The sequence below is a fragment of the Rattus norvegicus genome, chromosome 1 (assembly GCF_036323735.1).
Source record: "Rattus norvegicus strain BN/NHsdMcwi chromosome 1, GRCr8, whole genome shotgun sequence".
Classification (NCBI taxonomy): Eukaryota; Metazoa; Chordata; class Mammalia; order Rodentia; family Muridae; genus Rattus; species Rattus norvegicus.
In genome coordinates, this window is record NC_086019.1 from 14,959 (window position 1) to 87,047 (window position 72,089).

Sequence of the window (72,089 nt, forward strand, 5' to 3'; positions counted from 1 at the left end):
AGCCTGTTCCCATGAGCAGTGATATCATTGGTTGTTCTGCTTAAATGAAATCATAACATCAGCATCATAAAAACCCCATCACTGTAAAAGCCCCCAGTAGTTTTTCTTCCCCCTTCCCATCTCCGGCTAGGTCAATTACTTCCTAACGTCATTTTGCACTACAAAGCACAATTAAAGCAAGCCAAAAATAAATATCCAGACAGAAATATCCTGTGGACGTGAGCACATACCCAGACGGCAGCTGGTTATTGAGTTAAGCAAGGTGAGACAGATTAAACAGTTGTGGGTATAAGTCCATTCATCAAATAGCATCCCTTTGTCCTAATACTTTCTTAATTGCACATAGAGATCTGCTCATTGTACCAAGCAATGTTTCCTAATAAGCACCTATCCATTTAATACCTTCTTTCTAAGAACCAGTTTTAAGTTTCTATGCATCAGCCATAGCTTCCCCTTTTTAAGTCTCTGTTTATCAGTATTAGTTTTTTTTAGAACAGTTATGCAAGCAGGACCCACTGCTCTCTACAACTGCTACAGGCTTACTCAATGTTACTGTAGCTATTTTTCTAGGGAAATGATTACGTGCCCCCAAATACTCAGGATTAATGGTCGCATCGGATGAACCAATAGAGGGAAAGAGAAGAGAGGAGGCCTTTACTCCTTGAAAGAGTATTGAGAAAAACACAGAATCATTCATAGAGCTTTCAGCCTACATGAACCCAGCCTCGCCCATGATCAGAAGGTGAAAGCAAACATTTTTGAGTATTAATAGCATAGTAAAAGCAAGGAGAGCTTGTAGCACACATGATCTACATTATAAGCACAGAGGCCACCGAATTCACCCCAGTTCTTTGTTAAGTGGGAAGAGATTTCCATGGGCCTTACCACAGGAGAATCCTATCACTGAAACACTCATACTTTGGTCCCTGCATGGCCACTGCCAGAAAAGGCTTTATCACACTGCTTATATTCATAGGGTTTCTCTCCAGGATGTGTTCTTTCATGTATTTGTAGAGAACTATGATATACAAATTGTGGGAACAAGCAAAAGAAATGTGTTTTAAGTACTGTGTTTTTGTTGTTGGACTCTATTTAATCATGGAATGAAACTATGTTAAAGTTCCTAGGTTCTAGGGGAGCTGGAGAATTACCAATAGCTGAACAGCTTCTGTTATTCCTCTTTTCTTTCACAAAACATGACTATTCCTAATGGCAAAAGAACAAATGGATATGATTGGTTAGATGATAAAACCTATATTCTATATCCATTGATATTGTGCAATCACTTAAAGAAAGCCCCTATCTCTAAATGCTGAGGGGTGGAAAAAAGTATCTGTATCTTGTCACATATGTTTGTGGTTTTCAAAATTAAAAGATTCATAACATGGGTTGCAGGTGAGCTCCTGAGTATATTCCACATTCCTGAATGATCAGATTGATTACATAAATTCTTGTCATCTGCATTAACTTGGTATTGGAGTTGTACTGGTTCTAAGTGGACTCATAACACAGAGGCCGTACCCCATTGCTTATATGTGTAGAATCTCTCCAGTATGAACAATTTTATGATGATGAAGACTATATAAATGTGCAATGGCTTCACCATATTAAATACATTCATGAGGTTTCTCTTCAGTATGAATTTTTTCATGCCTTTGAAGATGACTTTGATGTGCAAAGGCTGTACTACATTGGTGACATTCATAGTGATTCTCTCCAGAGTGTGCCCTTTTATTTACTTGGAAACTAATATGTCATGCAAAGGCTTGTCAAATTGGTTACATTCATAGAGTTTCTCTCTAGTATGTGTTCTTTCATGTATTTGGAGATGACTATGACGTGCAAAGGCTTTACCACATTGATTACAACCCTAGGGTTTCTCTCCTGTATGTGTCCTTTTATGCATTTGGAGACTATTGTGATATGAGAAGGCTTTGTCACATTAATTATATTTGTAGGGTTTCTCTCCAGTATGTGTTCTTTTATGTATTTGGAGATGACTGTAACATACAAAGGCTTTAACACATTGATTATATTCATAATGTTTCTCTCCAGTATGTGTTCTCTTATGTACTTGGACACTATTGTGATATGAAAAGGCTTTATCACTTTGGTCACATTCATAAGGTTTCTCTCCAGTATGCGTTCTTTTATGTAGTCGGAGATGACTGTGACTAAAAGGCTTTACCACACTGGTTACATTCAAAGGGTTTCTTCTCAGTATGTGTTCTTTTATGTATGTGAAGCTGACTGTATCGTGCATAGGCTTTACCACGTTGGTTGCATTCATAGGGCTTCTCTCCAGTATGTGTTCTTTTATGTATTTGGAGATGACTGTAATGTGCAAATTTTGACCACATTGATTACATTCATAGGGTTTCTCTGCAGTGTGAAGTTTTTCATTCCTTTGAGGGTGACTGTGATCTCCAAAGGCTTTAGACATGGAGTATATTCAAAGGTTTTCTCTCCAGTATGACTTCTTTTATGCCTGCAAAGATAATTGGAACATGTGAAAGCTTTACCACATTCATTACACTGATGAATCTTTTTATCTGTATGTCTGTATGAATTAATTTACAATTTGGTTTAATGGTAAAGAGGAATCAGATCTTAATGTTTTATCACTTTTTTACATTCATGGTTCCCCCTTTTGGGTTGTTTTGTGTCTTTGAAGATACCTGTGATGGTAAAAGCATTTATTACATAGCTTACATTTATAGCATCCTTTTTCTATTACGTTTACCACATATTTGCAAACAGGAATAACTCAGAGCTTTGCCACACCAATTGCATTCATAAATTTTCCTTTAGTATGAACCATACTACAATTGGAGAGTGGACCAGTGCAAATAGAAGAATTTCCAGATTCCTAGTACCCACAGGGATTTTCTGCAGTGTGAAATTAAGGGTGAATTCCCAATTAAGTTGGAAAACTAACCAATTGTAAACTTGTATCATACTCAGAAAGTCTACTAAATGTAGGGGCTACTATATATCTTCTAATTTTTCTAGGAGAGAAAGAGAGGTACTTTGTTTCTTTCAATATCCCTATACTCATATGGCTTGAATCCATTGTGACATAAGATATACCTGTTTAAAAAAAGAATAACAAATAAAATACAAATTGGGAAAACACATTGCATTCAGACTATGTTCCTCATAGACATGTGGTATAGGGATTAATGTTTCTCGACATCAAAATTCTTGATACTCATAAACTGCCCCTATCACTAAACTTAGCAATGTTACTACAAGTATATGAGGAACCCCAGGTTTACCATGGACTGTTCAGATAGTATAAGATTTAGACATATATTTATCACCTACTCAGTGTGACTAACCTTTTGCCATATGAGTGGTATGAGACTAAACAGATTGGCAGTTCTTCAGCATAGCTCTAAAGGGACTATGATACACAAGGTGATATCTGTTAAGAGACTGTTTCTTTCTTAAAAGAATGCCTTGGAAATGAAAATCAGATACCTGACATTGAGGTATATCGTTTTGTGTGAACTTAATAATCACTGATATACTTAAAGCAGTACTTTTTTACACTGTTGCTTTTCTTTTAAACTTCCAGAACACATTAAAATTTGTTCAGAGGCATATTCATATCAACTTGCACATGAAAGTTACCTTCCACGTCTTCTGGAACATTGACAATGTTCTTCAGTAGTATGGTCTTCCCAATTGTAACCGAAAATATATGATATATTATTGGAAATTAGGCAAAATTTAAGTTACTATCTTCAGTGAACCTAAGAACAATGTCTAACTTACTCACTTTATTCTTCAATCTCAATTGATATTACAGAAAAACATCAATAACAAAGAAACAGTAGTGCCCTTATTTTAAAGAGTGAAAGAAAATTCACTGTCATACCTATAGCAGTTAGGATCCTGTAGGTCTCCAACATCACAACTTTGTAGAGACTCTTCTGAAAAGGATCCAGCAAAGCCCACTCTTCCTGAGTGACGTTCACACATACATCATCATAGGTCACTGCATTCTAAAATATTCCATCCAAGTGTACAAGAGAAAGCATAATACTGCCAACACAATAAATGTATACTTCAATAACAATATAGTCAATTTACTTCTGATGTATTCACCACTTATTTCCTAAGCAGAAGTCTTATGTAATTGCAGGTCATTTTAGAAGAAAACAAAATGATGTTCATCTCTGTCATTTCCTTGGTCTTTGAGTAGGATATAGCCTTGCAAAAGAAATGCCAGTTAATACACACACACGCGCGCGCGCGCGCGCGCACACACACACACACACACACACAGAGAGAGAGAGAGAGAGAGAGAGAGAGAGAGAGAGAGAGAGAGAAGCAAACAGATCAACAATACTAGGTACACATTAGGGAAACTGTATGAACAAATACTAATTACATAAATGATCGGTAATCTGGGTGTATTGACTCATGACTTTAATTCCAACACTCAGGAGGCAGAAGCAGGTGTATCTCATTGATTTGGATGCCAGCATGGTCTGTGCAATGACTCAGCAGTCGTGGACAATACCACCTGCCTCCTAAGAGGTCTGCTCTAACCTGAGACACACACATAGGACATCCCCCAATCTCCACCTGCTGGAACCCTAGCAAGCCCACTAGTCATGGGCTCTGCCCTGCCCTATGGGAGCTCCATCCTCCTTCTGGTCTCTACCTAGACCTGAAGTGAGGATAGGTGCACTGCACTGCACTGCACCCCACTGTATGGCTCTGCCTGCCTCCCAGGAGGCCTGCTCCAACCCAGATAACAAGGCCAGTCAACACCAGTGAAAACCAGATTGCTAAAAGCAAGCACAAGTACATAATTAAGAGAAGCCAATGTAATATGGCACCATCAGAACCCAGCTCTCTATTACAGCAAGCCCTGGACACCCTAACACATGTGAAGAGCAAGACTATGACTTTAAACCCATCTCATGAAGATGATAGAGGCCTTTAAAGAAAATAAATAATTCCTTTAAAGTAATGCAGGAAAACATAATCAAACAGGTAGAAGCACTTAAAGAGGAAACAGATAAATACTGTTAGATACAAAAAAATACAACCAAACAGTCAAAGGATATGAATAAAATGGTCTAGGACTTAAAAGTGAAAATGTAAGCAATAAACAAAATGCAAATAGAGGCAATCCTGGAGATGGGAAACCTAGGAAAGAATACAGGAACTACAGATGCAACCATCATCAAAAGAATACAAGACATGGAAGAGAGAATCTCATGCACAAAAGATACCATAGAAGAAATCGATGCATCAGTTCCAATAAATGCCAAATGTAAAAAATTCCTAACTCAAAACATCTAGGAAATTTGGGACACTATAAAAAGACTAAGCCTAAGAGTAATAGGAATGGAAGAAGGCGAGGATTCCCAGTACAATGGGCCAGAAAACATCTTCAACAAGATCATAGAAGAAAACTTCCCTAACCTAAAGAGATGCCTGACTTAAAGAGAAGTTTACAGGACACCAAATAGATTAGACTAGAAAAGAAAATGCTTCCACCACATAATAATTAAAACACTTAATGTACAGAGCAAAGAATGAATATTAAAAGCTACAAGGGACAAAAACCAAGTAACATAAAAGGCAGACCTATCATAATTATACCTGACTTCTCAATAAATACTCTAAAAGCCAGGAAATCTTGGAGAGATGTCTCGCAGACCCTAAGATACCACAGATGCAAGCCTACTATAATGATCAAAACTTTCAATCTCAATAGATGGAGAAACAAAGATATTCTCTGACAAAACTGAATTTAAACAATATCTTTCTACTAATCCAGCCCTATAGAGGATACAAGAAGGAGAACACCAACACAAGGAGGGTAACTATATCCAACAAAACACAAGAAAATGATCATCTCACAGCACAACCAAAAGAAGAGATCACACAGAAACTTACATACAACCTCCAATATCAAAATAATAGGAACTAACAAACATTGGTTATTAATATCTCAATATCAATGTACTCAATTTCTCAATAAAAAGACACAGGCTAACAGACTGGATTCATAAACAGGATCCATCATTCTCTTGCATGCAAGAAACACACTTGAGCAACAAGTTAGACACTACTTCAGTGTAAAGAGCTGGAGAAAGGTTCTTCCAAGCAAACAGACCCAGGAAACAAGCTGGAATAGCTATTCTAATATCTAACAGACCTTCAACCAAAAGTTATCAAAAGAAATGGGGAAGGACACTTCATACTCATGAAAGGAAAAATCCACCAAGATGATATCTTAATTCTGAATATCCATGACACAAATGCAAGAGCACCCATATTCGTAAAGAATTATTATCAAAGCTCGGAACACATAGTGAACCACACACAATAATAGTGGAGGACTTCAACACCCCATTTTCACCAATGAACAGGTCATCAAAACAGAAACTAAGGAGAAAGAATGTTGTTATGAACCACATCGATTTAACAAATATCGACAGAATCCTTCATCCCAAAACAAAAGAATATGCCTTCTTCTCAGCATATCACAGAATACTCTCTAATGACCATACAATCAAGCCTCAACAGATCCAAGAACATTGAAATAACCCCATGCATTCTATCAGATCACCATGGTTTAAGGCTGGACCTCAACAACAGAAACAACAGAAAGACCACACAGTCATAGAAAATGAATAACTCTTTACTCAACAATTAATTAGTCAGGGAAAAAATAAAGAAATTAAAGACTTTCTAGAATACAATGAAAATGAAGGCAGAACATACAAAAACTTATTGGCCATGATGAAAGCAACACTAAGAGGAAAACTTCATACCACTAAGTCTCTTCCATGTTTATTCCTAAAAATGTACTTCTAGAAAGATATGTGAGGGCTGGCAACATGGATCAGAGACACACACACACACACAAAAAGCACTTAGCACATAAACCTAAAGACCTGAGTCCAAGTCCCTGAGCTCATGCAAAGGTAAAAAGATCCAATTCCACAAAATTTTCCTGATCTTCACACATATGCCATAATATGCATGTGCCCACCCATTCATCATACACTATACACCCAATACAAATTAATAATTTTGTCAAAAACATTAAAAATAAATGTGATATGAATACCATATTTTAGTACATTGGATCTTATACAAATTGCACTACAGATAACAAATATTAGTGTGGCAATCTCTTTGCATGTTATTTAGAGTAATATACATATTGGCCAAAATGATGTGAGCAATATAATCCCTGTTGTTCATTGAGAAAAGTGACGCTCTCAGAAGACAATGGAGGAGTGACATGCCAGCATCCGAGGAGCCTACAGAAGAGCCTGAGTTCCACCTGCTTGTGGTCCAGAGAAGAGGGGGTTACCAACATGAGAGATGAGTAGAAGAGTTAGTTGGCACCCAATGCACAGGAAGTGAGGGCTGCAGAAGCTCAGAGAGGAGGGACCAAGGTGGAGGTGGAAGGCAACATGAGCAGTGCAGGTGTCCCCTGAAGTTCTGTGCCATGACTAGCTTAGGAACAGAAAAGCCCTCAACACAGTTCTGTGCTGTCTTCCTCGGTTTCACACCTAAGATGTAAACCAATTCTTTGTCTGTATATATCGCCCACTCATGTGTTGCTCCATCACCATCTCTGTCTCAAATCTACTGTCACTGCAGCTCTGTGTACAGATAACCCTTCCATAGAAGCCCATTGCTACCACAGTGCTTGTGTTTTCTTTCCACCTTTATCTTACTATGGAGTGGCATTGCCATCGTACATCATCACAGGAAGAACAGTGCACATAATATTTTAAGGGCAAAACAGCCGGTTTGTGTTACTTTTTCTGTAGCATACAGTTAAACATGGCTGTTAACCTGTTATTGTGTTTAATTTATAGGCTAAAGTTTATCATCAACATTCATGTACAGAAAAACAGCATGTGTAAGGCTTGATGATATTCCACTGGAGTCTTGCCATGCATTTTCCATGGTTAAGGGACTACTACTTGTGAGGAGCTGTCCGAGGAGCTGTCCTCACATATGTGAGGAGCTGTCCTCACAAACTCCATTACAAGATGGCACCGGCATCCGGCAGAACGCACCTAGTAAAAAGGGCAATACGCAGGCTCCTGGTAACTTCCCTACTCAAAGGGACACGTACGTTTTGGTACGTCATCTGGCATAATTGGCAGCGACCAGTCAGAGAGTGACACGTCCTAGGCGAGGATAGTTTCCTATATAAGGGACGGTTATTCCTCACTCTCCGTCTCTGCATTGTAAGCTTATGCTCTCCCTGTCAAGACGCATTAAAGCTTTTCTGCAGTAGGATCCTGTGTGTGCCGCTTCGTTCCTGCTGGCGAGACGTAGCGCGGGACATCTGGTGCCGAAACCCGGAAAAGACCTCGCCAGCATCAGCACCTTCGAAGATCCCTTGGCGACAAGGAGGATTCAGAACTGCAGGTAGATACGTTTGGAGAGGCAGCCCTCTCTTGGACTTTGGGCTGGGGTTGTCACCGCCTTGGGAAGGATTTGTTGAGGCTATAGTATTTGTCCTGGGAGCCACCCCCCTCTTTATGTTCTGTTTTCACCGTTTTTGCTGTTAAAAGGACGATCACAGCAGCTGAAGGCGCATCTCAGTCTCTCATATATAAGTGAGCTTCGCGCAGCTCCCTTTTACCTTCGATTTTGACTGTTGAGGAACAAGGACGCGATAAGGCCGTCGTAGATAAGCGGCACCGTCCCGGGAGGCGTGTGTAAGACTCTCGTACATAAGAGAGCAGCGTGTCCCTCTCTACCCTTTCACCTCACGCCTTGTCAGACGGACGTAGATAAGCCGCTGGCGTTCCTGGCCCATCATGGGATCCTCAAAGTCTGTGGTCACGGCCTTGGAAACAGTGTTAAAGCAGAGGAACATCAAAATTGGAGGAGGAACACTTAAAAACTTTGTGAAGGAGGTGGAGAGGGTGGCGCCTTGGTTTGCCTGTTCAGGCTGGTTTACAATTGCCTCATGGAACAAACTTGGAAAAGACCTTGACAGAAAATTGGCGGAAGAGGATCTGCGCCTAGGGACCAAAGATATATGGAAGCTGGTTAAGAATTGTTTAAAGGATGAAACGTGTAAGGCAGCAGTAGTAGAAGGACAGGCCACTCTCGAGGTAGTCCGGGAAAGTCTGTCAGAAACAGAACGTAGTGAGAGGTTGGGCGCGCGCAAGAAAAAAGACGTCCTAAGAAAGAAAAAGTGCCCTCCCAGTAAGTCCGCAGACAAGGGAGCGTTGAAATTTTCAGATTCCAGCACTTCCTCCTCTACACATAAACCAGGAGGGGGAGCCAGCCTATACCCTGTGAAAGAGCTAGAAGCGCTGAACCTCGACAGTTCTGAAAGCTCTGAAAATAAAACCTTAGACTCAGAGGAGGAGGCCGAGCTAGTGATACAGGCCCATTCTGGACTCCCTGGCCCAATGAGTTCAGAGAATGATTTGGCTGACAAAGCCACAAAAATGATAGCTGTGGCCCTGGCCTCTCCTTTAGAGGCCGCTAAAGCCTTTCATGGCAATTTCCATGTCACCTCAGAAACTTTACGCCACCGCTTCTCTATAACTAGAAAAGAGGCATGTGATATAGTCACCCAATGCCAACAGTGCTGCCAGTTCCTCCCAGTTCCTCACATCGGGGTCAACCTGAGAGGAATACAGCCATTGCAAATCTGGCAAATGGATGTTACTCATAATTCTACTTTTGGAAAATTACAGTATGTGCATGTATCTATAGACACATGTTCTGGCATTCTTATTTAGTTTTTTTTTTTTTTTTTTTCCGGAGCTGGGGCTCAAACCCAGGGCCTTGCGCCTGCTAGGCAAGCGCTCTACCGCTGAGCTAAATCCCCAACCCAAAATTACTTATTTAGTTTTTTTTTTTTTTCCGGAGCTGGGGCTCAAACCCAGGGCCTTGCGCCTGCTAGGCAAGCGCTCTACCGCTGAGCTAAATCCCCAACCCATGTTCTGGCATTCTACATGCCACCCCACTTACAGGAGAAAAAACAACACATGTCATTCAGCACTGCCTTGAAGCATGGAGTGCTTAGGGAAAGCCGAAATGTGTAAAAACTGACAATGGACCCGCCTACACATCTCAAAAATTCCGTCAGTTTTGTGCGCAGATGCAGGTTACCCACCTGACGGGCCTGCCCTACAACCCTCAAGGACAGGGAATCATAGAGCGTGCTCATCGGACGCTCAAATCATATTTAATAAAACAAAGAAGGGGAATTATGATAGAACTCCCCCCAACACCCTGAGTGGCCACTGCTCTGGCCCTTTTTACCTTAAATTTTTTAAATCTTGATGAAGCTGGACAAACAGCGGCTGAGCGACATTGCTCAGAGCCCAAGAGGACAAAAGAATTAGTCAAATGGAAGGATGTATTAACAAATGAATGGAAAGGCCCAGATCCTGTTTTAATAAGATCCAGGGAATCTGTCTGTGTTTTTCCACAGGACAATGAAAATCCCATATGGATCCCAGGATGACTTACTCGGAGCATCACAGCAAGTGATCAAGAAGGGACTGGGACTCCTGCACCTCCTCACTCTTCTTCCATGGATGCCAGCAACGGTGCAGGGCGAGCTACGATGGGGAATAATGTCAACCTTTCCACTCCCGATGCCGGTGATGTACCACTAACAGGGATTTAGGGTTGGCCTATTTACCTAAGGATCCACAGGTTGAACGACTAAAAGAAAATAGGACTATTCCCCTTAAGGGCAGCCTTTGTTTTGGCATATTCAACAAAACATCTTTTGATCTCCCTTGCATTATGTTATGTAATCAATCTTCTGCTTGGTTAAGGGAGGCCACATGGGGAACTGGTGAGGAGGACATTGTGGCTAACGCCACAGTTCTCTATGGTGGTGGCCTTACATTGCGTTAATGGTAGCTGCACTGATCTTATGCCCATGGCGATGCTACTTGGAGGAAAGGGCGAAAAGGGACGGTTGTCATTTTCCTGGACGGGGAACATCAAACCTGCTGCCTCTGTCTGGACAGCTACTCATATAAAATATCCCGCATGCCTCGCTTTATCCCGATCCCTGTTGATACCCCGGGGACCATGACCTTATTTAGAGGAAAAAGAGATTTTGGTACTTTTGCAATTATTGCTGGCATTATTGCTACGACAGCAGTCGCTGCCTCGGTTACTGCCTCGGCATTGGCCTTGTCAAATTCAGTACAGACAACCCAAACTATCAATGATTTATCGGCCACCGTCTCTGTGGCTCGGGACAGACAGGCCTCGGCCAATACTCAGACATAGGGAGGAATTATGCTTGTCAACCAACGTATAGATCTGGTCCAAGAGCAATTAGACATTCTATGGCAACTGGCCCAGCTTGGCTATGAGCAAAAACTCCCAGGCCTTTGTGTCACCTCCATATAATATGACAAATTTACCTGAGCTGCTAATCTGTCTAAGAGTCTTTCACAGCATCTGTTACAGAATTGGACCTCGGAGTTTGAACAGACACTTCGAGAGCTGAGAGCGACCATCATTCAAGTAAATTCTACCTGACTGGACCTGTCTTTGATGGAGGGATTGTCGTCCTGGATCACCTCAGCAGTCTCTTATTTCAAGGAATGGGTGGGAGTGGGACTTTTTGGAGTGATCCTCTGCTGTGGATTAGTGTTACTCCTCTGGTTGCTTTGCAAATTGAGATCTCAAACAAGAAAGGACAAAGTAGTGATTGCCCAGGTGCTTGTAGCCCTTGAACAAGGAGTGTCAGCCGATATCTGGTTGACCATGCTCAAGCAACAGGTCGCCGGCTGGATAACTCTTGCACTCCTAGAACCTCAGTTCATTGCACAGGATTAGAGTGTCTGGCTTGAGCAGCCCATGAGGGGGACGAGCTTAGCATCGCACAGGGAAGTTCTACCAAATACGCTCCCTGGAAGGCATGTCATATTACATGAGGGTTTCTGCCCCAGTTTTCCCTTTCTCGAAAAATGGCAGTGCGACGGGTCGGGAGTGCCCTGGGTCCCAACAACAGCCTAAGGGTATCTCTCTTGTACAGGTTCGCCAACTTTGTAAGAGGATATGACCTCTGTCTTCGCCCTCCTATATCTGGGTATCCTGTTTGCTTAAAAAGAACAGAAAAGGGGGAGATGTGAGGAGCTGTCTGAGGAGCTGTCCTCACATATGTGAAGAGCTGTCCTCACAAACTCCATTACAAGATGGCACCGGCATCCAGCAGAACGCACCTAGTAAAAAGGGCAATACGCAGGCACCTGGTAACTTCCCTACTAAAAGGGACACGTACGTTTTGGTATGTCATCTGGCATAATTGGCAGCGACCAGTCAGAGAGTGACACGTCCTAGGCGAGGATAGTTTCCTATATAAGGGATGGTTATTCCTCACTCTCCGTCTCTGCATTGTAAGCTTATGCTCTCCCTCTCAAGACGCATTAAAGCTTTTCTGCAGTAGGATCCTGTGTGTGCCGCTTCGTTCCTGCTGGTGAGACGTAGCGCGGGACAACTACTACTACTGAAGGACAGAGAACAGCACATGAATACATACTGAATGCACTTGCCAGGATTAATGCAAACACACAGTCCAAAAGGAGACTATGGAAGCCATCATTTAACCAAAGCCTTCTTAGTAAATGTGTTTTCCACATATGTACAATTTTCAGCCAACTAAAGTTTAAGTACCAACATTTTTGGTTAAAGTTGTTTTATATGGGAATATTTCTACAATGAGATAATTTCTATAAAGCATGGAACATGAGTCCTGGCACACAGAGTTCAGTAAATGTTAGTAATTTTTATTGTTAATTAAGTGTATTATGTAAGTGCTTGCCTTAGGATTCAGAATGAACAGAGTATACTTACTCTTCTTGATGGCCCAAGGGCATCCTAATAAATATTAAATACTTAATGAGGCTACGAGCACAAGGACATCTTGGAAGTTACCAGGAATTCTGGGGTTGTTGTTTCCTGCACAGCTCCAATGTGAGGTCTGGCTAATGGTGGGACTGGAGTCAGCCAGCTACCACTAACTCTAACAAGCTGTCAGTTCTCATGGTTGTCAGAGTGCCCGCACTGGCTATTTCTCAAAGTTTCCTACCACTAAACATCTTTGAGCTGAGACATTGAGCTGAGACATTAAATACTGTAAATCAATACAAACAAGGACTGGTCTATCTAACCTACCTGATCCCATTTCCTGATTGTTCAGAAACACTGAAGTTTCCAGAGTGGAGTCTGTGAGTCTATTCTGGTTCGATGCTGCATACCTACAATAACAGGAATCAAATGGCTGAGGCAGGAGGACTGCAAGCTTGAGGCCAGCCTGAGGTACATAGTGATACTCTGTCTCAAAAAATAAAGTAAGGAACAGGTAAGAGGCCCACTTGCCCTGAGAATTTTCCTAAGCCCTCAGTTGGGATCCCAGGAAAACCTAACTAAGAAGGTCCCCCAAATCAAATGGGTAGTGTCTTATTAGGGGTTTCTTCTGTTGTGAAGAGACACCATGGCCATAGGAACTCTTATAAAAGAAAACAATTTGTTAGGGCTGGCTTAGAGTTCACAGGTTTAGTCCACTTTCATCATGGTGGGAAGCACATGGCATGCAGGCAGTCATGGTGTTGGAGAGGTAGGTGAGATTTCTACATCTGGATTAGCAGACATCAAGAAGAGAAAGGGAGCAACTAGTCCTGGCTTGAGCATCTAAAATCTCAAAGCCCACCCAACAGTGACAAACATCCTCCAAAAAGGCCATACTTCCTAACACTGCCATTCCTTAAAAGCCTATGAGGGCCATTTTCATTCGGACTGTCACAGGTAGAAAGAAACCGCACAGCTTTAAAATGTGTATGTGATCATTAGCCACTGTCTAGGTAGGGGAGGTGGAGGGAGGCACGGTGAGGAGATTATACAGAATAAATGTTTCTGGGAAGCAGGACTTCAAGACTAGAAATACTTTCTTACGTAAATAGTTTGGTCAAATGCCCACACGTCTCTTCCTTTGTCCCTATCCTTTACAATGCAGAGTTGACATTTAATCAAGATTCTAGAGAAAATAAAGCCCCCATACTGCTGTGCTGGTCTTGTGGTACATGCTTTTCTAGCCTATTCTTTTTCTCTTATTCTTTCAACAACAACCTTTAATCGCATCTTCTGAGAAAAGACTTATGGGTTTGATTCTTCTGATATCACACAGGAGCACTCAAAGGAGGAAGAGCCATGGTGGCTGCCAGTGGAGAACAGGCATGTTATTGACTACAGGAGTTGTGGGACTTGGCAATTTCTGTTGCTTCTGAGGATGATATTTTAAAGAAAACTCTTCCTCATGACTGAAGGAGATTTTGACACATAAGACATAGATCAGCAGCCAGTGTATTAGTGACATGTCATGACCTCACTCTGCACATAGGTATAGGGGAGTTACAGATTGTGGATGTGGAGAAGGGACTGTTGGTAGGTAGTGGTCATGAGAATCACAGTCTCTTGTGTTACCAGGATCTCTATTTCTATTTTACTTCCACAGCACTGAATGACTCATCCGCACTGTCATTTCCTTTGTTGAAGTTCATGTTTTTCCCTGTTGAACTAGTCTAATAGGGTGCAGGATTCCTAGAGACATCAATTTTCTAGTGTCACCTTGTGTCCAGGACACCTTAAGTATTACACAACTGGAGGGTGCCCCCTGGTGGCTTCTACTGAACCAATCTCATATATCGAGTTGATAAAAGTTGAGAAAGGTGCTATACTGTGTACAGTGAATTTCCTTTACATAAACATTCATGTGTGATGCTTATTTTATTAGAAAAATTTATAATAGTTTTCATAAACAATTAGTTACGTTATCTATATAACTACATTTAAAAATAAAAGATTTAAAGTAAAAATTAAATTTAAAAAAGTTTTCATGATTTTTTAGTTTTAAAAGAAAAATTGTTTCTGGGTGAGTGAATCTTTGAAGCACACTTCAGTAGCCTATTCCCAGTGTGATCAGGACTCTAGCTGGAGGACAGGATGTGCAAAATTGCTCAACTACATGTATTTTACATGACTGTCCTCCTACAGAAAAGGGGATATTCTGATCTGTAGTTTAGGTGCTAATTAAAGCATCTAGTTAACACACCTTCTTCTTCAAATAGGCCATAGAGCACTTTCTCATCTCAAATAAATTTCACCTACCTTCTTAAGAGGGGAGACAAAAATTCTTCTTCCTTTTATGGCAAGGGTTTTGTATTTTTATTCTTAATACAATTTCCCAGTATCACTATATCCATAATTTAGTTAAGTAGTTAAATTTAATTTTCCGATAACGAACAAATTTATAGTAGGTCAAGAGGACTAGATGGAAGAAATCTGCATCACACTTCACAACAGTTTTCAAAAGCAGACTCTATTAATTGTAAATGTGTGCATCTGAAAGCTGTTCTCCTACTTTGGTTATACAAAATTAATTGCTGAGCATACTCCAGAGAAATGACAGTTTTTATAAAAAAAGATTTATTTCATATATCCAAGTACACAATAGCTATCTTCAGCCACACCAGAACAGGGCATCAGATCTCGCTACAGATGATTGTGAGCCACCATGTGGTTGCTGGGATTTCAACTCAGAACCTCCAAAAGAGCAGTCAGTGCTCTGAACCACCAAGCCATCTCTCCAGCCCTGAGAAATGACACTTTTTGATTTAATGTTTGCCAGTGCAAATTTCATGAAATAACAGTTAATATGCTTCCTGTGAGTTAGATTGTCAAGAAGCAATATTGAGCAGCCACAACAACACTGTTGAGTTAAACTATGCTCGATGCATGTAAAATTGTATAGAAATAGCATAGAACCCAGACACATCTTCCTTACACTGTAAATCAGGTTAGATGTTTTACAATACTCAATAAAATATTGATTCTAAGAAAATATATTCAATTACTAGGGAATGATCTCTGCATGCACATCAAAGACCAGACTTCATTACCTGTTCATCAGACAACATTACCAAAGAGAAGTGGTGCAAGACTTGAGAGACCAATGAGAGTTCATGCTTCGCGTGATGTAAAAGAACACAGGAGAAGAAAGCTTTAAGGGAAATCCGTAGGACTTTTCTTTCCCTACTGTTCACTAACAGAGCCATAGGCACTTGTGTATTCTTCCTATGAATGTCAAATTCTGAATAGCTTGGAATTAAACATTTTGAAAACTAATAGTCACAAAACAGGGATCTCTCTGGAACTGCTTAAAAGTGTCAGCTGCAGATCCCATGTTCTGATGCTCTGATGAATGGCAAGGAGGTGGACATGGAGGATGGTTTAGAAAGACTGCCATGTGAATCTTAAGATACTCATCTCTACCCTGTCCAATATGTGTCTTCATTTAAATAAATGCTAGTGTTTAAAGAAAATAAACACTGTGAGAAGCCAGAAGGAAGCACCTTGGAACCCACTTTTACACCTTTTCCTCTCTGGCCAGGAATCATTGAATCTGTGAGAGCATCTCCTGGAGTCCTTGTCTGGCTTGAGAGGGCGTTTATGGTGCTTTAAGATCTAGTCCCTCTTGGTCATTTTGGTGCTTCTTATTGTCTCAAGTGAAATAGCCTGCTTTAGAACCAAAGCCTAGGAGTTGGGGATTTAGCTCAGTGGTAGAGCGCTTGCCTAGCAAACGCAAGGCCCTGGGTTCAGTCCCCAGCTCCGAAAAAAAAAAAAAAAAGAACCAATGCCTAGGCTTATTCTATATCCCTACAGTAATGTGCTTCCAGGAGCTAACAGAAGTGGATGCCTGGTTGTACTCTCTGAATATACTCCTCAATATTGTCATCACCTTAGCAATTTCCCAAAGAGTAGATAGTTAATTTGTAGCTCAGGGTTCCACATCCATGGATTTCTGCTCGAAAAAGTTAGGTGTGAGGAGCTGTCCTCACATATGTGAGGAGCTGTCCTCACATACTCCATTACAAGATGGCACCGGCATCCGGCAGAACGCACCTAGTAAAAAGGGCAATACGCAGGCGCCTGGTAACTTCCCTACTCAAAGGGATTCGTACGCTTTGGTACGTCATCTGGCATAATTGGCAGCGACCAGTCAGAGAGTGACACGTCCTAGGCGAGGATAGTTTCCTATATAAGGGACAGTTATTCCTCACTCGGCGTCTCCGCATTGTAAGCTTATGCTCTCCCTGTCAAGACGCATTAAAGCTTTTCTGCAGTAGAATCCTGTGTGTGCCGCGTCGTTCCTGCTGGCGAGACGTAGCGTGGGACATCTGGTGCCGAAAACCCGGGAAAGACCTTGCCATCGTCAGCACCTTCGGAGATCCCTTGGCGACAAGGAGGATTCAGAACTGCAGGTAGGTACGTTTGGAGAGGCAGGCCTCTCTTGGACTTTGGTCTGGGGTAGTCACCGCCTTGGGAAGGATTTGTTGAGGCTATAGTATTTGTCCTGGGAGCCACCCTATGTTCTGTTTTCACCGTTTTTGCTGTTAAAAGGACGATCACAGCAGGTGAAGGCGCGTCTCAGTCTCTCGTATATAAGTGAGCTTCGCGCAGCTCCCTTTTACCTTCGATTTTGACTGTAGAGGAGCAAGGACTCGATAAGGCCGATGTAGATAAGCGGCACCGTCCGGGGAGGTGCGTGTAAGACTCCCGTACATAAGAGAGCAGCGTGTCCGTCTCTACCCTTTCACCTCACGCCTTGTCAGACAGACGTAGATAAGCCGCTGGCGTTCCTGGCCCATCATGGGATCCTCAAAGTCTGTGGTCACGGCCTTGGAAACAGTGTTAAAGCAGAGGGACATCAAAATTGGAGGAAAAACACTTAAAAACTTTGGAAGGAGGTAGAGAGGGTGGCTCCTTGGTTTGCCTGTTCAGGCTCGTTTACAATTGCCTCATGGAACAAACTTGGAAAAGACCTTGACAGAAAATTGGCGGAAGAGGATCTGCGCCTAGGGACCAAAGATATATGGAAGCTGGTTAAGTATTGTTTAAAGAATGAAACGTGTAAGGCAGCAGTAGTAGAAGGACAGGCCACTCTCGAGGTAGTCCGGGACAGTATGTCAGAAACCGAACGTAGTGAGAGGTTGGGCACGCGCCAGAAAAAGGTCGTCCTAAAAAAGAAAAAAGGCCCTCCCGGTAAGTCCGCAGACAAGGGAGCGTTGAAATTTTCAGATTCCAGTACTTCCTCCTCTACACATAAACCAGGAGGGGAAGCCAGTCTATACCCTGTGAAAGAGCTAGAAGCGCTGAACCTGGACAGTTCTGAAAGCTCTGAAAATAAAACCTTAGACTCAGAGGAGGAGGCCGAGCTAGATGAGGAAGCAGCTAAATATGAGGAGGAAAGATATTACCCCGATGAATGTAGGGGAAGTAATAGAAGCCTTCTAGCGCGGCCGCCACCAACGGCGCCCCCTCCATATGAGACACGCTCACGCGCCTTCTCACTAGTCCCGGAGAGGGTGAGAAGAAAGCTGAGTATGACATTTCCTGTCTTTGAGACTCCGGAGGGAGGACGGGTCCATGCCCCTGTTGAATATAATCAGATTAAGGAATTAGCGGAATCAGTTAGAAAGTATGGAGTCACGGCCAACTTTACTCTAACACAACTCGACAGGTTGGCCATGATGGCATTGACACCAGCTGATTGGCAGATGATTGCTAAGGCAGCCCTTGCCAGCATGGGCCAATACATGGAATGGAAAGCGCTCTGGTATGAGGCAGCCCAAACACAGGCCAGAGCGAATGCTACGGCCTTAATACCTGAGCAAGAGGAATGGACTTTCGAACTCTTAACAGGACAGGGCCGCTTTGCAGCTGATCAGTCTGCTTACCACTGGGGCGCCTATGCTCAAGTCTCCAGCATGGCTATTAGAGCCTGGAAAGCACTGTCCAGGAGAGGAGGGATCGATAATCAACTTACAAAAATCATTCAGGGACCCCAGGAAAATTTCTCAGATTTTGTAGCTAGAATGACAGAGGCTGCAGGATGAATCTTTGGCGATCCTGAACAAGCAGCACCGCTTATAGAACAGCTCGTTTTCGAGCAAGCCACCCAGGAGTGCTGAGCAGCCATAGCCCCCCGAAGAAATAAAGGGCTACAGGATTGGTTTAGAGTCTGCAGGGAACTTGGAGGGCCCCTTACTAACTCAGGCGTGGCGGCCGCCATTCTCCAGTCCCATCAACGCCCTGTTAAAGGGACGGATAAAAGATCATGCTTTCAATGTGGGAAAACAGGCCATCTAAAAAGAGACTGCAGGATGACAAAAGGAGACAGGGGGTCTGCAACCCTCTGTGTCTGATGTGGCAAAGGCTACCATAGGGCTGACCAGTGCTGATCAGTGAGAGACATTAAAGGCAAACTACTCCCTCCTTTGGAGACTCGGCCTAATGAGATGTCAAAAAACGGGCTGGTGGGCCCCCGGTCCCAGGGCCCTCAAAGATATGGGAACCGCTTTCACAGGGTCACGACCCCAGCAGAGGAGGTCCCCCAAGAGGCGACACAAAATTGGACCTGTGTGCCGCCTCAGACTTCTTTCTAATGCCCCAGATGGGCATTCAGCCAATTCCTGCTCAGACTGTGGGGCCTCTACCCCCGGGAACCATAGGCCTTGTCCTTGGGAGAGGATCTCTCGTCCTACAAGGACTGATAGTCCATCCAGGCCTTGTTGAAGCTCAGCGCTCTCTTGATGTTCAGATTCTTTGTTCAAGTCCCGATGGGGCTTTTTCCATAAGTAAAGGAGATAGAATAGCACAGTTATTACTCCTTCCGTGCTCCCAGGCCACGATAGAGGATACCAAGGGACCCATGGGCTCCACTGGTCATGATTCGGCATATTTGGTGGTTCACCTTAACAACCGCCCAAAATTGAGCTTAGAAATTAATGGAAAGAAATTCGAAGGCATACTGGATACTGGGGCTGATAAAAGTATAATTTCCTCAAAATGGTGGCCTCAATCATGGCCTACCACAAAATCTTCTCACTCGCTACAAGGATTAGGCTATCAGTCATGCCCTATGATCAGCTCTGCCACTCTAACTTGGACAACTGCCAATGGCCGACGGGGACAATTTATTCCTTATGTACTTCCCCTGCCTGTTAATCTTTGGGGGAGGGATGTTATGCAGACCATGGGACTGACCTTATGTAATGAATACCCCCGACAAGTGGCCCACATGATGTCAAGGATGGGCTATAAGGAAGGGAAAGGCCTAGAGCGATTAGAACAGGGTTGTCTCACGCCCATTGAACCGATCGCTAACCCCCATAAACAAGGCCTGGGTTTTTCCTAGGCGCCATTGGGGCAGCACGACCCATACCATGGAGGATGGAGGACGCGGTGTGGGTTCCCCAGTGGCCATTAACCTCTGAGAAATTACAGGCAGCTACAGGACTGGTGGATGAACAATTAAGATTGGGACATTTGGAGCCCCCCACCTCTCCTTGGAACACCCCAATTTTTGTAATAAGGAAAAAATCAGGAAAATGGCGACTACTCCATGACTTGAGGGCCATTAACGATCAGATGGAATCCCTTGGACCCATTCAGCGGGGCCTTCCTATACTCTCGGCCCTACAAAAAGATTGGAATTTGGTAATAATAGATATCAAGGATTGTTTTTTCTCTATTCTGCTTTACCCCCCTGATAGGCCCAGGTTTGCTTTTACTGTCCCATCAATTAATCATACTGAACCTGATAAAAGATACCAGTGGAAGGTCCTACCTCAGGGCATGGCCAACAGCCCTACGATGTGTCAGTTATATGTTCAGGAAGCCCTCAAACCAGTCAGGGAGACCTATCCAAATTTACTGTTAATCCATTACATGGATCATATATTGATGTGTCATAAAGACTTAGAATTACTCAAACAAGCCTATTCCTTATTACAAAAAACCATTAAACAATGGGACTTACATATTGCTACAGAAAAGGTCAAAATTGCCGACACAGGTCATTTTCTAGGATCCATTATTTTCCCTGATAAGATTATACCCCAGAAACTGGAAATCCGTAGAGACCACCTCCATACTCTTAATGACTTTCAGAAGCTCTTGGGAGATATCAACTGGTTGAGACCATTTTTGAAAATCCCTCCCGCGGAATTAAAACCTTTGTTCGAAATATTGGAAGGGGACGGCCACATCACCTCCCCTCGTGTGCTAACTCCCGCTGCAACCAAGGCCTTACTAAAAGTAGAAGATGCCATAAAACAGGCCCAATTGCAACGCATTGATTGGTCTCTACCTTTTTCACTCTGTGTACTAGATACCAAGGATTTACCCACTGCAGTTTTATGGCAACAAGGTCCACTGTTATGGATCCATCCACATGCTTCCCCTGTGAAGATTATTGATTGGTATCCAGCCGCAGTAGCACATCTGGCTATTAAGGGCCTAAAAGCTGCCATCTGTCATTTTGGGACTCCACCCCAATCCTTGATTATCCCATATACACCCTACCAGGTCCAAACTCTAGCCACTACCTCTGATGATTGGGCAGTGCTGCTCACATCTTTTACAGGGAAGATAGATAATCATTATCCTAAACCCCCCTATTGTGTTTTGCAAGATCACAACCTGTTGTTTTCCCTCGCGTCACATCCCACAGACCATTAAAGGAGGGGATAACAGTATATACGGATGGGTCAAAAACAGGGGTGGGAGCATATGTGGTAAACTCCCAAGTATTCTCACGACAATATTTTGAAACCTCACCCCAAGTGGTAGAATGCCTAGTGGTCACGGAGGTCATTGAAAAATTCCAGGTTCCTCTAAATATTGTTTCAGATTCCTCCTATGTGGTTAATGCTGTTAGTATTCTTGAAACCGCCGGTATAATTAAAACCACTAGTAAGGTGGCAGATATTTTCCGAAAAATCCAAATTATCCTATTAGATAGAAGATTCCCTGTATACATTACATACGGGCCCATTCTGGACTCCCTGGCCCAATGAGTTCAGAGAATGATTTGGCTGACAAAGCCACAAAAATGATAGCTGTGGCCCTGGCCTTTCCTTTAAAGGCCGCTAAAGCCTTTCATGGCAATTTCCATGTCACCTCAGAAACTTTACGCCACCGCTTCTCTATAACTAGAAAAGAGGCACGTGATATAGTCACCCAATGCCAACAGTACTCCCAGTTCCTCCCAGTTCCTCACATCGGGGTCAACCCGAGAGGAATACAGCCATTGCAAATCTGGCAAATGGATGTTACTCATAATTCTACTTTTGGAAAATTACAGTATGTGCATGTATCTATAGACACATGTTCTGGCATTCTACATGCCACCCCACTTACAGGAGAAAAAACAACACATGTCATTCAGCACTGACTTGAAGCATGGAGTGCTTGGGGAAAGCCAAAATGTGTAAAAACTGACAATGGCCGCGCCTACACATCTCAAAAATTCTATCAGTTTTGTGCTCAGATGCAGGTTACCCACCTGACGGGCCTGCCCTACAACCCTCAAGGACAGGGAATCATAGAGCGTGCTCATCGGATGCTCAAATCATATTTAATAAAACAAAGAGGGGGAATTATGATAGAACTCCCCCCAACACCCCGAGTGGCCACTGCTCTGGCCCTTTTTACCTTAAATTTTTTAAATCTTGATGAAGCTGGACAAACAGCGGCTGAGCGACATTGCTCAGAGCCCAAGAGGACAAAAGAATTAGTCAAATGGAAGGATGTATTGACAAATGAATGGAAAGGCCCGGATCCTGTTTTAATAAGATCCAGGGGATCTGTCTGTGTTTTTCCACAGGACAATGAAAATCCCATATGGATCCCAGGACGACTTACTCGGAGCATCACAGCAAGTGATCAAGAAGGGACTGGGACTCCTGCACCTCCTCACTCTTCTTCCATGGATGCCAGCCACGGTGCAGGGCAAGCTAAGATGGGGAATAATGTCAACCTTTCCACTCCCGATGCCGGTGATGAACCACTAAGAGGGATTTAGGGTTGGCCTATTTACCTGAGGATCCACAGGTTGAATTTACCTGAGGATCCACAGGTTGAACGACTAAAAGAAAATAGGACTATTCCCCTTAAGGGCAGCCTTTGTTTTAGCATATTCAACAAAACATCTTTTGATCTCCCTTGCATTATGTTATGTAATAAATCTTCTGCTTGGTTAAGGGAGGCCACATGGGGAACTGGTGAGGAGGACATTGTGGCTAACGCCACAGTTCTCTATGGTGGTGGCCTTACATTGCGTTAATGGTAGCTGCACTGATCTTATGCCCATGGCGATGCTACTTGGAGGAAAGGGCGAAAAGGGACGGTTGTCATTTTCCTGGACGGGGAACATCAAATCTGCTGCCTCTGTCTGGACAGCTACTCATATAAAATATCGCAGTAGTTACCCACATGCCTCGCTTTATCCCGATCCCTGTTGATACCCCGGGGACCATGACCTTATTTAGAGGAAAAAGAGATTTTGGTACTTCTGCTATTATTGCTGGCATTATTGCTACGACAGCAGTCGCTGCCTCGGTTACTGCCTCGGCATTGGCCTTGTCAAATTCAGTACAGACAACCCAAACTATCAATGATTTATCGGCCACCATCTCTGTGGCTCGGGACAGACAGGCCTCAGCCAATACACAGACATAGGGAGTCCTTATGCTTGTCAACCAACGTATAGATCTGGTCGAAGAGCAATTAGACATTCTATGGCAACTGGCCCAGCTTGGCTGTGAGCAAAAACTCCCAGGCCTTTGTGTCACCTCCATATAATATGACAAATTTACCCGAGCTTCTAATCTGTCTAAGAGTCTTTCACAGCATCTGTTACAGAATTGGACCTCGGAGTTTGAACAGACACTTCGAGAGCTGAGAGCGACCATCATTCAAGTAAATTCTACCTGACTGGACCTGTCTTTGACGGAGGGATTGTCGTCCTGGATCACCTCAGCAGTCTCTTATTTCAAGGAATGGGTGGATTTCCTTGTTTTGGTTTAAAATGATTTCTCAAGTGGCCCGCTTCTGTTAGCACCCTAAACTGACATTATTGAAGGTGTTTCCAGAAAGACCTAGTCTCAAAGCTATTTGGTGTCTACTAATGGACTTAGTGCAGTTCTTTCTGTTTAGAAACACTGTACCCCTGATCTTAAAGAAAAAAAAAACAAACCTGCATTAAAACTTTGCCATTGGTAAGCCACTGAGCTGATTTGCAGCAGGGCAGGGCAGAATATGATAGGGGTGAATGGAATATCCCCTCTGCCCTCTGAAGACATGCTGGAATAAAATCATTAAAATAAATTACATGGGAGAAAAGTGTGTTAATGCATTACTGTCCTTAAGTACAGCACAACATGGTTCAGAAGCTTTGGGCCCCAGTCTTTCTAGGGGAACTGAAATACACAAAATGTCAGGAAACAGCATGCTGGGGTTTTCTCTTGTTGTTGTTGAGCTTTTTTGTTTTTTAGAACGAATAGTAAAAATCATTTATGGAAAGTTGCAGGTTTGAAAACTATACAATAGTTGGGGATAACATGGATTTGCTCTGCAAACTTGATGGGAAATATTGTGTCCAATCTTTGAGAACCTCCCACCTGAGGCTCCATTACTACATCTGATGCAAATCTGACAGAGGCTGAGGTCAGTTAGAGGGACACCGGTTGCACTGTGCATGTCTTCTAGCTCTTAATTGCTAAATCACAACCTGTATTTTTTTTAAACAGCATCTGTTGTTTGTGATAGTCCTTACTAGGTAATGTGATACAATTTTAAAACATGTGTTCCTTTCTTCAAGAGAAGCATTTTTGGGGCTGGGGAGAAGGCTCAGTGGTTAAGGGCACAGACTACCATTGAAGAGGACCAAGGCCTGGTTCCCAGAATCCACATTGCAAGGTTCACAGCTGCTTCTAACTCCAGCTCTAGGGGACGAGACACTTCTAGTCTCTGAGGGTGCCTCGCACTCCCACACATACTAAAAATAAATATTAAAAAAAGAAAAAGCGGGCTGGAGAGATGGCTCAGTGGTTAAGAGCACCTGACTACTCTTCCAGAGATCCTGAGTTCAATTCCCAGCAACCACATGGTGGCTCACAACCATCTGTAAAGAGATCCGATGCTCGCTTCTGGTTTATCTGAAGACAGGTACAGTGTACTTATATATAATAAAATGAATAAATCTTTAAAAATAATTTAAAAAGAAAAAGAAAAGGAAAAGCAGTTGTCAGCTTGCTTTAATAGTCCATTTTATGTATTTTTGTTTTTAAAAACAGATAAAAAGGTGGGTTGGATATTAGCAATGTTCAGAGGTAGCAAGACCAAGTGAAAAGGGAGTCATTGAAACAACCCAAAATGTTAACTGCTAGAGTTGTCTTAGTCTCAATCTCTCATCATTCCTAATTCTGTGTGTGTGTTGGGGGGGGGATCTTGTTTACCAGTGCACACTTACTGTTGTCCCCTATTCTGCATGGGCTCTCTATTAACACTAACACCAGTGACAGAAATAGTAACTAATGTTTATTTGGTGTTCATTAGGTGACAAGGCCTGCACAGTCTTACACACTTCACTCCTAGTTTTACAGTAATCCCGAATGGTATGTGCTATGTAGTCAGTTTTACAGTTGAAGGTTCTAAGATGCTTCTAGCACTCCATTGGTCTGGGACTCAGAGCTGGAATCTGTGTCGTTCAATATTGAGTGCTAAGTGTTGTGTTGTTTACTGCTTATTCTGTCTTGAGGAGGCTCGCCATCCTAGGAGTAATAAACTGATATTTGTTACACAAAACTTTACTCTAAATATCTAAAGAGGCATTGAGCATATATTCTTATGCCAGCATGAATTTAAACATCTCTCGACAGCCAAAGATGACACAAACATTTAGTGAAGAAAAAAAATCCTTGCATGTTGCAGGCCGCCACCACTGCAGCCTGGGGTGGGGTGGGGTGTTCATGTAACATGTACCATAGCCTCCGTGACATACCTTAAAAAAAAGACATTTGAGGACAAAGGACTCATCTAATGCTGACTTCTTGTGAAAGTACATGTGGTTAATCAACCAGATAGGCATACAATTTCATTCTGTAAAGTTTTATAAAGGAAAGTAAACTAAGTACTGCCTGGGAGTTAGTGCTGTGCAGAGCACTCAGGCTTCTCTGATTCTGCCTTCTTCTCAGAACCTCACAGCCAACAGCTGCCTCCATTACACCAAGTCACTCAAAGGAGTTTCCTTTGAGATTTCAAGATACCTCAGAAAAGACCTTGGTAGACATTTTAACATTACTTTATTTTCAAGGTACAGGTATCTAAATGCAGTGAAACCGTTAGGAAACTCACCAAAGTAGATTAACATTGCTGTTACTGAGTTGCAGCTATACAGGGCCCAACCTCCTTATCACTTTATGGCGATGGAGGACTTTTATTATTCTTGTAAAATATACATAATATGAAAGCTATCATTTTTATCTAAGTTGATTAAGTTGATACTTGATTGGCATGAAGTACATTCACTGTATTGTGGGATTATGATTCCCATGCATCACAATTCTTTTACCATTTCAAACTGAAATTCTATATTCAATAAATACCAGCTCTTCACTTCTCCCTCTCACAGCCCTTGGCAACCACCATGCTGCTTTCCATTGCTTCCGATTTGTTGTCTCTAGGTTCCTTGCACAAATAACATCATATAGTATTTGTCTCTTGGCAGCTGGCTTATTTCTTTTTGAGTAAATTCCTTGGGGCATCTATGTTCTGGTATGTGCCACAGCTTTTACTCTGAATTATGTTCCATTTGTATATAGTGTTTTCATGTATGTTTGCATGCATTTCTTGAACAATTGTTGACCTCATTTTTGAAGATGGATCTCTCACTTGAGATCAATAATTTAGGCTAAGCTGTCTTGACAATGAATCCCAGGCACCAGCTCACCAGAGCTGGGTTTACTGGCAGAACATCGTATGTCTGACTTGTATTTTGCAGTTTTGTCATATGCATGTGTGTGACTGTCTGTGTTCCTAAAACCAGCTTGGATCTAAAGCTTTCAAAAATCTTAATACTTGTTATACAGAATAATGGGATTATAGGGTTTTCATGCATTATTTAATGTATTTTGACAATATTCCCCCTTAATTTCTCTTGGGACTGCATTGAATCTGTAGATTGATTTTGGAAGTATGGCCATCCCATGAGCATGCAAGGTCTTTCCATCTTCTAGTGTCCTCTTTAATTTTATTCAATATCTATAAAGTTTTCATTATAGAGGTCTTCCACATCCTTGGTCAGGTTTAATTCAAGAGATTTTGGGGGTGGGGCGCTCGGATTTTTACGTTGTTTTGAATGGGATTATTTCCCAGATTTATTTCTCAGTACATTTTTACTGGTTGATAAGGCTACTGCTTGACATATATATTATTATGGTGAGATGTGTTTCTTATATTCTGAGTTTCTGTGGGATATTTGACATGATTGAAATGTTATGATTTCTATTCTATCAAAAAACAAAAGATTAGAGAAATTTATAAAATATATTGACATGTTGAGCCAGCACTAAATCTCTGGAATAAAGCATTTTGACCATGGTAATTTTTTGATTTATTTTTCAATAGTTTGAAGGTATTTTTAAAGAAATTTTGCATATAAATTGCACCATAAATGGTGGAGATTGGTCTGTGTTTATCTGGTTTCAGTATTAGGCTAATAGTAACTTCATAAAGAGTTTGGTAATGTAACCTTCCTTTGCTATTTAATAGCATAGTTTGAGAAGGATTTGTGTTAGTATTTTATTGAAGGTCTGGTAATTTTATTTGGTAAATATTTGACCACAACTTCACTTGTACTGCTTTCTACAAAGCTGCTCAATTTTTTTTTCATTTTTTTTTTTTTTTTTTTTTTTTTTTTTTAGATCTTCACGATTTACTTTTGGTAGGTTATATACATCCAGAAAACTATGTGCTTTATTTTAGAGTTTTCCACTTTATTGGAATAAATGATTTCTAAGAAAAGACCTAATGATTTTTCTGAATTTCATTAATGTATGTAGTAACAACTCTCCTTACCCCTCAAACTATTTACATTGAAGCTTTTCAACTTGATTGTTTTTGTATTTGAGGATTTTATGAGTACTATATATCATTTTCATCCCTCCCTGTACCACAGTCAACCTCCTCCCATTTCCTTCTCCAATTTCACACTTTTTCCTAACCCCCTAAAACTAAACGCCAACCTAACCCTACCCGTCTTGTCCCCAACCTTAACCCACACTGCCCCGCAACGGTTTAACCCTAACCCCTAACTCTCTAGCACTAACTGCACACCCAACCACACTCTTCATAACCCCTACCCTTCTAACTCAGCTTGTTTCCAATAGACTCCTGGCATTTACTTTGACCATGTTTTTGAATTGTTAGGTATTTATGCAGATTTCACAAAGACTTTACCAAACTGAGCCCATTCATAAGGCTTCTCTCAAGAATGTTATTTTCTGCATTCACAGGGTTTCAGTGAATGGAAGTATGACTACTTTTGTTATAGTGAGAACTATTGAAATGTGCAAAGGCTTCACCATATTTAGTACATTCATAGTTTCTCTCTAATGTGGTTTCTTTTATGCTGTTTGTGTTAATTTGGGTTTTAATGCTGTGAAAAGATACCATGACCAAGGCAACTCTTAGAAAGGACATTTAATTGGGGGGAGGGGAGGTATACAGATTCAGAGGTTCAGTCTATTATCAAGGTGGAAGGAATGTCAGTGTCCAAGCAGACATGGTGCTGGAGGAGAGAGTTCTACATCTTGATCAGAAGGCAGCCAGAAGACTCTTCTGCCCTGGGTAGAGTTTAAGCATGGGGTCTCAAAGCCCACCCTCCCCCACAGTGACATACATCCTCAAAGGCCACATCTACTCCAAAAAGGCCATACCTCCTAACACTGCCACTTGCCATGGGCCAAGTATATTTAAACCACCATACCTTTGAAGATCACAGTAAAGGCTTTACTACATTGGTTACATTCATAGGGTTACTCTTTAGTATGTATGTGTTCTTTTATGTAGTTGGAGGTGGCTTGATTGTGAAAAGGCTTTACCACATTGACTACATTTTAAGGTTGCTCTCCAGTATGAATTCTTTCATGTTGTCAAAGTTGATCATGAGAGGCAAAGAACTTACTAAATTGCTTACAATCATAAGGTTTCACTCTAGTATGTGTTGCTTTATGTTTTCGGAGACTAGCATTACATACAAAGGCTTTACCACATTCATTACATTCGTAAGGTTTCTCTCCAGTATGAATTCTTTCATGCCTTTTAATGTCATTCTGACCTACAAAGGCTTTACCACATTGCTTACATTCTTAAGGTTTCACTCCAGTATGTACTGCTTTATGTTTTCGGAGACTAGAATCAAATACAAAGGCTTTACCACATTCATTACATTTGTAAAGTTTCTCTCCAGTATGAATTCTTTCATGCTTTTTAAGGTAATTCTGACCTACAAAGGCTTTACCACAGTGCTTACATTTGAAAGGTTTCACTCCAGTATGTATTGCTTTATGTGTTCGGAGACTACTGTTACATGCAAAGGCTTTACCACATTCATTACATTTGTAAGGTTTCTCTCCACTATGTATTACTTTATGTGTTCGGAGACTACCATTCCATACAAAGGCTTTACCACATTCATTACATTTGTAAGGTTTCTCTCCAGTATGTTTTCTTTTATGTTTTTTAAGATCATTCTGACCTACAAAGGCCTTACCACATTCATTACATTTGTAAGGTTTCTCACCAGTATGTGTTCTTTTATGTCTTTTAAGATCACTCTGAACTACAAAGTCTTTACCACATTGATCACATACATAGGGCTTCTCTCCAGTATGTATTCTTTTATGTACTTGGAGATGACTATGAGATGCAAAGGCTTTACCACATTGATCACATTCATAGAGCTTCTCTCCAGTATGTATTCTTTTATGAACTTGGAGATAACTATGAGATGCAAAGGCTTTACCACATTGATCACATTCATAGAGCTTCTCTCCAGTATGTATTCTTTTATGTACTTGGAGATAACTATGAGATGCAAAGGTTTTACCACATTGATTACATTCATAGAGATTCTCTCCAGTATGTATTCTTTTATGTACTTGGAGATAACTATGAGATGTAAAGGCTTTACCACATTGCTCACATTCACAGAGCTTCTCTCCAGTATGTATTCTTTTATGTACTTGGAGATAACTATGAGATGTAAAGGCTTTACCACATTGATCACACTTGTAAGGTTTCTCTCCAGTATGTGTGCTTTTATGTGTTTGGAGATGACTGTTTTGTGAAAAGGCTTTACCACATTGATTGCATTTGTAGGGTTTTTCTCCAGCATGCATCATTTTATGCATTCGAAAATTTTGGTGATGTCCAAAGCCTTTATCACATTCATTACATTTGTAGGGTTTCTCTCCAGTATGAATTCTTTCATGCCTTTTAAGATCATTCTGACCTACAAAGGCTTTACCACATTGATTACATTCATAGGGCTTCTCTCCAGTATGTATTCTTTTATGTACTTGGAGATAACTATGATATGCAAAGGCTTTACCACATTGATCACATTCGTAAGGTTTCTCTCCAGTATGTGTTATTCCATGCGTTTTGAGATGACTGTGTCGTGCAAAGGCTTTACCACACTGATTGCATTTGTAGGATTTTCTTCCAGTATGTATTAGTTTATGCTTTCCAAGATTACAACGACGTTCAAAAGCTTTACCACATTGATTACATTTGTAGGGTTTTTCTCCAGTATGAATCCTTTCAAGAGTTTGAAGCTGAGAATCGTATGTAAAGGCTTTATCACGTGGCTTACATTCATAGAGTTTCTCTCCAGTATGTGTGCTCTTATGTCTTTGGAGATGACTATGTTGTGCAAAGGCTTTACCACACTGAGTATTTTCAGAGGGCTTCTCTCCAGTATGACATCTTTCATGCCTGCAAAGATAGATAGTTGGCCCATGGGAAAGCTTTACCACATTCACTAAACTAAAGAATCTTTTTACCTGTGGAAATCAATTTTATAATTTGGTCTAATTGTAAAGAAGAATCACATCTTAAGGTTGTATCACTTTGTTTACACTCATGGTTTCCCATTCACTATGGGTTGGTAAAAGTGTTATTACATGGGTCACATTTGTACCATCCTTTCGCTCTATGAGATTTCTCATATATTTGAAGAGAAATGGAAGAGCTCAGAGCTTTACCACATTGAGTACATTCATATGCTTTCCTTTATTGTGAAATACACTACATTTGCATACCACATCGACCAAGTGAATCAGGACAAACAGAAAGCGATTTCCACAATCCTAGAATTCATAGGGATTTTCTGCTATGTGACTTTCTGGATATATTCCCAATGAAGTTGGGAAAACAACTAATTATAAACTTGTATCACAACGAGAGAGTCTGCTCAATGTGGACTACTACATATATCTTAATTTTTCTGGGGGTGGGGGGCATTGCTCCTTTCACTATCCTTGTGCTCACATGGCTTGTATCCATTGTGACACAGGATATACCTGTAAAAATATCAAACGAAAGATTTCCACATTGCATTCACACAGTTTGACTTTTTGTTCATCATAGACATATGGTATAAGAATCAAGGTTTCTCTTCAACAACATTCTTGACTCTCATAAACTGTCCCTCTCATTTAAACTTAACAATGTTAGTATATGAGCAATCAGCTTTACTATGATATATTTGCCTATTTGAAAAATAAAATTATCACCTACTCTGTGTGTGTGTGTGTGTGTGTGTGTGTGTGTGTGTGTGTGTTATGAGACTAAACAGATTGGCAGGTATACAGAATAGCTGTAATGTGGCTATGATTCAAATGGTAAGATCTGTTAAGGCATTGTGTCTTTGTCTTCTTTCTTAGAGGAATGCCTTGCAAAAAACAAGTCAGACACCTGACATTGAGGTACATGGATTTGTGAGAATTTAATAATCAATACACTTAAAGAAGGGCTTTTTTTTTTACACTGTTGCGTTTGTTTAAAAGTTCCAGGACATACTAACGTGCCTTCAGAGGCATATTCATACCAACTTGCACATAAAAATTACCTTCCATGTCTTCTGAAACTTTGACAATGTTCTTCAATAGTATGGTCTTCCCAATTGTAACCTAAAATACAGTACCAGAAAATGTATGATATATTATTGGAAATTAGGCAATATTTAAGTTACTATCGTCAGTGAACCTGACCTTTTCACCTCATTCTTCTTTATTCTCAATTGAAGTTACAGAAAAGCAACAGTAACAAAGGAACATTTGTTTCCTTATTTTAAAAACTGAAAGAAAATTCACTGTCTTACCTATAGCAGTGAGGTTCTTATAGGTCTCCTGCATCACATCTTTGTAGAGACTCTTCTGTGAAGGATCCAGCAAAGCCCATTCTTCTCGAGTGAAGTTCACATGTACATCATCATAGGTCAATGCATCCTGAAACATCCCATACATTTGTACAACAGTAACCATGATACCGATATCACTGTAAATGTATGCTTCTTGTGCTTAACCCACTTATTTCTTGACCCAGATGTTCTAATGTAATTACGAAATCATCTTAGAAGAAAACTGAGTAATAAGGTTCACCTCTGTCATATCTTTGCTCTTTGAGTAGGATATAGCCTTGCAAGAGAAATGCTAATTAATGGAGGGGGGGCGCAGTATTGAGCACACAGAGAAATTGTATGAACAATTACTAACTGCAAAAAAATATCAAGTGAGCATATAGGCTCATGTCTTTAATTCAAGCACTCAGGAGGCAGAGGCAGGTATATCTGAGGTCTATCCAGGACAGCCAGAGGTACATATTAAGACCCTGTCTCTCCTATGAAAAATCAATCAAACAAACAAGAAAGATAGAAAGGACTCAGAGGTTTTTACTAGAGTTCCTACAAAGAATTACATTCACTGCACTTCTGTATTCTTCTTCCATAATCTTGAGGTGTCCCAGTTTTAACTGTAACAGTAATGAGATCTTACTAAAAGGGAATGAATGTTTAAACAGATACAAACAGATAGCTGAAAATACTGGCAATGTAAATGTTGATCCTAAATAAGCAACATAGGACAGGAGCTGGCTCAGCAGTGAAGAGCTCTTGCTGGTATTAAAAATAATTGGCCTCAATTGCCAGTAGTTAGAAGGGAGCTTCACAAGTATTGATTAGTCCAAGTTCAGGAATTCTGAAGCCATTTTCTGACTACTATGGGGATTAGGCATACATGATGTGCATATGAATGTCATGAATGATATGTATGAATGTCATGAATACATGCCATCCTGAGAAACAGAAAATGCTCTCTGTCAAATTTCAAAATTCATAACATGGATGAAGATCAACACAGCAGCATATGCTTGACATGTGCCAAAACCCACAGTCCAACCATCAGCCAATAACATAAAAATGAACAAACAAACAAACAAACAAACAAACAAAGAGAAAGCGGGGCATGTTGGCCCACATTTAATCCTGGCACTCTGGAGCCAGAGGCAGGTGGACCATTTACATCTGAGGCCCCACATTCTAAACAGCTACTTTCAGGACAGCCAGGCTACATTGAGAAAGTTTGTCCTCAAAAACAAAAACAAAATTAAAATTATAGAAAACACCAGGCTTGCAAAATACCTTAGCACTGAATAGCAATTTCTTCAAGTGAATCTTATGTGATTTAGGTTTAGAGTCTACAATGCTGAAGGCAAGACAACATAAGAAGGAAGCTGACCAATCAGGTACAACCACTACACAATACACACACACACACACACACACACACACACACACACACACACACACACACACACCCCACACAGGGAATGGGTTGAGTCTATAGACACCCAAATGTCATCCCCAATAACTAATCATCTAGATAGGTTCCTCCTACAACAGCTTCTATTGAGAGAACTGAGTTGGCCAGAGCAAGGCTGACTCCTCCATGACAGGTTGTAAACTGACAGACTGGGAAGCTAGGTCTAAGTTTCTGTTTCCCAGAACTGGAAAAGTCCAAACAAGTCAATTCTAGGAAAACCATCCCCCACAGGCAGCTAGTCAGGAGCTTCCAATGACCCTAATAGCCTGCAGCAGCCCATACACTCTTCAAATGCCCCAAATCACTTCTGACACTCTTGATTGTCACATCTTGTAAAATCATTAAGCAAGTTATATCTTTCCAACATACAAAGGCACAGAATACCCCTTCCCATTCCAGTGGAGAGGAATGTGTACATAGTGAGGGAAGATTGGACCAAAGCAAGAAACCCAGCAGGACAAACACCAAATCCTGCAGCTCTGTCTCAGACACAAGGAGCTTCAGATTCAAAAGGCTTAGATGGCCATATCCCTGCAACTTCTCATACATCTCTTGGCTTTGTTACCTCCACTTGCTATATGCAGCTCTCCATGAGAGGTGTCTCATAACTTGGGTATCTCTATATCTTGTGGTCTCAAATGCAACTCAGGCTTCATCCTCAGATTCATCCCATGCACTCTCACAGTGTCCTCTCTCACTGGGGATCTCACTCTGCCAAACATAGATGGCTGGAACAGTGCTGAACTGAAACCCCGGGGGAAGAAGCCATAACCTTACATTTTCCATCTTTCTTATTTCCAGAACTTGGGTGCCACGCTTGGACCAGTAGTAGCAGGTTATATATGAAGTTCCTTCCTGGGTCTAGGAATGACTTTGCCAACTCCCCCTTCCATTAACTGAAGGCTTAGCAGGAGGGACTGTTTCCCTTAATTCACCTTCCTAGGCTTCCAATCCTGAGCAAATTCCTTCTCTTTAATGGTGATAATCTCTCTGAAAATTCATGCCTCTGTCTCAGCATTTGGCTGCCATGTGTAATTTCCTAGGTCTGCTTTTCTCTACAAACCACAGACTTTGCATTTATATCTGCTTAACTTGTTTTTTTCTTGTAGTCCAGAATGAGTTACTAGTAATAATCACCTAACAGATTCAAAAATCCACCTAAGAAATATAGCTAATTGTTTTTTAATTCTGCCTTGCTCAATTTCTCAGAGCATGGGTGGAATAAGAAAGACTTGGGGTCAAAATACCACATAAATGACCTCCAGCTAAATTTTTCATGGAGTCTATTTTCCACTGAAATCCTATGACCTCAACTTCTGAGTGCATTACTTGCATGACTCCAGTCGTCCAGGTGCTACAACAACAGCTAATTAAGCTCTGAATACACCTTTCTATGTTTTTTGCCATCTCAAGCCCTGATATTTACCACTTTCCTCCAAAGGAGAACATTTCTAGTTTCTCTAGTTTCTTTCCAGCCACAAAATAACCTTTTTTTTTTCTTTTTTGTTCTAACTTGCTACTTTCCTACTTTGATTCAATTCTCTAACCAAAAGCATGTCAGGAAATAAACAGGTTCACGTGTTTGGACCAATCACAAGACAGCCATAAATTCTGGAGCTTAGGATAGAAACTCAAGCTTCAAGAAAAGGCAAAAACCATGAACAATTATTCTTTTCTGCTTGGTCACTGTCTCATTCTTACCCAGCTCTCTTACCCAGCGCAGGCCCACTTGCTCAGGGATCCTGCCACACTCAGTGTAGAGCCTTCCTACATCAATCATCACAACACAATCTCTCACTGACACAGCATCCAGACATTTTGATGAGGGCATGCCCTCAAGAGAGACCCTCAGATGATTGTAGGCTCTAAAATGTTCACAACTGAAACTAACTAGGACAAAAAGGTAATAATATATCAGAAAGTTTAAAAAACCCAAATCAAATGTGTTAACAATATCGTTTAAGTAGCAAAAAAACAACAAACAAACCACACACACACACACACACACACACACACACACACACACACACACACACACAATCAAAATTAATGATTACAAAAACTGGAAAACACAGATTTCTCAAGAAATGAGGAGAGGCAAGCCTTTAGAAGAGGACACTAAAACTTTTTCCCGAACTATCAAAACTTCAAGAAATTCATAACATAGTAAATTTTCAGAAGATAAAGGTGACAGAAAGTGTTTTAAACATGAACTACAAGAGTGTAATAACAAATTTATGAAATTACAGGACAATACTCATCCTGTCTATTCGGTTTCTCATCTTTGCCAATAAATAAATAAATAAATAAATAAATAAATAAATAAATAAATAAATAAATAAATAAATAAATAAATGGGATTAGCTGTGGCAAAATCCCAGGGAATTGGGCATAGTGGCAGCCTAAGGAATGGGAAAATATTTTTTTAAAGAAATCCATATGTTATAGAAGCCTAATATATAAAATACATAAATACCTCAAGAAATTAAACTTTCAAAGTAAAAAATTCAATTACAAAATGGGGTAAAGGGGCTGGAGAGATGGCTCAGCTGTTAAGAGGATTGACTTCTCTTCCAGAGGTCCTGAGTTCAATTCCCAGCAACCACATGGTGGCTCACAACCATCTGTAATGGGATCTGATGCCCTCTTTTGGCTTGTCTGAAGACAGCTACAGTGTACTCACTCACATTAAATAAATAAATCTTTAAAAAAAAGGGGGGGAGTATAAATCTATAGAGAGAATTCTCAAAAGAGGAATCTCAAAAAGCTGAGAAATACTTAAAGAAATCATTATCATCTCAGCCATGAAGGAAATGCAAAGCAAAACTACTTTGAGAATCTATCTTGCACATGTCATAAGGGCTAAGATCAATACAAGTGACAAGTCATGCTGGTAAGGGTGTGGAGAATGGGTAACAACTCTCCATGCTTGTAGGGTGCAAACCAATACTGCCACTATGGAAATCAGCATTTCCTCAGAGTCCTGGTGCCTCAGAACCCTGAGAATCCATCTATCTCAAATCACAGCTATAAAGCTCTTGGCATCTATCTAAAAGGTGCTCCACCCTACCACAAGGCCATTTGCTCAACTATGTTCATTCATACTTGTTTATTCATACTTGCCGAACCTAGAAACAACCTAAAAGTATCTCAACTGAAGAATGGGTTGAAGGACCCTAGTTCTTACTGAAGCCTAAGAGCTGTCAGGAGGCTTGGCCTGGTGGAAAGTAGGTAGGTTATGGGGACCCTAAGGGCTTTTGCCAGCTTTACATCAACTGCCTCTGGTGAAGATTAGGGCACGACCCAGCTTCACGCCTCGGGCCAAGGCTAGGACAAGTTCCATTCTCCACCCAGAGTCCTTGGGAGGAGCAGGGACATTCTTGAAAATCCTGCAGAATGTACTGATAGTAGCCTGACTCGCAGGTCCCAGATAAGAGCTCAAAGGCATGCCATATAAGTTTGAACTGTAAACCTGCTAATGTAACCTGTACCTCTGAAAGTATAAAAACTGCTTGTCACAGCCATTGGGGTCACCTTCCAGTCCCTCACTACGAGGGGCTGATTGAAGGTTGACCCCAACACACCTGAAAATAAACTCTTGCCTTTGCATTAAACTCCATTCTCATGCCTCACTTGGGGGATCTCCTGGTAGTTAAGACTCACTTTGAGCCCTATGGGGTACACCAAAAATGTGGTACATTTATCACTCAGCTGTTTATAAAGATGCCATCATGAATTTACAGGGAAGTAAATGCAACTAAAGAAATCACACCCAGAATGACAAACATGACATGCATTTACTTAGAAGTGAATATTGCCTATTAGGTAAATAGTAATCAAACCCAGAGGGGTTAGTTAAAGAGTTGGACTCTAGGGAGGAAGCACAGATCTCTTTCTACAGGGGAAATAGAATAATTTCTGTGAGTAGACCAGAGTTTGATGGGAACAGGAGTAGGGAGGATCAGTTGAGGGGGATGCAGGGGAAAGTAAAATGCAGGAAGAAACAGCTGGAATTAGGGGTTATTTGGGAGTTAGTGTAGAAATCCAGTACAATGACAACTTCCTGGATGACCAGGGTGACCCTAATGAAAACTCCTAGTAATTGAGGATATGGAGTCTGAACTGACCATCCTTTGACACCAGGCAGGGCTTGGATATTGGTAATAAGGTACATTCGGTTGAGCTGTTGGCCAAGGAGGTCCCTTGAGATCCTTCAACAATCCATGCTGATGCTAGGACAAACTTTGCTCTCAGATAACTGAGAGCAGGGCCTGATCATTAAGGACAAATTCCACACAGTTCACTGAATGGAGAGGTCAACCGAGTACAGGCTCGGAGCCTTCACCCCTGTGTTCTAGTCTCTTTGAGGAGAGAAGGTACTCTATAAGCTAAAACCTGTAGAGAAACCTGGAAACACTCTCCGCCCCCAAAACCCACACATACCTACTATTGGTCCTTCCTAAGATGTGCTGGGGCATGATGGTAACAAATTGGTTTGAGTGGCCAACCAATGTTTGGTTTAACTTGAGGCCCTTGACATGAGAGGGAACCCATGACTAACACTGACTGGATTTCTAGGAATCTTACAGAAACTTAAATGGCAAGCATAGAGACAGCATGGGTCTATGCCAGGTCCTCTGCTGATATGTTATGGCTGTTAGCTTGGTGTCTTTGAGGGACTCCGAACTGTGGAAGCAGGTTTAACTCTGATTCGTTGGCTTGATCTTGAGATTTTTCCTATCAGGTTGCCTTGTCCAACATGAAGGCTTTCACCTTGTCTTTTTCCATCTTGTTTTGTCTGTTAGGTCTGCTACTTTTTGAAGAGGACATGGGTGGGGGGGTGAACCTTGGGGAAAGGATAGAAGTGAGGGGTAGTTGGGAGTGCAGGTTAGGGAAACAGTGGTCAGGATATATTATATGAGAATCTACCCTCATATAAAAACTTAATTCAATATTGTTTAAATGAAAGGCAAAGAAGGGAAGCTATAGTGAACAAAGAAAAGCAAAATCATAAAGATAGGGACAGCAAGATTGTGATACATACAGTACTTGCTCTATTTTTGTAGGCAGTGACTATCACATAGGAATGTAAAAATACCTAGAAGGCTTACTTCCTCCTTCTGATAATCTAGGCCTAGGAAGCTTATAGCTTCTGTACAATCTTATCTAGGTCTAGAATGGCCTGGGGGATTCAACAAAAGACAGAGACTAGTGTCATTTTTGCTAAGAAAATGCCAAAGCTTTACTGAGGTTCACAGAATATACACCCCAAGTTCACTGGGTGGAGAACTCCAGAAATCACAGTGGAAAAATAGGTTATGTCCACAGGACAAAAACAGGAACAAAAATCAGGAACTGTGTGTTACTGCCCAGGTGCCAAACAGAAAGATCAAGATGTTCCTTTGTTAGGAACTAAAGCTTCCACATGCATCAGCAAGGCTCAGCAGGGGGCAAACACTGAGGGGGCTCAGTAGAGTTGGACACTTGAGTGTTTTGGGCATCAGAGACTTAACTGTTAAATAATCACCCTTTCTTCTTCTTTTTGAACTCTGGCTGGTCAACTCTGCTCTTCTAGCTCTTACTCTTCACTCTAACCAATTCAAATTGCTTCTTTCACTTCTGACTGAATTGCTGTGCTTGGCCTCAAAGGAACTCTAGTAAACTGCTCTCTTCTCATTCTCTCACTCATTTTCTCTTTTTCTGTCTTTAGCCTGCCTGTCTCTGTAAAATTCTCCAGGTAAAACTGCCTCCTCCTCTTACCCTCTGTGCTGCTTCCTCTTATATTGCCTCTTTTCCCTCTTCTCTTTAGAGTTGGGCATATCCTATTCTGTCAGATCTTTCACTGATTCATCATTTTTTCACCCACTCAATTATACATTACTTACGAACATGAGCGCTTCCTTCAAAAACGATGTTTACCTTCATCGTTTGAGAGCAAAGCTGTGTACTAAGGGCTGAGCCATACCAGTTAGAAACAGTTCCCCCCTGCCAACCCTGCCTCCAGCAAATTGGACAGTCTCTGGGTTCACAATGCGATCAAATACTCTGCAACACAGGAGTTCATGACAAGCTCATCTTGGGGCCAGTCTATATCTGTGAAATCAGAATTTTTGTTCTCAGCAATGTGAAATATATATCACGCAGGAAACAAAAGCATTCACTTTCTTGTGTTAGCTTTCACTAGTTTGGAGTGTGGAATTACAATGCTTTTCATTTCATTCCAAAAGAATACTCATAATTGTTCTTAAGAAAAACTAATGTTTCAATAACTATTCAAACAGAAATAAATGAGATGTTGCACAAAATCGCTACATGAACTATATTATGCATTAAGCCTAAATAAACCAATGTATAAAAATATTAAATGTTTAAACGCTTTCTCCAAAGCAAAAATGAAAGTGTTACCATCTAAGTTACATAAGGCAGAGAAAACAAAGGAGCCGAGTCAGTTATCTAAGACTTTTACATGTTTGTTCAACTCTAATTTATCGTTAGTATTTAAATTCAAACAAAACAATCAATGTGGTTCTTTTTTTCTTTTCATTTTTTCAGAGCTGGGGACCGAGCCCAGAGCCTTGCGCTTGCTAGGCAAGCACTCTACCACTGAGCTAAATCCCCAACCCCTTCAATCTGTTTCTTAACCTCGTTTTTACTTCTTCATGCAGTATGACTCATTGGCAGAGGGCTCTCATGCCATCCAAATAAAGCCACTTCCTGCATTTTTATAGCATACTACAATAGCACATTTGCTTCTCATCTATAACAACTCTTGCTACAGAAAACTTGATATTTCATTTCTCTTCTCCCCATAATGTTCTAAATAAACATTAGGAAAAAAAAAACCTTTGAAGGAGATTGTTTCAGCTGGATTCTCAGCTTTCTGCCCTTCTATACGAATTTGGCGGGAATTTGACCATGGACTAGGACTTAGGAAATAGGTTCAGGTAAGAATATTTTCATTTGGGCTAGTAACATTACTTTTCTCTTATCAAACTGATGAGCCCCTAGAAACAATGATCACAGGACTTTGTGCCTTGTTTGTTCCTTGACCTAGAATTGACCTTATTATTTGCTTGTATTAAAAATGGTAGAAAAGCAGACTAGGAAAAATAAACCCGCTTCAGCCTCAGCACTGGCTAGAATCATGCTATATATTGTCTAATTTTCTATTTCCTTCCAATCCTCACTCCCTCCCTTGAGACCCTGTTGACTGACTGAGTTGACTTGGTCACCCTTCATTTGCGAGTGCTACCTACAATGTTGACAACATGGTTCAAGCTCCCATATCCATCTGATAATAAGAGTGCATTAAAGGTTAAAATTATATGGGAGAAAGAAATGGGTTGATAATGCTTAAGCTATAATTACATGCTGTTTTATGACCAATAAACCACTGACTGTGAGAGTCTTTACAAGTGCATAATCCTTTATCCACTCCTTTAACCCAAGGCACCCTAGGTTGCCTAGAGGCACTTAGCTGGTCCTCAACAAATGAGCATTGATGTTATTTTCATATTTAGGCAAGTATGAATACAACTGCAAGAAACATGATCATTCTGGTACATTTTAAAACTAATTTCAAGTGCATGGAAACTATACTGAGAAGACTGCTGGGATCCATGGCAATTCTGTCATTTTTATGAGAACTTAGTGTTGGTATGAGGAACTGGCTTTATGGTTGCAGGTTGTCTCCAAACCCAGCGATAGCAGTGACGTCACCCAGAGGTGAAAGGGACCTGTGCATCTGTTGTCATATATTTCCAGTGTCCTCCTAGTCCATCTCCCACCCTTGTTTGCAAGAAGTTATGTCCCTACCCAAATAAAAAGCCAACCCCTCCTGACCTTCGCCCCTTCTTTCTCTTTTCCTCCTTTGTGCATCCCCCATCCCCACCACCAATGAAAGTCGCTCCCGTGGAACCGTACTGGCCAGGTGTGGTCTGTCTGGGCACGAGCCTCAATTCCAATACAACACTCCATAGGATGGGGATTGCTTGGGTGTAGGTATTATGTACACATGTATCAGAATACATATGTTAAACATGCACAATTTTATATCAACTATAGAAACACAGTCTTAACTAGTTTTAGTAGGTATCTATGGAAAATCCCAACCTACTGCTATCAGAGTTTACTGCTAAGACACAACCCTGTGTCACATCCAGATTCATTGTTCAATTCTGGACCATGCTTTATTTTCACTCTTTTTTCTTTCTCAATTAAGTCATACTTATAAAGATCTTGTATACGTGACAATAAGGATGAATTCTGTGTCACTAAAGTCTACACTAAAGTCCTCTTTCTATGGCTTTGGACATTATTTCACATCAGTTTCAGTTCCGCACACATACTATATAGCTTGCTAAATGAATTATTATGTAGAATATCTTTTACCAAGTTACATAAGTGTAAACAACACCATTATAGTGACGTTAAAAAAGGAATGTTGGGTATGTCCAATTTGCAGCAAAATTCAAAATTTAAAGAAAACGTCTAATAATATATAACAGGACAGCTGATTTCAAAGCTATTTGCCATGTGAAAAAAACCTCAGAATCATCAACAGGATTATGAAGAAACAGTACACATTTTGGCACAGTATAGATTCCATCTGTACTTATCAAAGAGCTACAACGATCAAAAGTTTTAGCACATTTGTGAAAAAATGAGATGTAGAGAAAAAAAGGCAAGAACATAAACCCCAAATTATAGTCAAGTTTTAATCAAAAGACCTGAGGAAACTCAGCCAGGAAAAATGTGAACTTGACCAATATTACCTATGATTGCATGTGTATTCAAATGGAAAAAACACAGACTTCCCAACTCCCACAAAAATGACTCTAACTGACCCCTAAACTGCTATATTTCTGACCCTTCAGCTACTACTGACACCCACACTCTAGAGCTCTCTGTGTGGAGGTGGTAAGAAAGGAGGGTTATGGCTCTGCGGCTCCCAATGCCCCCCCCGTGTGATCTCACACAAACCCAGCCCCCCTGAACCCACACACAAACGAAGGTTGATGAATAACTTAATGTCTTCTTCCACATGATGCCATGTGGATTTTAGTAATGATGTAGAATCTGCCCTACCCACCTACACCCCACCCTGCACACCTGAGAAACCTCTGCATCTCAGAAACTCCTTTTGGACTCTGGAACTGAATTTCCCTGAATCACTCCATTCACTGTGACTGCTGATAGTGGAAAGGTAAAAGGATTTTAACCAAGTGTTGCCAAAGGATGATTCTCATAACCTCATCCCTCCCAGTTTCAAAACTATTTGTAAAATTTATCACACAAAATAAATTTGCAATACAATCTTCAGAACTTCTAGAAACTGGATTTTCAGTTTTGATATCTGTCTTCTGCACACCAAGAGCAATGCTTGTCTGCACACTGGGCAGTGATAGTGTAATCAACAAACCTTGTACCCAGATGCAGAGCCCCCTCCCCAGGGAACCCACACTCAGAGAGGCTCAGAGGACAAGGTCCTCTTCCCAGGACAGCACATGTACCAACAGCACCACAGTCTGGTTCACAGTCCACATCAGTCCAGTGAGATTGGACTCTGATAGCTGAGCCAACCTGTTATTCCTGGTGGCTACCACATCTCCCTCACAGCTCTCTGATGAACTACATCAGAGAATATGGAAAGAACCTGCAAGCTACCTCCCACTGGTGCTCCTCCTGATTGCTAGGCTCCCCAGAGAATGGTAGCAGCCCCTCTATTGGAGGATTAGAGATTGCATGAGGCATCACAAGCCTTCCCAGCTCTGCCCTTCCACCGCACCCTAGGGGCAGACAGAGCCCTAGTATGGTAAATTTGTATTTTATTAGAAACTTCTACTCTCCCAGGTGTGGAGAGCTCTCAGTACCACTTCTAGGAAAATGACAAGTATATTTGCCACTGGGCTAGGACAAGAAAATATGTTCAAAAAAAATACAGTTGAAAAATGTGGGGAGCTGACTTCCCTGAGACCCCAACATTTAGCAAATTAGGACAGACAAAGGACATATGAAACTTCATCTAATGGACAAGCTCAGTGGAAAAAAAAAACAGTGTTCTGGCTAAGCTTACAGAAGGGTTGATACAAATCTGGTGGTAAGTGTTGCTTAAGCACTGCCTTGCCAAATGGAGGCTCCTGACCTTTGTGGGGGATTCATCTTCCTACAGACCTAGGACAACATCCCACAGGTGTGAGCCAACTTCTTCTTAGGCTAATACATCCAGGTCTCCCAGCCCCATGAAGATTTCCTCCTCCCCCAGTCTTGCTATAGTATATGACCAGAGCAAGAATAAAATTGTCACCTTGATCAGACGCTTGTATTAGCATCCTTCTTCAAGTCTCTTGTCCCCCATTCTCTTCTCGGTACCCGCTGGACCCTCGTTGACTGTCCCGTTGGATGGGACAGAATAATGTGTTCCTGGTATCTTGGTCATCTTGATAAACCCAATACAGTGACCTCGGGAACGTTGTTTACACATTTTTCTTCCTTGGCTGTCCCATCCTGCAACAGGGTAGTTGGCTCACTCCTGTGGGATGCTGGCCTAGGTCTGTAGGAAGTTGGGCCCTAGCAGAAGGTCACAATCTGTGGGTCTGGAGGAAATTGGCTCTCAGCAAAATGTCACAGCCCTGGGTCTGTAGGGGTCTACAGGAAGCTGGTTCTTTTGCAAAGGTCTGTATGGAGCTAGCTCCCAACAAAAGGTCAGGAGCCTACACTTGGCAAACCTGCTGGACCACCAGATTTGTGTCAGCGCTCCTGGCAAGCCTTGTTACTGAGCAATGCTGACCCCCAGATTGGTATCCGCACCTTAGCTAGAACCTTAGGATTTTCCACTGAGCTTGTCCTTTAGGTGAGCTTTCATATGTTCTTTGTCTGTCCTAATTAGCTCAATGTTGGGGTCTCAGGGAAGTCGGCTCCCCACACTTGGCTATTTTGTTTGCGCCTTACAACTGACCCTATTCTTTGTATGTACCCAGGCAGTCAAAGTGGGTCAGGGGCTGTAGGCAAATTTATCAGCCTGCTGAGGCATGGGATGATTGGAGGGGCTGAAAGTTCTATCAACCTTGGTGGAAGGAACAGGGAGCTGCCTCTGGATAAGAACCAATATTCTGTGCATATTTTGGAGAATTGTTTGTTAACTTGTGGCTTTGCTTTCTATGGCACTGTGGGGCAGGAAAATTATGAAAAACAAACTCCAGGCAGTTGTATTAACCAGCAGTCCCCCCAAATCTAACTCTTGGCTTTGCATCTTCACTGCCCCCAGCAGAGACTGTTCGACTCATGCTGGTGGGTCGAGTACAAGGAACTAGATTCAAGGATCTTTTTCTCCTCCATGCTTGTTTCTCTCTTATCTGGTGTTAGGGGGTGAAACGAGGGTGGGGGGAGGGGGGCTGAGGAGGGGGATTAAAAGTGGGGAAAAAGAAACCACAAAGTAGCAAAGACCAGCACGGATCCAGTTAGCTGGGTCTAAAATGCTAAAAGAGAATCTAGCCTAGGTAGATTTTACATTCCATGTATGCTGTCACCCTTAAGTTTCTTATAGCTTCAGGTTCCAAGTTAAGTTTTTTTTTTCTTAAGATTTATTTATTTTATTTATATGTTAGTACACTGTGATTTTCTTCAGACACTTCAGAAGAGAGCATCCCATTACAGATGGTTGTGAGCCACCATGTGGTTGCTGGGAATAGGATCTCTGGAAGAGCAGTCAGTGCTCTTAACTGCTGAGCCATCTCCCCAGCCCATTTTTTTTTTTCAGGTTAAGTTTTGAACAATTTAAATATAAACTGGAGGCTACAAGTCTGGCCACTTAAATAGGCCATTTACACAGCAAACATTTCCAGGATGTTTCTTAAGTACACCAGTGCCCTAAAACAGTAGGTTAGCGACAGTGTCCTAAGTGGAAGGTCTCAGAAGAAGAAAAACATAGGAAAAGGAGAAGCTAGAAAGTATAAAAACTGGGGTGGGGGTGGAGTGGTCTTAAGCTAAATAAGCTTAAGAAGAATAGCACCTTGTATATGGTTTAGAAATGGGAAATGGAAAGAAACAGGAGACATCTATGAAGTCAGCAGAAAGATTAAACTATGAACTTAGCAGAAACATCATATAATGGGACACACTCAGGAAAAGTCTAATCAAACAGTGCTGCACAAGGAACTCAGTGTATTTCAAAAATATTCCTTACCAAGCCTGTAGTGGCCTTGGGAACCATAGCCCCATAAGGTGGGAAGGGATGTTGCAAAAATGTAAAAATAAAGAGGGTATTGTTGGTCTTTTATCCCACTAGTTCCGGCACAGAAGTGCCCCAAGATATCTGCTATGTATCATGGCAGAAACACATCCCAGCCGCACACTTTCCTACACTCAAACCCCCACATAAAGAACACACAACACAATAATGTTAGATCCAATTGGTAAGATATAATTGCCGTCTTAAACATACACAGCCCGGTACCAACCATCCCTTAGGAACATTGATAACAACCTGTAAATACACAGAGCAGATTCTTAACATCACCTGCCATGGCTTTTCCCCCTCTCCTCTCTCCTGACTCTTCCTTTCTGTCCTAGTCTCCTCCTCCTCTTTCAAACTTCTCTCCAGCCCATCCTTCCTTCTCCTCCATTGATAGGCCTCCTTCTGTCCTGTACCTGCCCCTCACCTATACTTTACATATTCAATGGGGAGGTGGATCTGGTGAGGTCACCTGAGTTCTGAGTAGGTGACTAGGCAGCTGTCCTTGGGGCAGGGGAATTAGCAACAAAATACAGAAAACTTCAGGGCAAACCACAAGAGGCAAGAGTTGTTTTCTCAGAATCTTAAGCAGCCTCTCCCAAATGCCCTGGCACCAAGCATATTCCTGGTTTTAGGGAAACTGTTTGATCTCTATACCCAGGGGCCCAGGGAAAGCTCCCAATAACTAGGCCCTAGATGGTTACTGGCTCTGGCAAGCATGTCCCTGAGTCTCAGAAGGAGCTCCAACATGGGGATCTCAGGAAAAGGAGGGAAAGCTTAGCTTGTTCAGGCCAGCATTCAATAAAACAGTGTTTTGTTGTTTTACCTTTTTTTTTTTCTTTTTTTTTTTCGGAGCTGGGGACCGAACCCAGGGCCTTGCCCTTGCTAGGCAAGCGCTCTACCACTGAGCTAAATCCCCAACCCCTTGTTTTACCTTTTCTAATGGTTGTCACCGGGTGTCATCTTGCCCATGTGGCAGAATTATGCTTTTCTTAAGAAGAAAACTAAACCTTTATGGCACACCAGGCCTTACTGTTGATTGTGATCCTGTAATGCCCCACTGATCGGCTTGTTAGAGGCCTGCTCTTTGATATGTAGAGGGGCCTAGTGGCTGGTTGCAAATCAGGGTCTGGTGCCATATTTCTGGACAATCCTGGTGAACAATCTTGTGTATCCTAGCATCCTAATCTCTAACAGGCATGGTTAGGTTACTACTTACACGTGAGGTGTTTGCAGGCAGTCCTCTCTCAGCTAAATTCTACTTGGTGTGCCTTGCTATCTCCTAACCTTTAGCAAATCCTTTACATCATTAATTCTACTCTTACATTACAGCTTGATATTGGATTGCTACCCAGCACATGAGATGCCTTCCGCAACCTCCACAAAATAACTCCAAATGGATCTTACACCTTAATGTTAAATGCTATGAACAGAACTTGTAGAAACCAGGCTTCTGAGTTTGGGATCATGCCAAGGATCTTTCCATACACAAGCCAAATGCTCTGCACAGTTCCACCCCTACAGGGAAGTTCTTCAGAAACTGCCTCTGGGTCCAGTGAGTGGCTAAGACCCCACAGGGAGTGGCCAATTCCCACTCAGCCCCAGGAAAGACCCACCACACCAGCTCCCACTGCTCAGTCCCCGCCCGCCCCCGCCCCGCCGCCTGCCTGGCTGTCCCTCCATGTCTCCTGCCCCTTTGTGTGCCCTGACAATGTGCTCACCATGTCGCAACTTTGGAGCTTCCCTGAGCATGCCTCACAGAATCCAACCGCGGGACACAGAGCACAGCAGCCAGGACCATTTAAGAAGGCTTGAAAACTAAGCGAATCCTGCAACAAGGCACAAGGAAATGCCCGCCTTCTTTTCTGATTGGCTCGTCCAGTGAAGACTCTGATTGGCCAGTAGTCTTGAGTGACTTAGCTCTCAGCCTAAGCTTCAAGCCCAGGGCCAGACCATTTCCAGATCTACAGGGATTTGCATTTCATTAGCCCCCCCCCAGCCCTAGGAAGTACCCACCAGGCCACCTACCACTGCTCAGCCTATTGCTCCTCCCTTTTGTGAGCAGTGACCCTGTGCTCACCAGGTCCTCACTTCAACCTGAACTCAGCTCACAACACTCAGTAGGCTCTTTCCCTTCCTTCTCCTGGAATCAAGGTATACAGCTTGCATAACCCCCATACTCAACTTGCAGTGGGGTTATTAATCTGTTCTACAAGTGGAAGGGTGCCCAAGATATTAACAATTAAAGAGAGATTTGAGGAAACAAGAGTTTTGTTTTGTGGCTGTTGGGATTCAGACCCGACAATCAGCTGACCTTCATATATTTAACACACCAAAGCTGTCTGGGCCTCCAGGTTCTCCCAGCACTCCTCAGTCCCCACCTGTAACAGGGCGTGTATGGCATACCCCACCTTGTACCTTGAACTGTACAGTGCAGGGGCCAAGTTTTCCCTTCCCCAGAAGCTCTTCCTATATAATCCAGAAATTTTGTACTCTTTGTCTTTCTGTTTCTCTGCCTCTCTCTCCCTCCCCCTCCCCTTTCCATCCTTCCCTCTCTTCCCTCCACTTTCCCTGTCACCACCCTCCATTACATCATTTTTCTCTCCCTGTTTGCCTTGCTTGCTCTTTCTCTCTTTCTCCCACCCTTCGTTATCCTTAATCCCCAATCGACTTTTATGACTTCTTTGGGACTAGTGAACTCTATCCTTGGGATCAATGAGCCCACTAGAGAATTGCCCCCAATAAATCTGAAAACACTCTAATTTGGCATGGGTTGAATCCCTAACCCTAACCCTAACCCTAACCAACCCTAACCCTAACCCTAACCAACCCTAACCCTAACCCTATCCCTAACCCTAACCCTAACCATCCCTAACCCTAACCCTAACCCTAATCCTGCTCTAAACTGTCCCTGTGTGTTAAAATAAAATTAATACCTTTTAAAGAGTAAAGACAGAGCATAACCATAATTTTTGGAAGACAAAGACTAAGTTCTAATAACTGAAAACAATGTGATGCCTTCACAATTAATACCAAGTGGGTTACTATTATGTGACAAGATTTGGCTGTCAGGGCCACCAAGCGAGGTCCATTGTTTCTGCTTTTGTTTTTTCTGACCCATAACAGAGACGGCTGCCAGCCATGTGGCTGCCCTTAAGTCAGTGAAGCTATGACTCCCCCTTCTTTATCCCATAGTCAAGATGGCAAACGGCCCTGTGTTGTTTAAATCATGCCCTGCCAGCCTGGGTGTAGCTGTCCGCCCAAGGTCTATGGCAAACCCAACTGGATTAATGTCTCAGCAGACACCTGACGGCATCTGGCAATCGAGGTTTAAACCCAAAAGTGTCTATTTTCTAGTCTTAGTTGGAACCCGAAGGCTCAGCTGCACATAACCCTGGGGCTGTACAGTTGGGAATGAGGGTAGCCCGGGTCAAACATCCAATCATCTTGCCTCTGACTCCTGAATGCTGGAATTACAGCCATGAAAACCACCAAGCACAGCTCAAAAATGGAGTCCTGAATTTACATTTGTGGGTTTGCACATTTTCTTCTGCTTTTTTGTTTGTTTGATATTTGCTGAGACAGGGTTTCTCTGTGTAGTCCTGGCTGTCCTGGAACTCTCTCTGTAGACCAGGCTGGAATTCACAGAGATCCTCCTGCCTCTGCCTCCCAAGTGCTGAGATTAAAGGCTTGAGCCACCACCACCTGGACTCTTTTTGAGGCTTTATTCCACCTCCTTAGAAACTCTCACATTCCATGCATTTACTGTTTGGATTGCTATATATTCCTAGTAATTAGCCTTTTCCTCCCAAGTAACGTCATTCTTCATAATTTTATCTTCTGAGTTCTACTTGGTCCCACATTAGTATAGCGACTTCAGAATTCTATTGGTTAAGGTTTGCACCATAAACATTCTTGTAAACAGTACAAAGTTTAATTTGCTTTTCAACCAGTTCAATACTTGCTGTCTTTTAATTGGTGTGTTTAAACAATTCCTGATTAATGTATTTTTATGTGTTGAATATTAAAATCTGTGGCATTTCTAGTTATAAATTGGACATTTTTATTATTCACTTCATCATTACAGTTGGATTATTACTCATTCCTAGTTATTCTCTTTGAAAAGCATTTTGTTAACATTTAATGAATTTCTCTACATTAGACTTCAAGCCACCAAGAACCAGTGACTTAGGGTTACATTGCTGTGAAGTGATCCATGACCCAGGCAATCTTACAAAGGTGAACATTTAACTGGGACTGCCTTCAGTTTCAGATAATGTTCAGTCCATTATCATCTTAGCAGGAAGCATGACAGCTGGAGAAGGAGCTGAGAGTTCTTGATCTGAAGGCATCTAGGAAGGGACTGTCTCCTGCACTGGGCAGAGCTTAAGCATAAGGCGTCACAGCTCAGCTCTACGGGACACACGTCCTCCAACAAGGCCAGACCTACGTCCCAGGTCAGCTCTACTCTGACTTCGCTAGAGGCTCCAGTGCTGTCCCTGCAGTAAAGGACCTCATGGTTCTAAAACCCCAGGTCTTCCTTGTCCTGGAGGGCATGTTGTGTTCATATGAAATCACAATTATGTTTAATACTTCTAGTTGTCCCAGTTTTTACAGTGTATGCTTTAATGAATCAGAGTCTACATTCAAATTATATGCACTATGAAGACCTTAGCACAATAAATTCTCAATGTTCCTTCCTAACTTTGTGGTGCTGTTATTAGCGTTAGCACATATTTTACCTCTGAGTCTTCTGTAAACAAATAGACTGTTGATACTATTTTTACCACTGCTAATTTTCTTTTAGAGAATGTTAAAATAGAAGTTATTTAAACGTTCATTTATGTGATTCTTAATATGTTTTCTGCACAGTATGGATCCTAGTTTCTCTCTGGTGTCATAGTCTTTCCTTCCTGGAAAACATTTTATCACGAAATTGATCCACTGATTGAATTGATTACACAGATGATGTGCACTCAGCATTTTTCTGCCTGCACAAGTCTTCATTCTCTTTACTTTACTTTGTGTGTACAATTATGGATTCATAGTTTCTTCCCATAGGCCAGGTTAAAGATACCTTCAAGCTACTATAAGTTCTGGTATGACAATGACTATAATTTTTATCTTCACTTTCTGCATTAATGTTGCTACTATTTCTCTGGTTGCCTTCAAAATCATTTCTTCTCAGAAATTCAAGTGTGACACAATGATGTGTATAGGTTTTTGACAGGCTTATTGTTTTGGTTACAGATGTAGCTGGTTGGAGTTATGATTTATAAGGCTTTATATTTTTAATTTCCAGATCTATTTATCTTTTTAATATTTTATGAAATTTAAGTTATGTTGCTGGTATCAATCAATTTTTAAAATTTATCAGCAATTGCTTCTTCAAATATTTCCTTTTTTATGTTAAAGTTGGGTTTATTGGGAAGATGCTTTCTGGTGGGCAAGTTCACTGGCCCCAAGGACCAAGGCCAAGGAAGTTGCCATAGGGAAAGGGGGTGAGTAGGAGAGAGGAAGGGGCACTGAGAGAAGAGAGGAGAAAAAGAGCTCTGTTTTTTTCAAATCTTTGTTCTGTTCCTTGTTTCTGCTCCTATTGTGACTTGTGTTATTTTAAAACATCTTCATCTAAACCAAGGAGATTACTGTGTGCTTTCAGCACCTACTGGGTGGTAACGAGCTGCCCCAGGTTAGTTCCTAATGTCTTTTTAAGTGTGGCTTTTCCTGTCATTCATGTTTGTCTGTATGTATGTGTGTGTGTATGTATGCATGTATGCATGTATGCATGTATGTATGAGTGTATGTATGCATGTATGTATATATTATTTCTAAATTTTTATATAACCTATAATCTACAAGAATATAAACTGAAAACATACTTTTGATAAGTTAATTGACCAATCTCTCTCTCTATTTGGGGAGGATGAACAAGGGACAGACTGACACCGGCCTCACCTCTGTACGCGGATCTGTGAGGAAGCAGCTCAACTCTCAGACAGGAGACCCGAGTGGCTTGTCACTCACTCTCATCGCCATGAACTCCTCATGCCTGATTCTGTCTTTATAATATTCCAACACCATCTTAAGTCTTACACAGAGCCTTGCATGTACAACAATTGTTCAATGTAGACCAGGTCACCTGTACTTTGGTGATAGGATAAACCTTACATTATGCATATTAAGCTGCCTCTAACTCTCAAAAACATTAATTTTATGTGGCTCAGTGTAACACTAAGCTACTAAAAGATATTATAAATCCCTTCTTGAAAGACTCCCAGGCTAAGGTCCAAGAATACGGAATTAAAAATGAAAAATTTAGGACTTATGATTGGAAGTTAAGAAATCAGATTTCCACCATCAGTTTATTCTTCAGAATTTTTTTTTTTTGGTCAACATTCATGTTCCGGCTAGTTTTATGTCAATTTGACACAAACTGGAGTCATCTCAGAGGAGAGAACCACAATTTAACAATGTTCTGTAAGAGTGGGCTGCAGGCAAACCTGTAAGGCATTTTCTTCATCAGCCATTGATTGGGAGGGCCCAGACCATTGTGGGGCCATCACTGAGCTGGGGGTCCCTTGCGCTATAGAAAAGCAGGCTAAGCAGGCCACAGTGAACAAGGCAGTAAGCAGCACCCTTATATTATTATTATTATTATTATTATTATTATTATTATTATTATTATTATATTATGTTACCATTTAGGAGACTTGGTCAGCTTCATTTTCTCTACCAATTAGATAATCAAAAGGCTGGAAAAATCTTGACAGCCTGCTGGTGGAAGAATGTGGTATGCAAAACCTTTGTTTTAAGCTGCCAGGCTTTTGTCTAAGGTCAACAAATTAGAGGGACAGAAGAGATGGCTCAGTGGTGAAATGACTTTTGTGCAAGGATGAGGACCTGAGTTCAAATGCCCAGAACCCACCTGCAAATTAGGCATGGTGCCGATGTGTCTGTAACCTCAGTATCGTGGAGTATGAGGGAGACAGACAGATCTTAGAGCTGGCTGGACACCAGTCTCACAGAATCAATAAGGTGTATACAGGTGTGAGTGTGCAAGAGGTGTATGTGCTTGCCTTTCTGTATCACAGGCACAAAGCTTGCGCTCCTTTTTGCACTGGCCTTTTTGTCCCAAGAAAGCTTCCTCATTTGTTTAGCTGTGTGACTGAAAGCTATTTATCACCTGATCTCGTTGTTCCACCAGCTCTCAACGGGCCACCCTCTAGCTTTCTTGCCTGGCCCCTTTCTCCTGTTCTTAAGAATTTTATCACCTAATACATTGTGTTGTTTGACTTATAATTGCTCCCCCCTCCTACTAATATACATGTCCCAGATTCCCGTTGTAGAGGTTCTAATTCTAAAACAAGGGAATGGTGCATTCCCCTAAATATTAAATTTACCTCCACGGTTTGAAACCAGGATTGGACACATGGATATACTTGGGGTCTTAGAATGTTTCAGTCAGATGCTGATACGGGGATTATATTTACCATAAAATTGTTAAAAGAGCCTGTACATTCCTACTCTCTGGTTTCTGGTCCTCTTCAAAACTTCAAAGCAGAAATACACAGGAAGGAGGTAATAAACATGCCTCACTTTCACTAATCATGAGGCACATCATGATTTTGTGGATGGTGGGATTTCTTCTGGAATTGACAATCAATAGTTCAATGATGACCTTAAAAAATAAATGGAAACATAAAAAGGAATGCTAAAGTTTGTGGTGCTTGATAATCTGCAGTTTCACACCTGCAAAATACTTGCCTCAGAAAGTTGAGATCCTGGCCACCTTGAAGAACAGGAGGACCCCAAAACTCCAGATATCCACAGGGCAGCTCTCATGTTCCTGTGCTTGCTAAAATTCTGGGGCACTGTAAGGAAGTGTGTCCCAGAAATCTGCTAGCTTCTGCCCAGGCCAAAATCACACAGCTTGGCGTTCCTACTGCTGTCGATTAACAGCTTGCTGGTCTTTATGTCTCTGTGGAAAATGTGATGGTCATGGCAGTACTGCACAGCATGTACTATCTCAGCAAACATCCTTTGAACCTTGCATAGAGACTTTCCTCTAAAGACCCCACCTTCAATGACTTGTTCTAGTATCTCTCCATCCGAGGCATTATCCTTCAACTGGTAGGTGTTTTCTCTTGTCTGACCATGTGAAACAGCTTGATAAAGTTAGGATGGTCAAGTGATTTCACATTGCTGATTTTCCTGCAGAAAAGCAAGACATATATCTTGATGTTTTGGAAAATGTTTACAGCCACATAGATCAGTGTGGGGACATGGAAAGCCAGTTAGACCTCTAAAAAGTTCCCTTCAACCAGGGTGGCCAACAACTTATAGTTAGTTGTGACATTCTCATCAATACAGGAGCAGGCCAGCTGGTCCTGCTCCATGATCACGCCCTTCATGATATGACTGGAACCAAAATTGCAATGAGGAATTAAAAATGGGACATTTTAAATCATGCACAAGACAATGTTTGTAGCTACAAATACCCAAGAAGACAGGAGAAACAATTGAAAATACCTTTGATATGATATTTTGGAATCTTCATCTGACCATCCATAACAAATATTTTCATTTAATCATTACACACCATTATAGTTTGCAGTTAAAAATTGTGGTCCTTATATTTCATGCCACTTACAGCCCCTTACCATGATATTGCAGCACACTGTAGCAGTATCAAGAGAAAACTTTCTTGGAAAGTGGGGTAGTTGTCACAGCCACAAATTAATAAATAGAATAAAAAGTAAAAAAAAGTCAGACAAGCTAGTCAAGCACATTGAATGCTTGAGAAGACAATGAAATACCTTCTAAAGCAGTAGATACAAGCTGAGAGCCAGATCATGTTTACAGGGATCAACTGCTAACAAAGGCTCACAGACAGTAAGAATTGTTCATTGAAAAGGATAGCCTCCCTCTCCCCTGATCTCAGCATTCACTGTGAACCAACACAGCAAGAAAATCAGGTTGAAGAGGAGTTGATGTTACAATAGACACTTCAAAACTCACTGGGTCCAGGCTGGGGAGCTGGCTTTGGAGTCCACAATGTCTATGATTTCTGCAGAGGACCTGTATTTGGTTCTCGGGATACAGGTCAGGTAGTCCACAAGTATCCTAAATCCAGTTCTAGAAGGTCGTATACTTATGACCTATAGGGCATCCATACACAGCACAGTCACAGGCACAATACGTCACTTTAAAAAGTTATACAAACCTTTTTATGTAACATTATTTATGACCTTTGAAGGTCAGTACAGGGCATCAGATTTTCAGGAAGTGCAACTACTGGTAGTTTTAATAAGAGTTTGGGTTTGTTTAAAACCCCGATTATGGTAAGTGAACATGTTATTGTTTTAATTCCAGGTGTGGGATAGGAACTCACAACCATGTCCTATTCCAGTTCCAGAAAATCTGATTTCCTCTTCTGACCTCCACAGAAGACACCAGGGACATGGTGCTCAAACATACATAAAGGCAAAATACTTATACATATAAATGAAAACAAAATTCTCTAAATTATCAAACATAACTTAAATTAAGAAAAAGTAGTTTGGAAGATAATAAAGAACATGGAAAAATTAAATGCATAAATCAAGACAGCAAATATGCAAATCACTATGAAAAAGGTAAATCAAAGTCACCAAAGTGGAGATAAATGCACTATGTCAATGTGTAAAAGCTCCTGGAAGTTCCAGTAGAATCTTCCAGCAGCATCGGACTCTAGTAGTTTTTCAAACAAATGCCAACTTCAGTACTGTAGATACAGGAGACAGTCTCAGGCAGATCTGTAAGTGAACAGGTATCTATGACGTCCTACGATGCTTCTTTGTGATGTCGGAGCAAAAATGGACCAATGGTGGCTGGGCAGAGCCCACTGGTTCTTCTGGCTTTCTGTTTCCAAGATTCTTCCTCAGTGGGGCAGTAGAGGGCTGCTTACACTCAAATGTTTGTCTCCAATATTGTCCATTGATCCATTGTTTTTTTTTTCCTGCTAGTCCCACAGCCCAAGGCCCTTAACTTTCCTCAAAAAGTGACACTGGGTGGGAACAACATTCAAACACTGGACACTCTGTGGGAACTTTGACACTGAAACTTTAATACAGACCCTTTCCACGTTAAACATCAAACCGGATATCCTAAGAATGTCAATGAACTCCAGAGCTTTGTCTGTCCTCATGTATGGGCTCTGGTACACACTAGCTAGTAGATGGAGAGTGTTTTGTTTTTCACTTGGAATCCAGCTTTTACAACTTTTTAGTAATTCATGTCTATACTCAAAGTATTCAGTTTGTTATTTTTAAAATAAGATTAATGGATGGTAAAGGACGTTAGCTCCTTACTAAGTTGGGAGTTATGACAAAATATTGTTTTTTTGTAGTGCCCCAGGGTGTGAAACCATAATCTGTGGGGCTGCAAAGAAGAGGACACCATTCATCCCATGTCCTTATTAGGCCTGAGCCTTCTCACCAAAGCCCATGATCCATAGACAGGGGGCTGACATGTTTAACATGACCAAGGAAATACCTGTCAGCCAGGACACTATAAACAAGAGATGTGAAAGATGGAGCAGTATCCTGGCAACATAGGCCCTTCTACTCTCAAAATATGCTTTAGTTGTCTCCTTACAAACAACAGAAATTGCTTGCTTGTGCATCTTAATGTTGGCATGGCAAGAGCAAGGTAGCAGATTGCATAACAGAGTTGTTTTTAATTGGCACTGTAGAGGTATTCTAAGATAGTCAAAAAATAGCATGAAATCATTCTATAGATCCCTTTGCTAAAGGCCACATGTTCTGCACTGTAGCAAGTCTCTACTACTTGTGAGTTCCAAAATCTTACTATTGCTGTATTGAGGTTGAAGTTTGAAAAATCAGTTGGCCTAACACAGACATGCATACAACACATCTAGACACAATAAACTTAGCTGTGCCCTGCCTGATCAGAGCCCTCCAAAGTCAGCTTACACACATTTTTTAAAGGGGAAAATCAATAGAATCTCATAAAGATGAGCCCATACTAATTATAAAATTTTTGAAAGTGGCAGCATGATGAGCAACATTCAAGCCAACTTTGGCTATATAGTGATGGTGAGGCCAGCATGTGCTCCAGAAGAGCCTGTACCATGAAACCTAGAAGAAAAGCAAACAAAAGAAAAGAAAGGAGTGGAGTGCTTTTGTTTTGTACATGATCTATGTTCCCAATGCTTCAAAAATTATTGGTTGCTGTTATACATGGGCATAGCCACAGATGAGTGTCACATCAATGACTGAGGTGCAAGAGCTGTGGTCAACCTTTACCATGTACTTGAAGTTATGCTGCCATCAACTCCTATCACACGTCTTTAAATTTATACATTAATGGTACCTCAATGGACACACCCAGAACCAGCTACATGATAGATGCCAAGTCACTGAACTGTAGTGTATCAGAGTCCTAGGAGAACATTCTCTCTTAATAAAATGTTCACCGTCATTTAGACAGAGAATATGTTGGCAAATTCCACACTAAACAGTAGGTAGCAATTATAACAGGCAAAATCATTATACAATAAAAGGGAGACAGAGGTACTTTTCACCAATGAGCACCAAAGCCTTTCTTTCCAGTAGTCTAATCAGAAAGTCATATAAGATAGAAACACCCTCTCATCAACATCTTGGAGAACAGGAAGGAACCTGAAGAGGGATTTGCTGCTGTACCATGAAGTTTTTGCTCCCCACTGTCTCCCTTCTAACAGATGAAAAGCCTAAGATTCGAGGAAGAATTTTACTCAAGCCTAGGTTGTAAAGTTAGGGAGAATCATTGACATTATAATTTCCCTGTGTTTTTCCAAAGAGGCAGATGTTTGGAGGTGGATTCAGTGTAGTGCTAGGCAAATCATTCCAAAATTAGGCAATTTTTGTTCCTGGACATGTTCTTTGAGCTCCTTATCTAGTAGGAATCAAGAGCACAGGCATGATACTTTGGTTTAACAAAATCATTATTGCCTCTACCTCCTGTGCATAAAAACATACTAGCTTTAGTGCAGCATTCACCCTCCTTAAGGCAGACTATAGTCTCTGGAATGATAGCTACATACAGATGTACCCAGATAGATAGAGGGCCAGGCTACGGTGGAGCACCAAGGAAAGTTCTTCCTGGAAATAAAAAAAAAGGCTCTTTTTAGATTTAACTTTCTTCTGTCTTTGGATTCTTTATAGATGCCCACTTCCATAATTAGCATCAAAATAATGGGATTTGAGCATTGCCTTTGCCCCTTACATGGAATCATGCCTTTTGCCTTTTTGATCTTAAAATAACCAGGTAGGAGGAGGCATTCTTCTGAAGCATAGAGACACAATGGTGACCTTGCTTAAGAGACCATTTAATAGCTCCTGTCAGTCTTCTGAGCAGGAAGACTTGGAGTAATTTGCATTGTATTTGGAAACTAAGTGAACAAAAAATGGAAACACTGAGGGAATTAGAAGATCTGGTCAAGAGCCAGTGTGATCAGGGATTGGAAGGTGGTCAAATTTCTTCATGTGCATGTATGGAAAAATCACTGCGAGATTGCTCATGTTGTGTAGTTAATATAAACTAATGTTCCTACAGTGAAAGAAATAAAATCAAGCAAAGTAAGACATTTTAAATGGAGTCAAATTCTAATTAACAAAGAAAATAAAAATGTCTATGTTCATACTTTAAACTAAGAAAGGACAGGAAGAGAAAGATTGTTTAAATCCATAAAACAAAAACCTCCAAACTGAAACATAGAAATGTCAAGGAAACTCACTATGTTCAGACTCAACAATTCATGAAGAACCATATGCAGTGGCTCACGAGCCTAGAAATCCAAATACTCTCCAACCAACAGCAAAAGCATTCCCTGTAAGGACAGGAATTGTAAGTTGGAAGGTCAATGACCTCACAATGGTACTCTTTGAGGTTAGAGCTGAAATGGAACAATGATGGCTGGGTACAGCCCACAGGTTTTCTTTGCATTGAGTCCTAAAGATCTGAAAATATGTTCAATGAAAAGGTATAGACCTGAGCAAGATGTTTATACCTTGCTAGCAATCCCTAGATTCCCCTATGACCAATTTCTTTCTGCTAATCTATATTTCTCAGATTTCCTACAACTTGACCAAACAGGGCCACATGCTAGGGTTCAATCTTCAAATACATTACCCTTTCTTGGATAGTTGATAACCAAACTCCAATAAAGATTTCAACTTTAATAATACTACGTGGAATCATTTGAATTGCAACAAGCTGCAGACTATTATCCTTCATTGTATAGTCACACAGTATTGTGTGCTTTCTCTTGCTGGAATGTAAAACACCATGACCAAACAGAACTTGCTGAAGAAAGGGTTTATTTAGCTTAAATATCCCAACATATTCTACCATAAGTAGAATTCATGGTAGAGTCATGGCAGGACTCTTGAGGCAAGAAACAAGGCAGCCACCATGGAATAAAGCTGCTTACATGCTTGCTGTCCTTGATGTTGCCTGTTTATGTATATATACATATATACAGCCATGACCTTGTACCTAGGGGTATCAATCAATCATGATGCTCCCCTAGAGACTATAAGCCAATTAAGATCCTTCTGCTTGGTCAGATTTCTGTAGTTTGTGTCAAGTTGCCAAAGCCTAAATGACACAAGATAACATACATATATTAGTGGATGGTTCACTTTCACTTGAACCCTAAGATTGAGTTATACCTATTGGTTTATAGAACCTACTTCATCCATCCTCATAAAAATTGGTTTATTTTTTTATTAGATCCAGAGTAAAAAGAGTAAAACGGTAGCTTCTGACTGACACTGCGATGCTGTGACAAAACGTTCTGTTGCTTGGGACACTCCAGGGTAAGCGACTATCCTCTGTGGGCTGAGACAGAGAGACTTTGTCACATTTTCATCATAAATTCTTCATCCATTTATTCAGCGCACAGAAAGCTAGCATCCAAGAAGGCAGTGGATTTATATGTTTGAAAAGATAGAGAAAAAAATACATTGAACAATGTTCATTCTGGAATCTTCAACCTGGAAGGGAAAGTCACATATGATTTCCTCAATGAAACCTACTCTTCCCAGGCACATTTTGAGAAAGTAGGGCAAAGCAAAAAAACAAACAAACAAAACAAAACAAACAAACAAACAAACAAAAAACCCAAAACACCTCAAACCAAACAGCAACCAAAATAATTGAGAATGGAAATGAAGATTTACTGTGTACTTATTGGCTACACAACTCCAAAATAGCTTCTCTGGTCATGTTTGGATAACTTTAGTTCTCACAGCCCCTTTTATGATTTTTATCTCAATTTGTCTCTTCAGTAATCCTGGAATATAAATACTAAAATAGTTTTTCTTTTCTCATCCTAATCCCTTAAAATCATCATGTTACTACTTCAGAATTATTAGTCATTGCCTTCAGCATCAATGCCATCTCCCACTCTTAGGGCTCTTCTGGTTGTAATTTCTAGTCTCCAGCCTCTCACTGACACTCTTTACCTTATAATATTTCTTATGCTTGTTAGGCACTGTCATCTTATGACCAATCAACAAGATTCCTTGTCTATTTGCAGCTCTGAGGAAGTTCTAGAGGATGACGTTTGATTCTGGTCAGTGATTTGACCCTGACTATCACTTAGTGGTGATCTGTCAGATAGAGAGCATTAGTGAATGAATGACTGTACTCCTCTTAGAACAAGACACCTTTGATCTCACAGAAGGCTGGATTCACCCCAAAACCTGATCAACTTTATGTGTGACCAGAAGGGGTTAAACTTAACAAGACTGGCCCCAATCTATCTAGGGTGGTACCACCATTGTATAGAGTTAGACCTTCTTGAAAACAATACTCTTTATTGTGATAGCCAAGGGAAGGGTCTCCTAAGGGACTGAAGGAGGTGAGTGGTCTTTTCTAACTTAGGGTCTTTCTTAAGTTAGATTTTCTGAAGCTGTGATAAACACCATACATAGAACTAAGTCAAGAAGAAAGAAGAAAGGGTTCATTTCCTCCAACACTTTCCATGTAAAGTGACTGTAAAATGGGGAGCCACAGCAGAAACCAAAGGTCAAGAACTGTAGCCAAGACCACAGGTGAAGGTTGGTTTTTGGCTTGCTCCCTCTGGCATTCTACCTTCTTTATACTAAGATACTAGGAACCACCTGCCCAGGGATCACATTACCCATAGTAAAGAGGCAAGGCATTCCTACCCCAATTAATAATTAGGAAAGTTCCCTATAGGCATGCATTCAGGCCAGTCTGGTAGGCAACTTTTCTTCTTCTTCTTCTTCTTTCTTCTTCTTCTTCTTCTTCTTCTTCTTCTTCTTCTTCTTCTTCTTCTTCTTCTTCTTCTTCTTCTTCTTCTTCTTCTTCTTCTTCTTCTTCTTCTTCTTCTTCTTCTTCTTCTCTTCTTCTTCTTCTTCTTCTTCTTCTTCTTCTTCTTCTTCTTCTTCTTCTTCTTCTTCTTCTTCTTCTTCTTCTTCTTCTTCTTCTTCTTCTTCTTCTTCGTAATCATGCCTGTTGAGTCCTGGGAGCCTCATTTACCCTGGTGTCTGGGAGCCTCTGGTGGCAATCCCCAGTTCCTCATTCCTCCCCTGCTACACATTTTTCATTCGATTACTTGACCATCTGTAACTCTCGTATATCTCTTCGAGATCCTGATGCTGTGTAGCTTATTTCCCCCTCTATTCTTCCTCCTGGTTCCACTATCACTCCACTTCCCACAGTCATCCTGTTACACACTCAGTGCAGGACTGAAGCATTTAAACCCTGGTCTTCTCACATTTTATGCACGAAATGTTCTGTGGGTTGTATGTTGGGCATTGTGGGCTTCTGGATTAACATTTACTTATTAGTGAGTACATACCATGAATATTTTTTTGCATCTGGGTTACCTCACTCAGGACGATATTTTCTTATTCCATTTATTAGCCTGTGAATTTCATGAAATCATTGTTTTTATTGCTGCATAGTACTCCAATGTGTATATTTATCACATTTTTCTGTATACATTATTTTGTTAAGGGACATTTGGGATGTGACCAACTTCTGGTTATTATAAATAAGGCTGATATAAGCATAGTAGAACATATGTCCTAGTTATATGTTGGAGCATCTGTTGAGTATAGTCCAAGGAATGGTATAGTTAGGTCCTCAGTTATAACTATTTCCAATTTTCTTAGGAACCACCAGACTGATTTCCAAAGTGATTTAACCAGCTTCCTGTCCCACCAGCAATGGAGGAGTGTTCTGTTTCTGTGCATCCTCTCTAACATCTGCTTTAAATGGATTTTTTAACTTAGCAATTCAGACTAGTGTGAGGTGGAAATTCAGGATCATTTTGTTTGCATGTCCCTAATAATTAAGATGTTGAACATTTCTGTAGGTTCTTCTCAGCCATTTGAGATTTCTTGGTTTAGAATTCTCTAAGTATGTACTCTACTCTATAATAGGATTATTTGGTTCTCTAGAGTTACATTCTGGAGTTCTTTGTTTATTGGATATTAGCCCTCTATCAGATATAGGGTTGATAAATAGCATTTCCCACCCTGTGGGCTGACATTTTGTCCTATTGACAGGGTTCTTTGCTTTACAGAAGTGTTTCGGTTTTATGAGGTACATTTGTTGATGGTTGCTCTTAAAGCAGAAGCCATTAGTGTTCCATTCTGGAAGTTTTACCCTGTGCCCAAGTACTCAAGGCTGCTCATCACTTTGTCTTCTATTAGATTCAGCATATCTGGTTTTATGTGGAGGTCCTGGATCTGCCTGTACTTGAGCTTTGTATTAGGATTTAAAAATGGATCAATTTGCATTCTTCTACTTGCGGACCACCAGTTGAACCATCACCATTTGTTGAGCATACTTTTCCCCCCACTGGATAGAACAAGTGACCATAACTGTGTGGATTCACTTCTAGGTCTTCAATTCTATTCCATTAATCTTCTTCCCTGTATCTGTGCCAATTTCATGTTGTTTTTTATCACTATTGCTCTACACTATAGCTTGAGGACAGGGTCTGGAGGATCCCAGAAATTCTTTCATTGATGGGAATAGTTTTTGCTATAATTAGATTTTTCTTATTTCAAATAAATTTGAGAACTGTTTATTCTAACTTTGTGAAGAATTGAGTTGTGATTTTAATAGAGATTGCATTGAATCTGTAGATTGCTTAGGTAAGATGACCATTTTTACTATATGAATCTTGCTAATCCATGAGCAGGAGATATCTTTTCATCTTCTGAAATCTTTTTTGAATTCTTTTTTCTGGGATTTGAAGTTCCCTTCCTGAAGAACTTTGATTTGCTTGGTTAGAGTCACAGCAAGATATTTTATATTATTTGTGATGATTTTGAAGACTGTTGTTTCCTAATTCTTTCTCATACCTTTTATCCTTTGAGTAGAGGAGGGCTACTCATTCATTTGAGTTTATTTTATATCAAGTCACATTGTCGAAGTTGTTTATGAGCTGTAGGAACTCTTTGGTAGAACTTTTGGGGTTCCTTATGTGTACTATAATATCCTCTGCAAATAGTAATATCTTCACTCCCTCCCTCCCAATTTGTGTCCCTTTGATCAATCTCTTTTTGTTGCCTAATTGCTTTGGATAGAATTTTGAGGACTATATTGAATATGTTGGTAGATAATGGGCAGCCTTGTCTTGTTCCAGATTTTAATGGGATTGCTTTGAGTTTTTCTCCATATGGTTTGATTTTGGCTATAGGTTTGCTATATATTGTTTTCATTATATTTAGGTATGCACCTTGATTTCCTGATCTCTTCAATAATTTTGACAAGAATGGGTGTTGTATTTTGTCAAAGGTTCTTTTTAGCATCAGTGAAATATCATGTGTTTTTTTTTTTTTCCTTTCAGTTTGTTTATATAGTGGATTACGTTGATGGGTTTCCACATGTAGAACCATTCCTGCATTCCTGGGATGAATCATACTTGATCACAATTGTCTTATTCAAGGTTTCTATTCCTGCACTCACATCATGAAATCAAGCCAGTTGAGGAGGAAAGGGTTTACTCAGCTGACATTTCCACACTGCTCTTCATCACCAAAGTGAATTAGGAATGTAACCAAGCAGGTTAGGAAGCAGGAGCTGATGCAGAGGCCATGAAGTGATGTTATTTACTGGCTTGCTTACTTCCCCTGGCTTGCTCAGCTTGATTTAATATACAACCCCAGACTATCAGCCCAGGAATTGCACCACCCACAGGAGGCACTCCTGCTTTGATCACTAATTGAGAAAATGCCTTATTGCTGAAACTCCTGGGAGGCATTTCCTCAAGGGAAGCTCCTTTCTCTATGATAACTCCAGCTTGTGTCAAGGTGACTCACATAACAAACCAGGACATTCGGAGGTGATCCTTTTGATATGTTCTTGGATTCAGTTTGCAAGAATTTTGTCGAATATGTTTGCATCAATATTTATCAAGGAAATTGGTCAGTAGTTCTCTTTTATTGATGGTTATTTTTGTGGTTCGGTTTGCTGTGTAACTGTGGCTTCATAGAAAGAATTGAGTAGTATTCCTTCTGTTTCTCTTTTATTGAATAGTTTGAGGATTATTGGTATTAGAACTTCTTTGAAGGTATGATAGAATTCTGCACTGAAACAATCTATTCCTAGGGCTTTTTTGGTTGAGAGACTTTTTCTTTTCTTTTTTTCTTTTTTTTTGGAGCTGGGGACCGAACCCAGGGCCTTGCACTTGCTAGGCAAGCGCTCTACCACTGAGCTAAATCCCCAACACCCGGGAGACTTTTAATGATGACATCTAATTCATTAGCGGTTATGAGAATGTTTAGATGGTTTGCTTGATCCTGATTTAACTTTAGTACCTGGTATCTCTCTAGGAAATCATCCACTTCATTCAGGTTTTCCAACTTTCTTGGCTATAGACTTTTGTAGTAGGATTTGATCATTTTGTATTAATTTCCTCAGTTTCTGTTGCTATATCTCCCTTTTCATCACTGATTTTGATAATTAGGATACTGTTTCTGTGCTTATCATGAATCTGGCTTAAGTTTTGTCTATCTTGTTGATTTTCTCACAGAACTAGCTCCTAGTTTTTGATTCTTTGTGCAGTTCTTTTTGTTTCTACCTTGTTGATTTCTGTCTAATTTTGATGATTTCCTGCCATCTACTTCTCTTGGGTACATTTGTTCTAGAGTTTTCAGATGAGCTATTGAGCTGCTAGTGCATGATCTTTCCAATTTCTTTATGGAGACCCTCAAAAGAGTTATGAATTTTCTTTCTAGCAATGCTTCCATTGTGTGCCATAAGTTTCAGTATGGTGTGCCTTCATTTTAATTGATTTCAAAAGTCTTCATTTATTTTTTTTAATTACTAGTCAGTTTTTGTTTATTTGTTTGTGTGGTTTTTTTGTTTTTTTGTTTGTTTGTTTTTTTATTAACTTGAGTATTTCTTATATACATTTCGAGTGTTATTCCCTTTCCCGGTCTCCGAGCAAACATCCCCCTCCCCCCTCCCCTACTTTATGGGTGTTCCCCTCCCCATCCTCCCCCCATTGCCACCCTCCCCCCAACAATCTAGTTCATTGGGGGTTCAGTCTTAGCAGGACCCAGGGCTTCCCCTTCCACTGGTGCTCTTACTAGGATATTCATTGCTACCTATGAGGTCAGAGTCCAGGGTCAGTCCATGTGTAGTCTTTAGGTAGTGGCTTAGTCCCTGGAAGCTCTGGTTGCTTGGCATTGTTGTACATATGGGGTTTCGAGCCCCTTCAAGCTCTTCCAGTTCTTTCTCTGATTCCTTCAACGGGGGTCCTATTCTCAGTTCAGTGGTTTGCTGCTGGCATTCACCTCTTTGTTTGCTGTATTCTGGCTGTGTCTCTCAGGAGCGATCTATATCTGGCTCCTGTTGGCCTGCACTTCTTTGCTTCATCCATCTTGTCTAACTGGATGGCTGTATATGTATGGGCCACATGTGGGGCAGGCTCTGAATGGGTGTTCTTTCTGTGTCTGTTTTAATCTTTGTCTCTCTATTCCCTGCCAAGGGTATTCTTGTTCCCCTTTAAAAGAAGGTGTGAAGCATTCACATTTTGATCATCCGTCTTGAGTTTCATGTGTTCTAGGCATCTAGGGTAATTCAAGCAATTGGGCTAATAGCCACTTATCAATGAGTGCATACCATGTGTGTTTTTCTGTGATTGGGTTACCTCACCCAGGATGATATTTTCCAGTTCCAACCATTTGCCTATGAATTTCATAAAGTCATTGTTTTTGATAGCTGAGTAATATTCCATTGTGTAGATGTACCACATTTTCTGTATCCATTCCTCTGTTGAAGGGCATCTGGGTTCTTTCCAGCTTCTGGCTATTATAAATAAGGCTGCGATGAACATAGTGGAGCACATGTCTTTTTTATATGTTGGGGCATCTTTTGGGTATATGCCCAAGAGAGGTATAGCTGGATCCTCAGGCAGTTCAATGTCCAATTTTCTGAGGATCCTCCAGACTGATTTCCAGAATGGTTGCACCAGTCTGCAATCCCACCAACAATGGAGGAGTGTTCCTCTTTCACCACATCCTCGCCAGCATCTGCTGTCACCTGAGTTTTTAATCTTAGCCATTCTCACTGGTGTGAGGTCAAATCTCAGGGTTGTTTTAATTTGCATTTCCCTTATGACTAAAGATGTTGAACATTTCTTTAGGTGTTTCACAGCCATTCGGTATTCCTCAGCTGTGAATTCTTTGTTTAGCTCTGAACCCCATTTTTTAATAGGTTTATTTGTCTCCCTGTGGTCTAACTTCTTGAGTTCTTCGTATATTTTGGATATAAGGCCTCTATCTGTTGTAGGATTGGTAAAGATCTTTTCCCAATTTGTTGGTTGCCGTTTTGTCCTAACCACAGTGTCCTTTGCCTTACAGAAGCTTTGCAGTTTTATGAGATCCCATTTGTCGATTCTTGATTTAGAGCATAAGCCATTGGTGTTTTGTTCAGGAAATTTTTTCCAGTGCCCATGTGTTCGAGATGCTGCCCTAGTTTTTCTTCAATTAGTTTGAGTGTATCTGGCTTGGTGTGGAGGTCCTTGATCCACTTGGACTTAAGCTTTGTAAAGGGTGATAAGCATGGATCGATCTGCATTCTTCTACATGTTGACCTCCAGTTGAACCAGCACCATTTGCTGAAAATGCTATCTTTTTTCCATTGGATGGTTTTTGCTCCTTTGTCAAAAATCAGGTGCCCATAGGTGTGTTGGATCATTTCTGGGTCTTCAATTCTGTTCCATTGGTCTATCTGCCTGTCTCTGTACCAATACCATGCAGTTTTTTATCACTATTGCCCTGTAATACTGCTTGAGTTCAGGGATAGTGATTCCCCCTGAATTCCTTTTATTGTTGAGCATAGTTTTAGCTATCCTGGGTTTTTTTGTTATTCCAGATGAATTTGCAAATTGTTCTGTCTAACTCTTTGAAGAATTGGATTGGTATTTTGATGGGAATTGCATTGAATCTGTAGATCGCTTTTGGTAAAATGGCCATTTTTACTATATTAATCCTGCCAATCCATGAGCATGGGAGTTCTTTCTATCTTCTGAGGTCTTCTTCAATTTCTTTCTTCAGAGGCTTGAAGTTCTTATTGTACAAATCTTTTACTTGCTTGGTTAAAGTCACACCAAGGTACTTTATATTATTTGGGTCTATTATGGTGTCGTTTCCCTAATTTCTTTCTCGGCTTGTTTCTCTTTTGTGTAGAGGAAGGCTACTGATTTATTGGAGTCAATTTTATACCCATCCACTTTGCTGAAGGTGTTTATCAGCTTTAGTAGTTCTCTGGTGGAACTTTTATGTTCACTTAAATATACTATCATATCATCTGCAAATAGTGATATTTTGACTTCTTCCTTTCCAATTAACCGAAGCCTTCTTAGTACATGGGTTTTCCAAATACGTACAATTTTCAGCCAACTAAAGCTTAAGTACCAAAATATTTTTGGTTAAAGTTGTTTTATATGGGAACATTTCTACAATGAGATAATCCCTATAAAGCATGGAACATGAGTCCTGGCACAAAGAGTTCAGTAAGTGTTATTAATTTTTAATGTTAATTAAGTGTATTATGCAAGTGCTTGCCCTAGGATTCAGAAAGAACAGAGTATAATTACTCTTCTTGATGGCCCAAGGGCATCATAATAAATATTAAATACTTAATAAGGCTACGAGCACAAAGACATCTTGGAAGTTACAAGGAATTCTGAAGTTGTTGGCTCCTGTTCAGCTCCAATGTGAGGTCTGGCTGATGGTGGGACTGGCAGTCAGCCAGCTACCACTAACTCTATCAAGCTGTCAGTTCTCATGACTGTCAGAGTGCCCACACTGGCTATTTCTCAAAGTTTCCTACCACTAAACATCTTTGAGCTGAGACATTGAGCTGAGATATTAAATATTGGAAACTCATACAAACAAGGACTGTTCTACCTAACCTACCTGAACACATTTCCTGATTGTTCAGAAACACTGATGTTTCCAGAGTGGAGTCTGTGAGTCTATTCTGGTTCGATGCTGCATACCTACAATAACAGCAATCAAGAGGATGAGGCAGGAGGTTTGGAAGCTTGAGGCTAGTCTGAGGTACATAGTGATACTTTGTCTCAAAAAATAAAATAAGAAACAGGTAAGAGGCCCACCTGCCCTAAGAATTTTCCTCAGCCCTCAGTTGGGATCCCAGGAAAACCTAACTAAGAAGGTCCCCCAAATCAAATGGGTAGTGTCTTATTAGGGGTTTCTTCTGTTGTGAAGAGACACCATGGCCATAGGAACTCTTATAAAAGAAAACAATTTGTTAGGGCTGGCTTACAGTTCACAGGTTTAGTCCATTTTCATCATGGTGGGAAGCACATGGCATGCAGGCAGTCATGGTGTTGGAGAGGTAGCTGAAATTTCTACATCTGGATTAGCAGACATCAAGAAGAGAAAGGGAGCAACTAGGCCTGGCTTGAGCATCTGAAATCTCAAAGCCCACCCAACAGTGACAAACTTCCTCCAAAAAGGCCACACCTCCTTATAGTGCCATTCCTTAAGAGCTTATGAGAGCCATTTTCATTCGGACTGTCACAGGTAGAAAGAAACTGCACAGCTTTAAAATGTGTATGTGATCATTAGCCACTGTCTAGGTAGGGGAGGTGGAGGGAGGCACGGTGAGGAGAATATACAGAATGAATGTTTCTGGGAAGCATGACTTCAAGACTAGAAATACTTTCTTACGTAAATAGTTTTCTCAAATGCCCCCCCTCCCCCCGTCTCTTCCTTTTTCCCTACCCTTTATAATGCAGAGTTGACATTTAATAAAGATTCTAGGGAAATTAAAGCCCCCATACTGCCGTGCTGGACTTGTGGTAGATGCTTTTCTAGCCTATTCTTTTTCTCTTATTCTTTCAACCACAACCTTTAATCGCATCTTCAGAGAAAAGACTGAGGCGTTTGATTCTTCTGATATCACACAGGAGCACGCACGAAGGTGGAAGGGCCATGGTGGCTGCCAGTGGAGAACAGGCATGTTATTGACTACAGGAGTTGTGGGACTTGGTTATTTCTGTTGCATCTGAGGATGATATTTTAAAGAAAACTCTTCCTCATGACTGAAGGAGATTTTCATACATAAGACATACACAAGCAACCGGTGTATCAGTGACATATCATGGCGTCACTCTGCACATAGGTATAGGGGAGTTACAGATTGTGGATGTGGAGAAGTGTTTGTTGGTAGGTAGTGGTCATGAGAATTGCAGCCTCTTGTTTCCACCAGGATCTCTATTTCTATTTTTCTTCCACAGCACTGAACGACTCATCCGCACTGTCACTTCCTTTGTTGAAGTTTATGTTTTTCCCTGTTGAACTAGTATAATAGGGTGCAGCATTCCTAGAGACTTCAGTTTTCTAGTGTCACCTTGTGTCCAGGACACCTTAAGTAGGACACAACTGGAAGACAGCACTAAGGGTGCCCCCTGGTGGTTTCTACTGAACCAATCTCATATAACGAGTTGATAAAAGTCTGAGAAAGGTGCTATACTGTGTACAGTGAATTTCCTTTAAATAAATGTTCATGTGTGATGCTTATTTTATTAGGAAAATTTATAATAGTTTTCATGAATAATTAGTTACACTATCTATATGAATACATTTAAAAATAAAAGATTTAAAGTAAAAATTAAATTTAAAAAAGTTTTCATGATTTTTAGTTTTAAAAGAAAAATTGTTTCTGGGTGGGTGAATCTTTGAAGCACACTTCATTAGCCTATTCCCAGTGTGATCAGGACTCTAGCTGGAGGACAGGATGTGCAAAATTGCTCAACTACATGTATTTTACATGACTGTTCTCCTACACAAAAGGGAATATTCTGATCTGTAGTTTAGGTACTTATTAAAGCATCTAGTTAACATACCGTCTTCTTCAAATAGGCCATAGAGCCCTTTCTCATCTCAAATAAATTTCACCTACCTTCTTAATGAGGGGAGACAAAAATTCTTCTCCCTTTTTTGGCAAGGGGTTTGTATTTTTATTCTTTTTTTTCTCTTTTTTAAGAGCTGAGGACCGAACCCAGGGCCTTATGCTTGCTAGGCAAGCATTCTACCACTGAGCTAAATCCCCAACCCTGTATTTTTATTCTTAATACAATTTCCCTGTATCACTATATCCATAATTTAGTTAGTATACTTAAATTTAATTTTCCGATAATGAACAAATTTATGGTAGGTCAAGATGACTAGATGGAAGAAATATGCATCACACTTCACAACAGTTTTCAAAAGCAGACTCTATGAACTGTAAATGTGTGCATCTGAAAGCTGCTCTCATACTTTGGTTATACAAAATTAATTGCTGAGCATACTCCAGAGAAATGACACTTTTTATAAAAAAAGACTTATTTCATGTATCCAAGTACACAATAGCTATCTTCAGCCACACCAGAACAGGGCATCAGATCTCACTACAGATGGTTGTGTGCCACCATGTGGTTGCTGGGATTTGAACTCAGCAGTCAGTGCTCTTAACCAGCAAGCCGTCTTTCCAGCCCTGAGAAATCACACGTTTTGATTTAATGTTTGCTAGTGCAAATTTCATGAAATAACAGAATAATATGCTTCCTGTGAGTTAGATTGTCAAGAAGCAATACTGAGCAGCCACAAAAACATAATTGAGTTAAACTATGCTCGATGCATGTAAAATTGTGTAGAAACAGCATAGAACCCAGACATATCTTCCTTACACTGTAAATCAGCTTAGATGTTTACAATACTCAATAAAATGTTGATTCTAAGAAAATATATTCAATTTCTAGGGAATGATCTCTGCATGCACATCAAAGACCAGAATTTATTACCTGTTCATCAGACAACATTATCAAAGAGAAGCAGTACAAGTCTTCAGAGACCAATCACAGTTCATGCTTCGCATGATGTAAAAGAACACAGGAGGGAAAGCTTTAAGGGAAACCTGGAGGACTTTTCTTTCCCTGCCCATCACTAACAGAGCCAAAGGCACTTACTTGTGTATTCTTCTTATGAACCTTTCAAATTCTGAATACCTTGGAATTAAACATTTTGAAAACTAATAGTCACATAACAGGGATCTCTCTGGAACTGCTTCGAAGTGTCAGCAGCAGATCCCATGTTCTGATGCTCTGTTGAACGGCAAGGAGGTGGACATGGAGGTTGGTCTGGAAAGACTGCCATGTGAATCTTAAAGATACTCATCTCTACCGTGTCGAATATGTGTCTTCATTTAAATAAATACTAGTGTTTAAATAAAATAAACACTGTGAGAAGCCAGAAGGAAGCACCTTGGAACCCTCTCTTACACCTTTTCCTCTCTGGCCAAGAATCATTGAATCTGTTCGAGCACCTCCTGGTGTCCTTGTCTGGCTTGAGAGGGCCTTTATGGTGCTTTAAGCTCTAGTCCCTCTTTGTCATTTTGGTGCTTCTAATTGTCTCAAGTGAAATAGACTGCTTTAGAACCAATGCCTAGGCTTATTCTATATCCCTACAGTAATGTGCTTCCAGGAGTTAACAGAAGTGGAGCTTGGCTGTACTCTCTGAGTATACTCCTCA

The 72,089-nt window shown here is 40.9% G+C and overlaps 2 protein-coding genes and 1 long non-coding RNA gene across 5 annotated transcripts; all 3 read right to left on the bottom strand.

Moving 5' to 3' along the window:
• Window positions 1-28,242: 28,242 nt before the first annotated feature.
• Window positions 28,243-30,968, bottom strand: LOC134485287 (zinc finger protein 431-like; the record flags this gene model as incomplete). The annotated part of the gene is made up of 1 exon (XM_063281056.1): window positions 28,243-30,968. A coding segment is annotated over one exon (1,704 nt), but the record flags the coding sequence as incomplete, so codon positions are not given.
• A 522-nt stretch (window positions 30,969-31,490) lies between these two features.
• On the bottom strand, window positions 31,491-47,610 carry LOC134484926 (zinc finger protein 431-like). Its single transcript, XM_063280774.1, has 2 exons — window positions 32,282-47,610; window positions 31,491-32,090 (listed from the first exon to the last, which is right to left on the bottom strand). Exons 1-2 carry the CDS (start codon window positions 32,442-32,444, stop codon window positions 32,026-32,028), a joined length of 228 nt encoding a protein of 75 aa, XP_063136844.1. The 5' UTR covers window positions 32,445-47,610; the 3' UTR covers window positions 31,491-32,025.
• Window positions 47,611-52,796: 5,186 nt separating this feature from the next.
• On the bottom strand, window positions 52,797-58,852 carry LOC108352169 (uncharacterized). Of its 3 annotated transcripts, XR_005497079.2 has the most exons (4): window positions 55,662-58,852; window positions 55,030-55,169; window positions 54,090-54,222; window positions 52,797-53,989 (listed from the first exon to the last, which is right to left on the bottom strand). It is a non-coding gene; the product is annotated as an uncharacterized LOC108352169 (long non-coding RNA). The 3 variants fall into 3 exon arrangements; XR_005497078.2 differs by having other exon boundaries at window positions 52,797-54,222; XR_005497081.2 differs by lacking the exon at window positions 55,030-55,169 and having other exon boundaries at window positions 52,797-54,222.
• Window positions 58,853-72,089: the final 13,237 nt, after the last annotated feature.

Excerpts from the sequence above, each read along its gene's own strand:
- LOC134484926 (XM_063280774.1), bottom strand. The coding sequence starts at position 32,444 with ATGGTTACTGTTGTACAAATGTATGGGATGTTTCAGGATGCATTGACC. Across the intron at positions 32,091-32,281 it reads TAAGAACCTCACTGCTATAG|GTTACAATTGGGAAGACCAT; the intron begins GTAAGACAGTGA and ends ACTGTATTTTAG.